Raw genomic sequence first — 72,089 nt, forward strand, 5'->3', positions numbered from 1 at the left:
AGTTTAAGAAATGGATGGAAGACAAAGCTAATCCAATTTACTTCGTATGTTATGAATCTAATATGACTAATGTTAATATTAACACATGGTGGATTAATTCTGGATCAACAATTCACATTTCAAATTCCTTGCACGGTTTACAAAACCTAAAGAAGCCAGTGGGAAGTGAGCAAAACATCTTATCTGGAAACAAGATAGGCTCACATGTGGAAGCTATTGGAACCTGCCATTTAGTTTTAAGTAGTGGTTTTATTTTAAAGTTAGAAAAGACATTTTACGTACCAAGTTTCTCTAAAAGCTTGATTTCAGTTTCAAGACTTGTACCTTTTGGATTTTTCTTTACATTCAGAAAAATCTTTTAATTTATATAATAAATCTGAATGTGTTGGAAATAATATTTTTTCTGATGGTCTTTACTGCCTTAATTTACAAAACAATACCGCTTATAATACTGTGCATGTTCACGCTGGCAATAAAATATGTGTTATAAATGAGCATTTCTCTACATTATGGCACCAGAGAATGGGATATCTCCATTGATAGAATTAAAAGGTTAGTGAAAGATGGGGTACTCAATACCTTATACTTTTCTAATTTTGATACTAGTGTGGATTGCATTAAGGGAAAGCATACCTCCAAGTCTAAGAAAAGTGGTGTCCATAGGAGTTTCAAACTATTAGAAATCATACATACTGATATATGTAGTCCATACATGGACTCGTATGGTCAGAAATACTTCATCTCCTTCATAGATGATTACTCACGCTACATGTATATCTACTTACTTCATAACAAAAGCAAAGTGTTAGATGTCTTTAAGATATTTAAATCTGAAGTAGAGAAACAATGCCACAAGCAAATTAAGATAGTGAGATCAGATATAGTTGAAGAATATTATGGTAGATATACTGAAGATGGACAAGCACCTGGCCCTTTTGTAAATTTTCTTCAATAAAATGGGATTGTTGCCCAATATACCACTCCTGGTACACCCGAGAAAAATGGTGTAGCAGAAAAGAGAAACCGAACATTGATGGACATGGTGCAGAGTATGCTTAGCCGTAACCCTAATCTTCTTAAATCCTTGTGGGCTGAAGCTCTAAAGACATCAATGTACGTATTAAACTGAGTTCCAACCAAGGCAGTCTCAAAAACTCCTTTTGAATTATGGAAAGGTTGGAAACCGAGTTTGCAACATGTACACATTTGGGGATGCCCATCTGAAGTTAGGATATACAATCCACAAGAGAAGAAACTGGACCCAGTGACCATAAGTGGGTACTTTATTGGATACACTGAAAGGTGTAAAGGTTACAAGTTTTATTATCCATCTCATAGCACTAGGATTGTGGAATCAAGGAATACAAAATTTCTTGAAAATGCCTTGATTAGTGGGAGTGATCAATCAAAAGACTTAGGTTCTAAGAAAGATCCTTCAGAACCCTCCACCTCAAGAGAAAGATTGATTGTGGTTCATAACACCCCTAAAGTCCAAATGGATGTTGAACCATCACCACCAATTGTTGAAAATCCACAAGTCGATGATGAAGTTCAAATCGATCAAGTTGTTCAGGAGTTGCCTATAATTGTTGAAAAACAAGCTGGACCACCCGCTCCCCAAGAGCTTGCTGGTGTAGCCTTAAGAAGATCCACTAGGTCAACAAAATCAGTGATACCTAGTGACTACGTTGTGTATTTGTAAAAATCTGACTACAATATTGGTGTCGAAAATGATCCAGAAACGCTTTCACAAGCTATGAATAACGAAGAATCAAAACTGTGGTATAATGTCATTGTAACGCCCTGGTTACCCCAGAGCAGTTACAGTGAACGATGGACCGGAAATTTGACCCGCTACCCGAGTCCTTTGGTCAAAAACGTGCTCTAAGTGTAATTAACAGGTTAAGGTGAAAAACTACTAAAAACCAAATGGATATTTTCATTACAAACTGCTCTGCAGAGCTAATCAAAACATTTACAAATTGTTCTCAGTACAAAATGGTCATTACTGTTTCAAATTTACAATCCCGCCGACCTAAGCGGCAAAATAGGGTAAACCCCCTAATTCCTCTGAGAACGCCTTGGCCGTGGTGGTCAAGCGGCCGCATATGTACACATCACCACCTAAGCTCTCCACTCAAGGCTGGGTGAGCTTTTCTTTCCCTTTACTTGCACCACATAGCACCCATGAGCCAAGACCCAGCAAGAAAATACAATAAAGCATGATATAATATCAACAATGATCATAATAATCATTCAGGACCATCAGTCCAAACAAATAGGTGACAGTCGCAACAGTCACAAAAGTGGGTACATCCCCCTATAGCCATGTGACGATAGGGTCACTCGGGCTTATCTGATTAGTGAACCTTTCATAAGTTTGAACAGGATAGGTGTATGGTGAATAGTCACCAACATAACCTTCCTCATGACCTTAGAGTCATAACCTTGGAACAACGTTCCCTAGCCATGTGACAAACAGTCACCGAGGCCATATGCCCTGGCTCTGACTAACTGGTCTTAGACCAGACAAGCACTTATAAGTTCATAGACCTTAGGGTTGGTCCAGCATTAATACCCCATATGAGTCATTCAACGCTGATATTGATTAGATCTAATCTTCATTTGGCTCGACGTTCATGACGCTATGCCATTTCTGACTCTTTAGGTCAGTGTCCCTAACTAGTCAGTATACAAGTATTCAACATTCGCTAGCATTTACTAGGCAATCCATGTCCACATTTATCAATCAACATGCCTCAATAATAATCACGCATGTCACATATACACAGGGTGCAGTTTTCTTACCTCAGATTCGAGCTAGAAAGATTAAAAGAACGACCCGTGAGAACGATCAACTTTTAGTCATTTAGCGGTCACCTAATCATAACCAAACACGGGACATCATCAATAATAATGATCAACATAGGTTTCCACACCAATATCTAGCCTCCGGAAGATCAATCCCAACTAATCCAAGTAGTAGGAACACTCTCGAGGCCTATAGCTAAGTTCCCGGGGTCAAAACGAGCAAACGGGGTGAAAACAGGGCAAGGGCTGCGGCCCTGGCACCTTGGACCGAGGCCCCCAGAACATCCTGAAGCAAGGGCTGCGGCGCCCAGTAGGCACAAAGAACCCACCTGCTTCTTCAAGGCAGGGCCGCGGCACCCCAAGAACAGGGCCGCAGCCCCCAACTCTGGGCCATTCCCAAACATATTTTTAACACTCCAAAATCATACCTAAACATTCCCCAATCATCAAAACAAAGTTCCCAAGCTTCCCAAAGCTCCAAAACCCTCAAAACCCAAGGTTCAAACCAACCAAAAACTCAACACTTTACAAAATCAATTCAAAGCTTAGAAACTCGAAAAACTCAAAACTTAAACTTTGATTACCTTCAATTGGGTTGTTTTCCATCAAATCCTTCGGTTAAGAAGCTTCTAATCTTTCCTAGGATTTCTATGCCTCAATCCTCGCTTGATTCCGACTCCTAGAACTCAAGATATCTTCGAAAATGCTCAAACGGCAAAACGAACTATCGAAAGGGAGAACGAGAGGTTTTCTAATCGTACGTTCTATCTGACAGCTACTTCAAGCTTAAGTAACCTCAAATAAAACCTAATGCTCGCAGTCCCAAAAATACCCTCGGGGAAATTATAGTCAAAACCTCCGAAATTTCCTCCTGATCTCAAATATTCCCAATTTTTCATCAAATAAACATTTCTACTACCCCAAAAGTGACCCCGTTATGACAAAACTGCTAATCCATTATATATGACCATCTCATGCCGAATAGCTCGAATATATCTCCATAATAATGGAATCTCATTCAAAAATCAAGTTATGCACCCAAATACACATATTCACCCTCAATGGGCCAAATTATCAAAATAGCATAATTATTCAAATGTGGACCCACATGCACGCATATAGCATCATATCATAATATAATTCACATATACATGCATAATATCATTTAATGGCATAATTAAACAAGTATGACCCTCCCGGCCTACTAATCTCGCCATTAAACCATATCGGAGAATTTGGGGCATTACAGTCATGAATGAAGAAATGAATTCTATGAATAGCAACAAAGTTTGGGATCTTGTTGAGTTGCCCAATGGGGCGAGGGCTATTGGGTGTAAATGTGTATTCAAAACAAAGAAAGACTCATTATGTAACATTGAGAGACACAAAGCGAGACTCATTGCTGAGGGATTCACTCAAAAAGAAAGAATTGACTACACAAAGACTTTTTCTCCAGTATCTAGGAAAAATTCCCTCAGAGTTATCTTGGCATTAGTTTCTTGTTGATGGATGTGAAAACTGATTTCGTGAATAGTGACCTAGAGAATGAGGTATACATGAAACAACCAGAAAGATTCACCTCTAGTGTGGTGAGCATTTGGTGTGCAAGCTTAAAAAGTCCATTTATGGTTTAAAGCAAGTGTCCTGCCAATGGTATTTAAAATTCCATGATGTCATCTCTTCTTTTGGATTTGAAGAGAATGTCATGGATCAATGTATATACCAGAAGGTCAGTGGGAGTAAGATTTGTTTTCTTATTTTATATGTGGACGATATTCTTCTTGCAACCAATGATAGGGGCGTTCTACATGAGGTGAAGCAATTTCTCTCAAAGAACTTTGAGATAAAGGATATGGCTGATGTGTCTTATGTCACTGGCATTAAGATTCATCAAGATAGATTTAAAGGTATCTTAGATCTATTTCAAGAAGCCTACATTAACAAAGTTTTAGAGAGATTTCAGATGAAATATTGTTCACCAAGTGCTGCTCCTATTGTTAAGGGTGATAAATTAAATTTGAGCCAGTGTCCAAAGAATGATTTTGAAAAGGAAAAAATGAAGAACATCTCATATGCTTCTGCTGTTGGAAGCTTAATGTATGCTCAGGTGTGCACAAGACTCGGCATTGCCTTTGTTGTTAGAATGCTAGGAAGATTTCAAAGTAACTCGGGGTTAGACCACTGGAAATCTGCAAAGAAAGTTATGAGGTACCTTCAAGGTACTAATGATTACAAACTCATGATCAGATGAACCAACATCCTAGAAGTAGTTGGCTACTCAGTTCAGACTTTGCTGGCTGTACTGATTCACATAAATCAACCTCTGGTTACGTGTTTATGTTTGTCGGTGGAGCTATATCATGGAGGAGTGTAAATACAGGAATCCTTCCCTTGTGAATTCCATTCCAATGAACCTCTACATTATGAGGCGCCCCAAACGTACAAGGGACACATGCTAGTGCGACGAAGAGGCATGGGCTTTACTTGGCATTGGAGGCGTTAGGCTAGAAAAATCACCCTCGCTATGCGAGGGTCGTTGGCAAGCATCCCATGCGCACGCCACCGTCGCTATGCGAGGGTCGTTGGCAAGCAGACCATGCGCGCGCCACCCTCGCTATGCGAGGGTCCTTGGATGACTTCCCGTACGTGCGAGCGCCGTGTCCGCGCAAGGCATCGTGCCTCGCCCCCGTCTGGTCACGCTTGCAGCCTCGATATGCGAGGCACCCTTGCTATGCGAGGGAGCAACCTTTCCTCGCCCTGTCACTCCACCAAAGCAGCCTCGCCATGTCCTTCGTGTCCCGCATACGTCGACCAATGCATCCAAACAAGGGTCTCCAAGGGTTGACTCACTATGTCAGACCCTCAAAGGATCCTTAGCATCTCATTACGCAAGGTCTTCACTAGGCCTCCCGCATGCACCTTGTCTCACCTCAAACACCCCCATGCCTTGTCTTCTCTTGACATGTAAAGTGTGGAGCCTCCTCAATATGCGCACGAGGAACACTTGGAAATACTAAGTAGAAGTGCCATGTGATCATAGGGTACCAGGTACGCGTACTGATAGGGGATGTACGACCATGACGAGGATAGGGGTGTGGCCCTACCAGCCACGTCTGATGAGTAGTGGCAATACGAATTTGTACGGAGAGTGGAGACACTACCTGGGTGCCCCTGGTCATGTGACAGTGCCGACAGTACGATGTCCTGCACCACTACTCTGATAATGTCAGGGTAGACACCACTATGTCCCAAGCCACTACCCCTACCATGCACCTGCGTACAACCTGACTCCATGGGACCTACTTGTATCTAGGGGCCAATAGAGCCCACCTATAAATAGGGTCCGACCCCTCAGGTTAAGGGGTTGGAAAACTAATTGTATGAGGAGACGTTTAAGAGATATATGATCTCTGTTCCATTGTAGTTCTGGTTTTTCTGTTGATTCAAGTTCTTTCCATCTGATTCTAAGCTATCCCAAGTGTAATAATCTGAGTTTTCTAACCTTAAATCGTTGACGAGTTCTTACCGTAAACAAGGAGTAACAAATAGATCTTGGCTGCTATTTCTACTATGGAAGTCGAGTTCGTTTCATGTTTTGAGGCTACATCGCATAGTGTTTGGCTAAAGAGTTTCATTTCAAACCTTAGAGTTGTAGATTCCATATCTAGGCCATTGAGAATGTTCTGTGACAATTCAGTTGCTGTATTCATGGCTAAGAATAACAAAAATGGTAGTCGAAGCAAGCACATCGACATAAATTACTTAGCTGTGAGAGGACATGTTAAAGAAAATAAAGTGGTCATTCAACACATTAGCACTGAATTGATGATTGCTGATCCTATGACGAAAGGCTTTCCACCTCATAAATTCAAGAATCAAGTAGTGAACATGGGACTTGGTTCCCTTATGTAAATTTATTGTACAAACTGAAGTTATTATCAATGAAACTCTTATTTTGATGTTTTCTCATATTTATGCGCATCTTAATTTTATTTGAGAAAACCTTATCTTCATAGGACCTGAATAAACATAAGGTTTATTCGTTTAAGTACATAGCCACATAAAGTACATTGTTATGTAATAAATATATTGTAATACATAGAAGATAATAATCGCCATAAAAGATGACCCATCGCCATGATTCGTGTGTTTATTATCTAACTGAGATAATCGTAGGGCTTAAGTTATACTTTATTTTTTTGCTGATCAAGTGAGGAAATGTTAGAATATTTATTTATATGGTACATATAGAAACAATTATGTTACAACTAATTGATTTAAATTCATTTAATATATCAAAGTCAATATTTTATTTATTGATAAATATTCTAATTAATGGTCAAAATTATTTGTTACCTGATTTTGTTATCCCAACTAATTGAGAGAATATCTCAATATGTGGCAGAGACTGTGATGGAATGTCTCACCCTATAAATATAGGGTACCGGTCCCCAAGCTCACTGTCCATTCTCTGTCTTTCAGGAACTCCGTCTAAAGAGTTAGTGAGAGCTTGGAAGTCAGTGTACTCATTCTAATTTCTCTTCTTTTCTTTTGTAGATCTAAAACTTATAGATTGAGATTGTCAATAGCAATGGCTGGAGGTACACATATTCGATCCTCTAAATTTTATGTAACAATCTATTTATTCCGCACTAGAATTGTTATGCATCTAGATTAATTTTTAATCTAACAAGACAAAACTAAATATATAGGATACAAATATTTTTTATTAAACAAAACTAAGAAAACTAAAGGGAGTTCGGTTGTCTTCCTTCGATGTTGAACGTTTATAGTTTTTAAAATAATTAATTGAAAAGTTAGAAAGCAAAACTGCAAATTTTGTTTTTTTTAACAATGAACATTTCATTGAAAATAAGTAGAGTAATACATCCAATAAAAATGATGGAAAATATTCCATCTATACAAGTTCATCATCCACCCTGAGTGCATGTGCAACCAATTCATGAGCGACCTTATTGGCCGAACGACGTACATGAATTAGGGATGCCTTAGGAAAACTAGATAGTAAACTTGCTATATCCTCTAACAAAGATCTTAACTCATAATAATACAAGTATTTTATTAAAGAAAGCAGATACTAAAGCCAAACAATCAATCTATATAAAATGTAAAGGTAGGTCGAGCAGAAAAGATCAATCCAAAACTACCATCAAAGCTACAACTTCTGCCAGGATGATAGAGAAACTCCCTACAAGAAATAATATAACACTAAATGAGAACAGACAAAAATGTAACCTATAAGATAAGTAACATTTATTAATTCAATTTGTAAAAGAAAAAAACTACAATTGAAATTTTTTTATCAAAGAAACATATAACTAGTAAATATAAATCAATCAATATTAAAATTCCTAAGAAAAAAATTAAAGGAATATGCTTTATAGTACTAATATTATCAACTACGGAAGTAAAAAAAAAAATTAAAATCTCAATTTATCAAGAAAAACTTATCTATTAATTTGTTGCGATATTTTAAGGCTACGCAAGTATACGTAATCGCTTTTGCAGTTTATTCCGGTAAGACCGGTATCGTTCCCACGGAGACTGATTTATCAATTGCCAAATAATTAATTTTTGGTTTCTATTTGACTAATGAAAATTAGATTTGTGAATTTTTAAAACAAGAAAACAGAATTAAATAAAAATTGCAAAAATCAAATAATAACAAAAACTCAAGGATTAAATTCACCGTAAAATAATTAGGAATCCTAATCTTCTCTACTATCCACTCTATTAATCTTTAATGCAATTACTACTGAAACTCTTCTCACTGAAATGGTAGGCATGCAAAAGTGTTAACTATTCGAGTTAAGAGAGAGAAAACTCGACCTAATGTGAATTCCCTATATTTCTATGGTCAATTCAAACAATAGGAAGCAATGAATACAGCCATAAATCACATAAACCAATTTGATACTCTCGTTCTAAATTGAAATCTATGTCTATTCAATTTTAGCATATTCAAATCTCACTTTTCAGATTTTGATTCAAATTCATAAATCGTATGTAAAAGTTGATCAATCAATCACATACACAACGAACACAAACTAAATAGATTTCAGATGAAGAAGAAATAGGTAAATGCATTAAATCATAATAGAGTTTCAAGAGAGTCAATTAGAAAACCTAAACAGAAATTTAGTTCATGAACATGACTAAATCAAACATAAACATAGAATTTAACATAATCAAAAGATAAAGAGAAGAACTCTAGGTTTTTGTTTCTTCTCTAGCCTCCTTGCTTAATCTGATCTCCACCTCTAAAAATGTCATTAAAGAAGCTTTTATAGACCCTAATTCATTTTTGCATGAAAAGACAAGATTACCCTTGAAAATTCCCCTAAATTGTGTTTCCGTACGGACCCTAGCGCTGAGGCGCTGAAACGTAGCGCCTAGACGCTGTAACCCGCATCAAAATATGCTCTCTGTTTCTCGGCAGCGCTAGGGCGCTGGTTTGTGGCGATGGGGCGCTACTTTGCACAGAATAAAACTGACTCGTTTTGAACAGCCTGCAGCGTCAGCTCATTGTATTTTGATCATAACTCCTTCAATATAACTCTGAATTGAATGATTCAAAAAGCTGTGGAAATCTAAGAGAAATATCTACAACTTCTATTTCTAGACATGTTTCCAGAAAGTGAATAAATCCTTGTAAAAATGTAGCTTAAAGTCTCAGACTTGCGTTATAGAACATAAACGACGTGTGTTGAGCCTCTTTAATGTAGTATCTTCCACACGTGATGTCTTGAAACTCCACAATCAACACTAAATACATCTTATTCATCATATTTAACATGTTTCTTCTCATCTTATGCCATATTATGTACTTGACCATTAAAACCTGAAACAAAAAGAAAACAAACGTAAATCTGCACTAAACAATCCTAAATAACTAAAAACACAACCTAAAACAATCTCTAAAACAAACATAAAATGGCCCTAACATAATTCCTGCCATCTTTCGTGTTTGCCGAAATCTCATTGTCTTACAAAAACGAAACATAATAGATACAAAACAACAAATTGTAGACTAAAGAAATTTAATCCCACCATAGGCACCAAAGGCCAAGACTATTGATTCTCAATCCCATAAGGCACAATTGAATAACATATCTTTGGATCAAAGATACCAAAAGATATGAGACTATTGATTTTATTCTTTGTTGTTGCCTACTAAACAACTAAACACTATTAATTAGAAAAATTAATTATAAAATAATATATTAAATTGAAATAATTAACTAACAATTATTTTTGAATTTGTAAGAATAGTTATGTAACGCCCTGGATAACCAAGACCGTTACGCTGTGTGTTTAAAATAGTGCAGGACTTGCTAATCATGTCTTTCAAACGAAAACGTGATCCTATAGTCATAAACATGTAGAGTTTAAAAGATTTTGGTCATAAACAGATAATTCTCATTAAAGTGATTGTTTAGAACGAGGGATCCCAAAATAGGGTTTAAAAGACATGTTTACAAAAAAATTCCAAAAGTTATAAATAATCATGGCCATTCTAATGGAAAAATATTCATTTTAGGTTTCCATCCCTGTACAAACCCTCGACCGTGGCGGTCGAGCAGCTGACAATGTACACCTCGCCCCCAGAGCTCTCCAATTCATGGTTGAACCATCAAACCCTTGCATTTTACCTGCACCACGTAGCACCCGTGAGCCGAGGCCCAGCAAGAAAACTCTAATGCATAGCATAATCAAAAGTAGTAATCAGATAACTCACAAATCATTAATCAAATACTCAATAGACCGCATCATTCACATAATCAGTGATATCAGTCAACAAACCAATAATTAATCATCCAGCCAATGAGCATGCCATAATCATCAAATTAACATCAATAAACATATCACACAATATCTAGGGTCAACGTCCTTAGGCCGCACCCTTTGTTTATGTCACTATCTTCGACTCAATTAGGTCAAGCCCAGTGTTCAACCCACTGACTCTAGCTCACTTAGGCCAAGCTTAGTGATTATTTGATTAACCTCAGCTAATAGTGGTCGAGTTGCGTCCTGTGCGCAAATATTGATTCTGACACTCTTAGGTCGTTTATCTCATGTCCCCATGGCATAATACCATCATATGACATCATATTCAAGTATAGGGAACTCTTAGTCCCAACATAACCACATAACCGGGTGAAATTTTCTTACCTTTAATTCCGAGTGCCTCGGCTAAATGAGATGACCCTCGAGCACGATCTCGTCCGAGCCCTAGCGTACACCTAGTCACAACCGTAAAATAGAATCTTCATTAACATTCAATTCCATAATCCAACTTTGGATCCAATCCCAAGCTCTCGGGAAGCCCAATTCCACCAAACGGGGTGGTGGAATCGACCCCCCGAGCCCCCAAGCAAAACCCTAAGAAAAATACCCAAAATCCACTTCTGAAGGCAGGGTAGTGCTACATCGCCACAAGAAGGGCGCTACAGCACTACAGACAGAGAAAAAACTCCCCCCAGAAAACCCCTCATAGCGCTGTAGCGCCCATCACCTAGCGCTACAGCGCTACAACCAGAACATGCAAAAGTTCTGGATTTTCCCTCGAACTTTCCCGAGCCAAAGCTCCACCAATCCATTCCAAACTTCAACTAAACCCAAAATTGACCTTATAACTCACTATAACTCAACCAAATAAACCCATCAACATAAAAAATATAGCTAAAAGCATCATCAAACACATAAACTAAACTTGAGCTCAAAAGCTCAAGAACACCATCAGAAAACCAGAAACCCAAAACTTCAAAGTCTGAAATTGTTACCTCAACTGGGTGGATTCGACCCTAGGTTGCCTTCAATGCCCTTCCAACTTTAGTTCCTCCAATCCCCAAGCTAAAGTCCTTAAATTCCTATCCCAAAATTCAAGTTCAGAAATCAACCTCAACAAAACTCAGAAATCTCAAAAACAACTTTAAACCGTACCTTAATTTGAGAATTACTTCCAGCTGAATCCCTTAGCTTCTCCAAGGATCAACACCCTAAACCAAGCCTAGACTCCCTCTGAGTTCTTAGCTTCAAAATCCAGAGGAAAGGGTGAGAGAGAGAGAGAGAGAGAGCAAATCGTATGAGAGAGAGAGAGAGATAGGTTTGGTGGTCTGTTTTCCTTCTTTCCTTTCCTTTCCTTCAGCTTCTACCACTTTCCCTTACCCTCTAAAAACATCAGATATAACAAGCATATCTCCTAATAGGCAAATGACTCCTTTACCCTCCCATTTAAATCCAAGCCTTTTAATCACTCTAAGGCATTTTGGTCATTTGCTCCCAATTCCCGCTAATTCCTCAAGAGTTTTTAATATTTACCACTTAAATCCCATTGTTCAATTAATCACCAATTACACACCCAATGTCTATTAATCCCTGATATAATTTCTAAATTTCCAAAAATACCCCCAGGCTCCCACCAAGCCGGGTATAAGTCCCTGTCGTGACTATTTCACAAATCCGCTCACTAGGACCGTCTCGAGCCACAAGCTGCAAATATATCTACATGATAATGTGGTCTCAACATTTCATCACATATAATTATATTTATGCCCTCAAGGGGCCAAAATTACAAACATGCCCTTAATAACAAAACAGGGTCCACATGCATATTCAATACTCATAAATATGCATCTAATCATATCCATATACTCATCTAATCATGCATGCCAAATAATCATGCATTTAATCATTCATTCACATAAATATCAATTATGCCCTCCCGGCACACTAATCAAGACCCTTAAACCTTATTAGCAATTTTTGGTCGTTACAAGTTATGTATCAAATTTCTTTAAACTGAACTGCTAAAAAAAAATATGAGAAGAAAGAAAAAAAAATTGTTTAAAAATCTAAAGCAATGATTAAGAAATTTTTCCTGGAAAAATAAATCACTATTAAAATCAATAACATTATCTAATAGATATCATTTTTCCTCGAATTAGAGAGTTGTTAATCGCAAAATACTTATCATCATTTTAATATCAAACAACATGTAAACTTTTTCAAAAACCCAAACCCTAAACCAAAAGCAAGTCTCAGGCCATAAATTCAAGACCACAACAAATCCCTAAACTAATGCCTAAATCAAAGAATAACTAGAGAGAATATATTATAGAAATTGATATTATTAATAAAACTCCATAATTAATTATATGTATATATATCTGTAAAAGAAGATAAATTGGTATAAATGTATGATTAAAGGATTAACTATTGATTATTAGTATATTTTGTATCTGAAAAATGACCTGGGTAGTAATCAAAATTAAATAAACTTATAGAAAAATTATTTTTTAATCTGGTGACAATAAAACATGTTGGTTTTTTTCTTTTTAAAAAGAGTCCAGCAGAGTAAGAAAAGTTGGAATTTATGAACACCAGAAACTTGCTGAATATTTCATTAATTTGTTTTCCTTTTTCGAACAAAAGAAAGGCCATAACTTATATATGATGAAATACAAGATATTTTCTTTATTTAATTTATCAAAAATGCTAAAAGATTATGCAGATAATGATTTGGAAAAACAAAAAAACTCTCAAGACCTGAAAAATACGCCTGAAATTTGGAAGGAAAAATGCTGATCTTAAACGAGAAAGTCACGTCATGAACGAACAGAAGAGCAAGAGTTTGAAGAAGATATGTATAACTGATTTGAAGGAAAACGAAAAAGATGAAATAACTAGCTGCCGCAGAGCATTTTAAAATTTCCTGTATAAAAAAATATATTAAATAAACTAATTGAAAAGACAACCTAATTTATCAAATTAAATCTACAAATAACTACACTTTTAAAAATTAATAACTAACTTTTTTTAAAAACTAACAAAATAACACAAATCTAGGGAATGTCTACGTTAGGGTAGTACATTTTACCCTACCGGTAAAAAACATCTCTTAAATGAGCATGTAGGGGTGTTTTTTATCCTTTTTTTTTTTTTTATGACGGTGTTCATTGTAGTTATAACGAATCTCCTACAAGTTTTCAAGAAATTCTAAATAATTTACAGTGCCGAAAATAAAGTTCAAACAACTTATTGCACGTGTGCTTATTTTTTTTATACACGTATACAAACTGTTAATTTTTTTTTATTAATGCTTATTAGGTGTCCAAGTCTTTAAGTAAGGTAATAATTTGAGTATGATGTAGTGTAGTAGTGGTAATAGCTGTCATATTCTATAGGAGGTACTGTAGTAGTGGTCAATAGTGGGTTGGTTAGTGATCCTATTTTCTAGTTTTATGTGTTGGTGAATAGCTATATATAAAGAGCATGAGTCTGTATGTTGGGTTGTGTAGTAGAAGCAATAAAGTACTTCCAAGTTTTATCAATTGTTGTCTTACTCCTCTTATTATATATATATACACGAATATAAGTAACAGTGGTACCAGAGCTTGGTGAGAAACAGTGAAAAAGAGAGAGATATAGTGAGTTAAAAACAAAAGAGTGAAAGTGTGAGATAGAGAGTGGTACAGCAGTAGTTATATTTCTATTTCACTTATTTTCCGTTTTGCAGCCGCAATCAACAATGGCCACCAACAACTTTGTTCAACCGATTATTCCCCGCTTTGATGGTCACTATGATCATTGGAGCATGTTAATGGAGAATTTTCAAAGATCAAAGGAGTATTGGCAAGTCATCTCCGAAGGAATTATGGAACCGGCAACTAGCACAACAGTGACAGATAGAAAAAGAACAGAACTAGAAGCACAACGGTTGAAAGATCTCAAGGCAAATAATTATCTCTTCCAAGTTATTGACTACTCAATCTCGGAAACCATTATTTGCAAGGACACTTCAAAGCACATTTGGGATTCCATGAAGAAGAAGTACCAAGGTTCAACAAAAGCAAAGAGACAGCAACTTCAAGCACTTCGTACGGAGTTCAAAACACTTTGAATGAAGACAGGAGAAACAATATCAGATTATTTCTCTTGAGCAATGAAGATCTTGAAGAAGATGCAGATTCATGGTGATAAGACGAAGGACGTCACTATAGTTGAGAAAATTATTCAAACCATGAATCCAAAATTTAATTATATTGTTTGTTCTATAGAAGCAACTAATGATATTGATGAACTTTTAGTTGACAAATTACAAAGTTCTTTGTTAGTTCATGAGCACAAACTTAATCAGGAGGAGAAAGAGGAGCAAGCCTTGAAGATAGACAATCACTTAAAACCAATAGGAGACAGAGGACGAGGTGGAGGCAGAGGCAGAGGTGGCAATGATCGTGGAACTCAACAACAATTCCACCACCAAGACAATCGTGGAACTCAACAACAATTCCAACACCAAGACACTTACTCTCAAGACTCTCATGGAAGAGGACAAGGAGGCCACCACTCATATAGACCAAAATCAACAGACAAGTCTAATGTGGAATGCTACATATGTCATAGGTACGGACATTATCAAGCTGAATGTCATACTAATTTAAATAAACAAAGTGGAGAAAGAACTAACTTTGTAGAAAAACAAGAAGAGGTGTCTATGTTGATGGTGTGCCATGTCAAAGAAGAAACTCAACAAAACATGTGGTATTTTCTGAGATGGATGAATCATCTTGCACCACCGTCAAGTTTGGCGACAACTCCACAATTTATTTCATGGGAAAAGGACGGGTAACAATCCAAACCAAAGAAAATTCTGCCCATACTATTTCTAATGTTCTTTATGTTCCAGTTTTGAAAACCAATTTGCTTAGTGTGGGTCAACTACAAGAAAATGGGTATGGAATTTCTATCAAAGATAGAGTATGTCGAATCGAAGATGCAAAGTTGGTCTTAATTTCTCAAGTTAACATGACGAAAAATTGAATGTTCCCGCTTTATCTCCACACTGCCACTCATTCATGCTGATCAGAAAAGTTAAAGGATGTATCATGGCTATGGAATTTTCGCTATAGTCACCTGAATTTCAGTGGATTGAAGACTATACAGCAGCAAAATATGGTGATTGGTCTTCCTTCAATCTCAACTCCCTCTGGAGTATGTGAAGAATGTGTTGTTAACAAACAACATCACAATCCATTCCCACATCGAAAATCATGGAGAGCAAACAGGCCATTGGAGCTGATTCACTCAAACCCGTGTGGGCCAATAAATCCATCTTCCAATGGAGGCAAAAGATATATAATTACCTTCATTGATGATTTTAGTCGGAAGACATGGGTTTATTTTTTGCAGGAAAAATCTGAAGCTTTTGCTGCCTTTAAAAGCCTTAAAGTTCTTGTTGAGAAAGAAGTTGGCAGCCCAATTAAAGTTCTTCGCACAGATCGTGGTAGAGAGTACAACTCACATGAATTTGCAAAGTTTTGTGAAACTTGTGGAATTAGGAGGCAACTTACAGTAGCATACACACCTCAACAAAATGGAGTTTGCGAGAGGAAAAACCGCACTATTATTAATATGGTGCGAAGTCTTTTGTTAAGAAGCGGATTCCAAGTTTTTGGCCTGAAGCAGTCAATTGGACTATTCATATTTTGAACAGAAGTCCTACTTTTGCTATTAAAATATGACACCAGAAGAAGCCTAGAGTGGACGAAGACCAGCGGTAGATCATTTCAGAATTTTCAAGTGTATTGCTTATGCCCACATTCCAGATGAGAAGGTGAAGAAGTTGGATGATAAAAGAGAAAAATGCATTTTTCTTGGTGTTAGTGATCAATCAAAAGCTTATAAGTTATACAATCCTATCACCAAGAAAATCATTATAAGTCGTGATGTTATTTTTGATGAAGAAAGAGCCTCGGCATAGAACGATAACAAAGTTCAGCAACAAATTCCAACAAATTTTGATGGTGATGAAGAAAAAAGGTAGTGACAGCCTATGGAGACAGTCCAAGAACCAACAACAATCACTCAAAGTCCGCCTAAAAATGAAGTATCTTCTGAACAAATGCCACAACGAAAGAGGAAAAGGCCTGCGTGGATGATGGATTATGAGGTATCTGATTTTTATGACTATGAAGAAGACCCACTCATCCCTTTTGCTTAATTTTCAAATTGTGACCCAGTAGCTTATGAAGATGTTGTCAAATAACCAAAGTGGAGAAAGATAATGGATGCTAAAATTACAGCAATTGAAAGAAACAATACTTGGGAGTTGATGGAGCTTCCAAAAGGGGAAAAAAATCGTATTGGTGTGAAGTGGGTGTACAAGACAAAGCTCAAAGAAAATGGTGAAGTTGACAAGTACAAGGCGAGCTTAGTGGCTAAAGGATATAAGCAAGAGTTTGGTGTGGACGATAAATAAGTTTTTGCTCCAGTAGCGAGGCATGATACAATCAGATTGGTGATAGCGTTAGCTGCACAAAACGCATGGCCTATCTTCCAGTTGGATGTAAAATCAGTATTCTTACATGGAGAGTTGGAAGAACATGTATTTATTGAACAACCTTCTGGTTATGTTAAGATTGGAAATGAGCATAAAGTGTATAAATTAAAAAAAAAAGTTATTTATGGAATAAAACAAGCTCCACGGTCTTGGTATAGTCGTATTGAAGCTTATTTTTTAAGGGAAGGTTTTCATAAATGTCCATATGAGTATACACTTTTTATTAAATTTGGAGATGGAGGTAAAATATTCATTGTTTGCTTATATGTGGATGATCTAATTTATACTGGAAATGATAGTGTCGTGTTTGAAAATTTTAAGCTGTAATGCCCCAAATTTCCTAATGAGGTTTAGGACCTTGATTAGGAGGCCGGGAGGGCCATAATTGATTTATTATAGTATTTAATGATTATATGCATGTTTACGTAAATTATATTATTATATGATGGTGAATGCATGCATATGGGAGAATTTATTATTGTGAAGGTATTTTGGTAATTTGGCCACTGTGGGCGTAATTGTATATCTTGGGTGCATGATTGTGATTAATTAATATAGCCACATTATAAGGTGGATTGGTTCGAGCTATTCGACATGAGACGATCATGAGCTGCTAGTGTTCGGTCTAGTCATAACGGGTTTAAGTCCGGGGCTCGGGGTGGGGCTCGGGGTGAATTTAATGATTAGAGCATTACCGGGAATTAAAGGGTAATGGGATATGGATTATTGGTGTTTGAGGTTATTGGGAATAGCGGGAATTGGAGGGTGTTAATTGTAATTAACGAGATAGGCGCGAAATGACGGTTTTGCCCTTGGTAGCTGTTAAGGTTTTATTTTAGACCTAAGGGTATTTAGGTCTTTTTTACCCTAAGAGATATATATCAGCCATTAAGGCTATAGAAGAGTAACAAAAACAGAGTCTCTCCTCCTTCTCTCCTGATAGATTTTCTTCCTCTTTTCTCTTTGGATTTTCAAGCTCAGTTTGAGGAATTAAGCCAAGGAACCAAGCTTAGCCAAGCTAGGGTTATGCTCCACCATTGAAGAGGGTGTGTTTCTGGGATTAAGGTGAGTTTATATCCACTAGAACTCTTGATTTTGCTCTGTTTTCTAAGTTAAAATTCAGCTGGTTTTTGGGTTGGAAACTTGGGAATTGGTTGGAGTTTTGGCTAAGGTTCTTGGGGTTGTGGTCCCTAGGACATGTGGAGATGGTATTTGGGTTCATTTGGGAGTTAATTTGATGTTTGGAAGCTTTTGGTTTGGGTTAGAAATGGTAGAGTCGAAAGAAGGAAAATCTGGGAATTGGTTGGCTGAAGGTAGCGCTACAGCGCCCAGTGTAGGGAGCTACAGCGCTACCTGCAGGGAGGTTGGGCAGTTTGTGGTTCTGCCTTGAGCGCTGGGGCGCTAGAAGGGCAGCGTTGTAGCGCTACCCTGTTCCTTCATAACTCTGTTTTGGGTGTTTTTAAGGGCTTTTGGCTTGGGGTTTCAATCCTTAAGGCCCAGGATCGAATCTACTCACTGTGAGGGCATGTTTCGAGGTCCCGAGAGTGGGGTTTGGGTTAAGACCCTATCTTTGGTGATTTTCATTAATTGGAGATCGTTTTGGTTATGGCTAGGTGACCGTCAAAGGATTAAGGATCGATCGTTCTCAAGGGTCGTTCTTGTTTTAACTTTTACTCGAACCGGAGGTAAGAAAACTGCACCCTGTGTATTTGTGACATGCATGGCTGTTATTGATGCATGTCGGTTGATTATTATGTATGACATGCATGGTTGTTCTTGATGCATGTTGGTTGACTATTAAATGTGGCATGCATGGCTGTTATTGGTGCATGTTGGATTTGTGGATATATTGCATATGATGCATAAGAAACATGTGATTAGGACATGCTTTGTATACTGGGTGTGATATCGTTCAGAGCTTGGGCCTCTGTGTTAATACATAGTCCTAATTGTACTAATATCTGTTGAGTAAGCATGTTGAATACCTTGTTTATAGATATTGGACATGTGATGTATGTTTGGTGGCATGGCTTACCTGTGTATGGTGCTGACTTATTAGTCAGAATCGACAATGGTGTCAGGTCCGTCTGTGAAGCTGTGACTTATTAGTTAAGTTCACCACGGGCTGAGCACTGGTCGTGTTTTACCGACCCAAGGGTCAGAAGTGGCAGTGCGTTGTGAATGCCGGGCTAAATAAAGATTGGATCCAATCGAGGTCGGCATTGAATGACTTATATGGGGTATTAATGCTGGACCAACCAGAAGGTCAATGAGGATTATAAGCGCTTGCCTGGTCTATGACCAGATGTTTATGGCCAAGGTATATGACCCCGGTGACTGTTTGTCACACGGCCAAGGGACGCTGTCCATGGCACGACTCTAGAGTCAGGAGGAAGGTTATGTTGGTGACCATTCACCATGCACCTGTCCTAATCAAACTTATGAAAGGATCACTTATCAGTTAAGCCCTGGTGACCCTATCGTCACATGGCTAGAAGGAGCGATGCTCATTATTGTGACTTTTGGCTATTGTCACCTATTTTCTTGGACTGATAGTCCTGGATGGTTATTATGATCGTTGTTGATATTATATCATGCTTTATTGTGTTTTCTTGCTGGGCTTTGGCTCACGGGTGCTACGTGGTGCAGGTAGAGGCAAGAGGAAGCTGGACCATCCTTGAGTTGGAGAGCTTAGGTGATGACGTGTACATATGCAGCTGCTCGTCCGCCACGGCCGAGGTTTAAATTGGAACTAGGGTTGAACCCTGTTTTGCCGCTTAGAACGGGCTGTTGTAAATATTTTCTGTAATAAACTCTGAAACTTTATTTTCGGGATCCCAATATATATATTAAACGTTCTAGTGAAACGTTACATCTTAACCAAAATGTTTAAACCCTAAACCGCTAATCATACTTAGTTACACGTATTGGCCAAATGACTCGATTAGCGAAATTAGCACTGTTTACAAGGCACACCGTAATGGTCCCTGGAGAATAGGGCGTTACAACTTGGTATCAGAGCGAGCCAAGGTTTATGGTTCCTGAAGACAAGCTGGGCATGTACACCCATCACTGAAGATAGCTTCACTCAAGGAATGGTCATTATTTCTGTAATTATGTGCATAATGGCTTAAATGGAATGTAAATGCTTTACCTGCACATTGTATTAGGAAGCATGAGATTCCGATATAGCCTGGCTCTTGGCTATAAGATTATATGCTCCGTGAATATATATATATGACTGTGATCATATGGTTACCTGCTCTGTGAATATATATATATATATATATAATTGTGTTATTGCATGCTGGGGTTAGAAGCATGGTTTGAGCAATGGAAGAGCAGGAGTTATGGGTATGTATGAATGCCATGGGCATGTTTGCAGTACTGCAAGTGGTTTATGATTGTGGTGTGGTAATATTTATCCCGTGGGGGAAAGCCCTTGATATGGTTATTGTGACTAATAGGTCAAGTTATTGACTGCAGATTGAATCAGCATGTTTATATTCAAGGTAGATTATGAGGCCTGGTGATAGTTATACAGGGGCTGGGAGTTACAGCCAGGGTATCAGTTCTTCGTCTGCATCTTTGAATGTTCAGCAGACGCTTACAGATTTGCAATTAAGATTGCAGAGGCAGGAGGAAGAGATCAGGTATTTGAAGCAACAGCGGAGTCTGTTGGGGAGTACCTCTTCCTTTGCTATGCCAGGGGTGGCATTGGTTTCAGCTCAGCCTAGGGTTGAGAACAGATGGGAATTTCTTTGTGGAAGATTCCTGAAGTTTTATCCTCCAGTCTTTGAGGGAGGCCTCGATCCATTCAGAGCTGAGCAATGGATGGGTATGGTCAGCTCCATTCTTGATAGTATGGGACTGGTGGGTCACGATAGGGTGATCTGTGCTACATGTGTATTGCAGGATGATGCCCGGACGTGGTGGGAGGTGGTATCCCAGACACGAGACACAGCTGTGATGGACTGGAAAGAATTTAGGCAGCTATTTAATGAGAAGTATTACTGTGATGTGGCTAGGACTGCTAAGGTGAATGAGTTTCTGAGTCTTGCTCAGGGTAATGCGTCAGTAACCGAGTATGCTACTAAATTTGGTGAGTTGTCCAAGTTTGCCTTAGACATGGTACCCACCGATGTGGCTCGGAAGGAAAGATTTATCCAGGGGTTGAATCCTGGAATAGCTCAGGGCATTAGAGTTGTCCCAGTGTATAAAGTCTCTACCTATGCTCAGGTGGTAGAGAAGGCTCTTACTGTTGAGAGTATAGTAGTTGGGCAGCAGAGTGCTGGAGAGCACGGAGCTCAGATAGTGGTACCTCCACTTATTGGAACAAGTAACAGGGAAGGCCGGAAGACAAATCTGATATGCACTCGGTGCAAGAGGCATCACCTTGGAGTATGTTGAGCAAGGGCATGTTTCTCATGCAGGATGTTTGGACATCGAAAGAAGAATTGCCCAATGCGGAAGAAGAATGAGCAAAAGGGGATGGACAGCTTGATTCCAACTCAAGTGTTTGTTTCAGAGCAGTCAAAGTCTGAGACTGAGACTAGTTCCTCGGGGATAACAGGTCAGTTTTCTAGTTCCTCGGGGATCACTGAAGAAAAAGATGAAGAGAATGGAGTGATCTTGAAAGTGTAGAAATTTTATAGTGTGACCTCCTCCCCTTAAGCACACCCAAATGATTTTGAAAATTCCCTATTTATAGCCAAAATAAGAGTATTAAAATAATCAATTTAAATTAATTAAATTAATAATAATAATAATATGACAAATAATGATAAATTTTAGGGTGTAATGATGATTTTGGGGTAAAATTTGTAGACAAATTTAGATAAAAATATGACATTTTTAGACATTGGGGACAAGAGGACAATGATGCAATTGTTGGGCTCAAAAAACACAAGAGAAATTATAGGAGATGGCCCAAAATAAAGCCATCAAGAAGCTAATGTCCTCATTTTTTAAATTGTAGATAAATGACCATTTTACATTGTTGATTACCTAAATTGCCTTTTTTTATAATTTATTTATTTATTTAGGACTGTATGACTTTAATATAGTTGTATATGTATATTTGTTTTGTTTAATTAGTTTTTATTTTAAAGTTATATTGAATTTTTCAGTTTTTTATAGGTTGTTGGTATATTATTTTCCAATTAGTGTATATATTTTTTGTGGTATGGTATATAATTTTTTTTTTGTGATATTTAATTTCTATTTTATTATACATAGTGGTAGTATATAATTTTGTATCATGGTATATACATTTTAATGGTAGTATATAACTTTGTTAGCATAGTATATACATTTTTGAGTAATAATTTTGTAAGTTTTGATGGTATATTATTTTTCAACTCAGTATATATATTTTATGGTATGGTATATCATTCAACAACCCATAAAAAACGAAAAAAAATCAAAATAACTTTAAAATAAAAACTAATTAAACAAAACTAATATACATATACCACAATATTAAAATATTTAGAATAAAATAGTAATTTGTTAAATTGTGTATTTGATAATATGTGATATTAAATAGATGATTAGGCTATTTTACTACAAAATTAAAAACATGGATATTTACTTACTTTCACACAACATTAAAGGTCATTTTGCACCATGCCCCAAAAACACAAAGGGGGGCTGGTTGGGTGTCTGGGCCAGGCAGGGGGGCAGCTGGCTGTGTGAGTTTCGGTGGTGGGCCTGGAGGCGTGTTGGGCTCGGATGGGTGAAGGAAATGGCTGGGAGGCTGGGCTGGGCTGTGCTGCAGGAGGCCCAAATGGGCTGGAGGAAGGTTGGGCTTCGGCTGGGCAGGAGGCCCGAATGGGCTGTGGGAGCAGGCGGGCCCAGGAGGAGCTTCGGGCCTGTGGGTGTGTGGCTGAGAGGAAAGTTGGCTTCGGGCCTTGACACTTTTAGCTCTTCTCTTTTCAGTTTTGCCATATTCTTTTTTTCATTTTTCTTTGTTTTTCAAGCATCAACAATACAATAATTTTCTACAAAATAAACATAAATTAAGTCATAATAAAATATTTTTAAAGTATAAAATAAATCATATTAATTCTTTGAAAATATTAATCATAACTTAATTTAATTTAGCATTTAAGTTCAATAAAACAAGATTTTTTTGACCTTAAACTAGATAACAACAATTCAAATAACTATAATATTTTACAACAATATAACTATAAAAATACACAAAAATCTATAAAATTAAAATAAATTTAATAAATTCAAAATTACTTTAAAACTTGATAAATTAATTAAAAACTCAAGAATTAAGCAACAATTAACATATAAAAAGTGGTAAAATAATTCTATTTTGTTAAGTTATCAGTTAGTGATCCTATTTTCTAGTTTTATCTATTGGTTAATAGCTTTACATAAAGAGCATGGGTCTCTACGTTCGGTTGTGTAGCAGAAATAATAAAGTACTTCTAAGTTTTATCAATTGTTGTTTATATGAATATAAGTAACAAAAATAACAGTTTGAACTTTGTTTTCGGCACTATAAATTATTCTGAATTTCTTGAAAACTTATAGTAAATTCATTTTAACTATAATGAATACCGTCGTAAAAAAATTGGATAAAAATAAAAGATAAAATGGTGTAAATTTTATTTAAAAAATATTAGAATAATTGAGGGATCCAACTCAGAACAAACAAGTGTTTAAGCAACAATCAAATTGTTAATTAATGAGCAATAACATAACAACAAAACATTATCATTGTTGAACAATGACTATTCATAATAATATCAACGATTCAATTCAAATCATTCTAGGGAAAGAAAATTTAAAGTTAAAAAAAAAACTTACCACTAGATCAAAATTAAAGATAATTGTATATATTACACCGTGCTATCTTTCAAAACAACTTTTCAAAATTGATTTCGAGATATGCTATATAGATGAAAATAGAACAAATACATAAAAAAAAAACAAAAGAACTTTTTTGCATATGAGAGATCCTAGACTGACCTTCATCTCTATATATTGAATTTGAATCAACAGGATCAACATAGAAATGTTGTCATTTTCAAAAGTGAAATAAATAAATTGACTCAATAGTCAATTAGAAAAAAAATTCGTAGAGTTCTTAGAATTCTAATCGATGCTATATCATCAAAAGGAAAAACTCTAAGAGATCTAAACCAAAATCAATGTTAATTATCATATGTACATTATACATATATAGCCTAAATAAATAATATAATGATTGTAAAGAAAAGTCATCGTCATCGCTAGAAAACAATGAAAGAGATTGGGGTGTTTGCAGTGTGGGCAGTATAATTTTTGCTAATTTATTGGACTACATCACACATGCAATTTGAGTAATTTTTTAAACCGCACTCGCACCAGACAGACCTTAAACCGTACCATAAAAATGAAGTGCGATGTGGGTGATTACACTTGTCACCAAATAATTTAGCAATTAAATATTATAATAAAAACTCTTAATAAAGTTCATAACTAAAGAGTGTTCAATACAACAAACTAATAAACTTTTAGCAAAACAATAAAAATTCAACAAACTAATAATAAAGAGAAAATGTGATATAGAATTAAAGGTTTTGATTAAGGAAGAATATATTTTGCTTGAAGTAAAATATGTGTTAGCATCTTATGAAACATAATAATTTTTTTAAATATTATGTATATGAGTAAATAGTAGCTAAAATACTCAATGTTTTCAAAATATTGCACTTTTATAACCAATCTTTTTTTTTTGTGGTAAATATACTCAGTGTCTTCAAAATGTTGCACTTTTATACCCAAACTTTTTTTTTGTGGTAAATATACTCAATGTTTTTAAAATGTTGCACTTTTATACATATTTTTTATTATTTTGATAAATAATAAAAAAGTGAAGGAAAAATATAGGATTTTTTTAATTTTAAATTATTTTTTATTTCTTATTCTTTCCCAAAATAACTATTTTAAATTAAACATTAATAAATATTTTATTAAAATTAATAAAAATGATTTAAAATAATTAAAAACTTATATATTTTCATCAATTTAAAATATAAGTTATTTTTTTAAAAAAATAGAGGAAAAATGTAAATTTTAATTATTTTGATTAATTTTACTAATCTTATTTTTTTTTATTTTGAAAGTGAAAATAATTTCCAATTTTAAAAATAATTAAAATCCTATATTTTCTTTCACTTTCTTATTATTTCTCAAGATAATTTTAAAAAATTGGTATAAAAGTGCAATATTTGAAATATATTAGGTATATTTACCGCAAAAAAAAGTTTGGGTATAAAAGTGTAACATTTTGAAGACATTGAGTATATTTACCGCAAAAAAAATGGGTATAAAAATGCAACATTTTGAAAATATTAGGTATTTTAGCCGCCATTTACTGTATGTATATTATACTATATAAATATATAGGGCATGGGTAGCTACAATGGTCTATGTTTTTTATACACTACCATGGTGAGTCGTACATTTTTACACATGCATATAAATTATGATTCTATTTTTTTTACATTACAATATTCATTATAGTCACAGCGAACCTCCTGCGAATTTTTAAAAAAATCAGAATAATTTTTAATGTTTAAAAAGATTCCACACTTTCAGTATCGTTACACGCGTAAATATTATTAAATTATTAGAAATTTTCTAAAAATTTATTGGAGGTTTGATGTAACTATAATGAACACCATCATGTAAAAATGTACGATTCACCATGGTAGTGCACAAAAGTGTGCACCATTATAGTCGTGCCCTAAATATATATGCATCAAGTTTAAATGTAGTGCAGTACAGTTTAAATCGCATTTATAAAATCCACAACTACACCGCCAAAGATTCCAAACCGCAAATTATAGTGCGGTGTAGGCGGTTTGATGAACACCCCTAAAAAAGGAAATGTTATCAACCTCTATTTTGAACATCCAAAACGAAAAGTCTATATAATAATATATATGTTATATGTCAATTCCTACATCACACATATTATAACAATCTAGAGAATAATATAGGATGAATATTAGAGAACGATTTGACATCTAAATGAAATCTTTAAAAGACTATATATAATTCATATACTGTGAAGAAAAATAGAGATGTTGGAAAGAAGTTGTTTCTGGATTGAGGCCGTGAAGAAACCAATGATTACGTACCATTAAAAAACTACCACTGCCATAGAACACCATGTTCACATTAATTTATTCAAAAGATGATTATGTTCGTGAGTTGCAAAAATTATATTCATTATAGACTTGACGGTCTTTGTTTTCATATAAGATTCTCTTGATTGAGAAAATATTGGAAACAACAATGGCAATATGAGAAGTATTCCTACCGTGAAAATGTTGATGAAAGAAAAAAGTCATAATTGTCTCCTAGAAGATTGTTTTGTTAGTCTTCTTTTTTTGTGTTTTCTATACAAGTAGAATAAGAGCGAGTAAACTCATTCATGTTGTGACATCTTCCATCAAGTCAGCGTTGTTGTTCAACTAAATAATTTATTTTTTGGTTAGTAATTATATTAGCATAAACAATATATTGAATTCAGAGACCAAATTCCAACTTTCATGATCTGTAATCAATTAATACTTTCAATATTACAAAGAGTACATATTCAAAGATTTTGAGGATATATAAACTCTGGTGGAGTTCGAAGATAAACAAACTCCTCTTCAAATCATTTTGGCAAGATGCATTGGGAGAAGAGATTGGAGATCAATGTAAGGTTGAAGAACTCATTCATTTATACATTTTGATATTAATTACTCATCAAACTAGTTTGTATTTATTATGTTGGCATTTGAATCCAAGTTGGATTTTTTTTTTAAAAAAAAGATTGTGCTGAGTTATCAATATATGAAAAGGAAAGGGAATGAGACAGAATTTTGGGAGACAAGGATTTGGGTTATTAGTCACCATCAAACACAAATGAACAAGTCAAGTCAAAATTATACTTGGAAAAATTGAAATAGTTATTACAAAATTACCGTGGGATTTTGGATAAATTGCACGCTACATCTTCAATTTATGAAATGAACGTAAACATTTTTCCCCCTTTTTAATAACAAAAATGGAAGATAGGAAGACACACAAGTGCATAACGTCAAAGACTAAAGTCAAGATTGCAGTAAAAATATGAAATGCCACTCTTTGTTTTTCATCGTTATTTGTATAAATAAATGTTACATACAAGAGAATTCATGAAGGGTTGTAATTACAAAACCAAAATCATTTGATAATTACAATCTACCAACGAGCCAGTTCGAGAAAGATGGACGAAAAAAAACAATCCACCCAACGAAGGATGCAAAATAATAATATATTAGAAAGCCAAAAAAAAAAAGGCATTTTCATGAACCAATTTCACACCTAAAATAATACAAATATGAAGAAACACGAAAAGCTCCTCAACAAGCAAGGTAAGAGCTTATGACCACACAGAGAACATGAATAGAATATGATCACAAAGGCAAAGAAAGAGACCTCAAATTTGTAAGATTATGTGGTTTTATCTCCCATGAAGTAATCTGATATGCTTCCTCAGGGAGTATAAAAGGCAAAGATATCTCACGAATCATCAACTCTCCACAAAATGGGCATTCACTTGCTATGGCATCGTCCAACTGCAACCGAAGCTGTGCACCAAAAATTATGCTGGTTTAGATGTACTAATTTAAGACTATCGTTCAAGAGCCAAACTAGAAAAACAAACCCACCATGCTAGCAGCTAACAGGGCAACACAAACTTTCAATTTTCTTCAAGATAGAATCTCTTGACCAGAACCAAGAGCATGTGAATTGCTCTAGTAGATGATCGAGAAGTGAATGCAAATGATAGTACCAGTTGCAAAAGAAACAAACTAACAACGATAAATGTAATACTGACCTTATCTACAGGAGTCATGCTGGATATGGATTCTTCTGTTAGACTACCATTTGAATCTCTCCTGGTCTCCCCACCAAGTAATGTAATTTGCTTCTGTAGGTCCAGTATGTACTCTGCCTGCAATAGTAACAGCATAAGAACAAACATCAGTTCTGCATGAGAAAGAACCATTTTCCAAATGGGGTTTTACATAGATTGATGTCAACAAATACAAAGACAGTACTCCAACTTACTTGAGTTTCATTTGTACAACGGGTCACGTGGGCAATTAAGCACTGAGCATGAAAGGCGTGTCCACATGGAAAGACATAGAAAGGTGGCATTGGTCCCACTGATGTGTAGCCACGTGTTTGATAATCCCTACCTGCCGTTAATATTTTACGCTTACATACCTGACAATCCAGATGTTTGGAAGTCATATTTCAGATAACATGCAATATTGAATAAATAAGTGGCTTGGCGTCTCAAAACAAAATTCAAGGTTGACTTGGAGTTGAACAAAATGAAATGAATGAGAATGCATGGCTATGTAATAAAAAAGGCCCAAACGTAATTTTACTTGATAAAGTGGTTATGGAAGGAGCCAAAAACAGGAAGGCCAATTTTTTTTTTTTCCTCTTAAAACAACCTTTGCTAAAAAAGGCCAATTTTTTTTTTAACTTCCTAAGGTTCTTCAGAAAAGTAGATATGTACATGTAAATGGTTTAACTAAACTATCAGCCAATCAATAGTGGAAGGCATAAGAACAGCAAATACCCCGCATTCCTCTTCACATTCAATCACAGCATATCTCTGTGCAAGTGCACTGATATCATTTCTGATGTTGTCAGCACCATGTGTTGCATCATTCATCTCCTCTTTCAGTAGTTCAATTTGCTTGTTGTAATCCTCTAATGATGAGCATATTGCCTCCTGCAAAAGATACATATAAAAGGAAAAGAAAAAGAAGACTATGAAGTTGCTTTAGCATAAAATAAATTAATCATAAATTCAGCAAAAAAAAAAAACCAAAAGGAAAAGGAAAAGGAATCAATCATCATAAATTCAAGAGATAATAAATACCTAAGTTCATGCTTTTGTTGCACTTAAATACCTAACTTATTTTTTTGACGGCATAAATACCTAACGTTAATATTTTGTTGCAACCGTTACTTTTTCCCGTTAAGCAACACATACCACTTTTTAAATAAGTGTATTGACGGCATAAATAGCTAAGTTTATTATGCTACAAATATTAAAAGTAAGGTATTTAAGTGCAACAATTACATAAACTTATGTATTAATGCAGCTAATATCCCTAATTAAAAGGTTTGGTATTTTTAAAAGTAATGGTTGCAACAAAAAATAAACCTTAGGTATTTATGCCGTCAAAAATATAAGTTAGGTATTTAAGTGCAACAGAAGCATGGACTTAGGTATTTATGTCGCTAATATCCCTAAATTCAAAGTCAGGAAAATATCTGAGGAAGAAAGGAAATAAACAGAAATGTAGATACCAGATACTCAAACCAATTAAAACTATCTTTTTTTGGAGGAAAAAACTAATCCGTTGTTATAACAAAGAAGTAAAGAACACAAAGTAAATCATCCACAGAAGAAGGAAAACAAGAGAACAGTCTAGTGAAAGTGTAAATCAACTGGCTGTTATGTGGACAGTTTGACTGGAATGGAAGAATATAATTTTAAAAATAAAGAGCCTTCTAAAGCTTCTGGAAAAAAAAAAAGAGAGGTTTTATTGTGATTAGGTAGGGTTTGGACGAAATTTTTATACTTGTCTTCACTTGTTATGTTTGTTTTTGTCTTTTTGGTTTTTTTTTTTTTCCTTTGGGGGGAGGGGCAAGCATTGAAGCTCAATTGAAACCTGTAGTTTATACCTTAAAGTCATCAATTAAGGCAAAGTCTGGAAAGAATGGCAATATGTCTTCTATCTTCAAAAGACCATCAGTTTCCTTGAGAAATGCTATGGCCTTGCGTATGTTGTCCCTTTTAGCTCCCTTTTCCTGTTCAATAACATGTTTGGCTACCATTAGCCAAAGTTTCTTCCTCAGATCTTCGTCATCCTCAACCTTATCAGCTTCAGCCATTGCAAGCTCTGGGTCAACCTATAATATGAGCTAACGCAATTAAGGACCTATACACAAACACAGTAACAGATTGAAGGGTATGAACAAGGAAACCATTAGCAATTAAGTTCATCACCTGTAGAGCAAGAGCAACTGCTTCTTCATGCATAGACATCATGCTGTATATATGAACACAAGCACGCATGCGCTTTTCCTTGAGGCAAAGACGTAAGGCATACTTCGGATCATAAAAGAAATCAGGACCATTTTCCCGCCCTTTTCCGAATTTGCATTGTAGGAATCGCAATAATGCACTATCATCTTCCTAATAATGTAAGCAAAACCAACAATCAATTCACTGATGCAATGCAGTCTACTTATGAGTGTATGCAAGGTCAGAACAACATCCAATCTTCACAAATCATATGTTTAAAGTGCTAATTTTTTTTTAAATTACTGACGATTCTGTTTCTGTCAAAGCACTTTTTATCACACTAAAACAACCTACTGATACAAAAAATTTGCACTTGATATTTTTCTTCTGTAAGAAATGTAGAAGTCGAACATTTTAATTGAATTGCTTGGAACTTATTGACAAACAAAGGACCGGATACACATAACATTAGTGGTAAGTACAAAATCAGGAGAGAATGACCCATAATTCTCTTGTTGTATGTAATATAGTTGACCATGTGCAGCTTAAAAGCATTTCTTTACAAAGAAAAAATAGAAATTATAGTGAATGAATGATAACCTGCTTGGCATACAGAGTGAGAAGCAAATTGTGAACTCCGGGGTCCTCATTATGCAAGCGATGAACACAGTATTCCAAATATTTAATAACTTCATGAGTTTCGTTCCTGCGTGTGAATTCAACAGCAAAGGAGATTTCTACCATATTAGTATTCAAGATTTCTATCAAAGAAATACTTAAAACATTAAATTTACTGCAAAGGAGGAAATCCAAGCATAAAAAGCAACTTCTAATTTCCTCATTTGATTTATACTTGTCCTTGTGCTGAATGATACAATGTTTGGGAAGCCAAAAACTCTAACTAATTGCTAGGTAGGTCCCCATAAGAATCGAAAACCAAACCTAAAGTAACTTCTACTTATTAATCCCAAAAGAACTAATGAATTGTTTTTTATAAAAAGGAAAAAAAAAAGATTGATGTCTACTTTTAAACAAGTTATTGGAGCATGTAACTGATAATATATGTCAAGGAATACATCCGTTTGTGTGAGCATTATGAATTTAATCATAAAAATGTCCAAGAAAATACGCCAATTAAAATGCAAATTGGTTGCAGATTACTTTGCATGAGGTTCACTTGAGTAACGCATCATTGCAGGAATCAGTTTCCGTGGGTTGAGTTTGTTTGTTGTCATCCATGACTCCACGGTTTCATAAGCATCAAGCATGATCAGGTCTGGGGCAAACTTGTACTGCGAGATAGCAATTACTAGTTCACATATCTATAAGTAAATATGTGGTAAAAATCAATTTTAATTAAAATTCTTGGATATCTATACCTGAAGATCTAAAGAAACAGATGGTTTCTGAAGCACTTCCAATGCTTTCTTTGCTTCTCCTTGCTAATGCCAGAATCCATATGGGAAAATAAAATTAAATACTTGTCAACTTAAACAAATTGGCCTAGGATATAGAAGTGAACTGAAAAGTTCAATAGAAAAGAACGATAGTTCTAATAGTTTTTAAGTTTAACAAGTAGTAAGTCCTATACGGAAAAGAAAAAAAAACATAATCCTGTATATCTCAGCCGTAAAGTGAATATAAACATATTTTATAGATTTCAAGTGATGATAAATTTACTTGGAAGAGAAAAAAAGAAAAAAGAAATAAAGGAGGAAGATGTCAATACTAAGTGTGTATGCGTATTTATGGAATAAAGTACAGAACTAGTATAAAACATTAGTACAAAAATGAAATGCGGAACAGAAAGGAATGATGAAGCACCTGTATGTAATGATGAATTACAATTTCATACTGCTCCTTTAAACTGGCAAAAAACACCAACTCTTCAACTCGGCCATAACTGTAACATATTGTTAAATAATTAATTCTAGTGTTCTTTCATCTAAATAAGAACATAAAAAAGATCACGTGATTATATATATATAAAAAAAAAAAGTTAATTACAGTCTCTGCTTATGCACAGCTATTATAATGTTTAAAAAAAGTGACACATACTGCCGTAACACCTGTCATGTTTGAGGTAAACATCCACGGATAAAAACGACTAAAATACTAACCAAAACTTCCATCTAAACTAAAACAGAAAAGAATTAGCTATTGCTTTGATACTTTTATGAAAAATGTGATTAACTTACAGAGGATCCTGTCAATAGTTACCTCTCTAAAAGTTTCATTGTAGTTGCCTCATCCAACACATCCTTGCAGTCACTTAGAAAAGCACAGAACTCTTTTATTATTGATCGGTACTCTGAACTATGGTTATCCAAAGCAGTGTCATCTTCCAAGAGTAGACGATTTATCTGAAATGGAAAGATCAAGTTTGAAATTTATCTGAAACAGCAGCAAATAGTAATAAATTATACAGGAAAGTAAAATCAAAATGTTCTGCCATAAATGCGAATATGTATAATTCTGTGTTCACAAAGTTGGAACTCATATCTATCAGATAAGTTAGTTTTTTTATGCTGAGTTGTACTATTGGTTTGTTTGTGTTAGAATCCTTTTTCTTTTGGGGAAATTTCTGCTCCCTTTTAGTCATTATGCAATTTTTTTATATAATATCTCATTTTGGATAAAAAATCTGTAACCCATCTAGGCAGCAGGACAAAAAATAAAGAGAGAAATCAGAGTTCTTAAATCCAAACTTTATGCGCTCACACACACACACCAAAAAAAAAAAAAGGGGTGTGGGGAATAAAACCTTGTCCAAGTATAATTCAGTTGCCCAAGTTGATATCATTGTTATTTGGCACTTATCTCCTTTTGCAAGATTATCAATCTTTCGCAGTAAAAAAGTTCTCAAAGCATCCTGCAAGTAGGCAAAGTACTTAATAAAACTGAAAGTCTATGCATCTATCATTTAAATGAACAAAATCACCCAGAACATTAATTGGCAGTTACCTGTTCGCTCACAGTAATAAACTTCAGAGTAATCTCCTCAAATGACAATACGTAGTTAATCTGCAATACACTCCAATCAGTTACAAAGTTGTCATTTTCTATTGAATAATTAAGTGGTATCCATCTAAAAAAATTCTATTCAGACGGTCCATGCATTTCATGCCTGGTTCACCTGAGCATGTTCCCACCTTTGGAACTAGTCCACCATAACTAATGCAATATTAATAGTAATATATTATTTATGTTATCAAGAAAGAGCAAGAAATAGGTAATATACTTTGGCATAGAAAGATGCTGCTCTGAGATAATCCTTGGAAGCAAAGGCAGCTTCAGCCTGCAACCAATACAACTCCTATTGCATTAGTAATAAATTCAGGAAACTTTCTGGCAATTAGTGGTAAGGCGTATAATTTTTTTAGAAAAAAAATAAACAGCAATTGAGGTCTATAATCAGAACAGTAACTGACTTGCACTAAATAAACTTGGTCCCTCTGGAGTGGGTCGCGGCAATTTGCTAATGCTGCAGCATACTCCTTCATGTCAAGATAGACCTTCCACATATCTCGACCTTCATCATTGACCGACACCTACTTACGCTCTCAAAACCAACATGGAAATATTTACTATATAGGATAACATGGAATAAAAACTAAAGCCCCCCCACCCTACCATCCCTTCCCAAAGGAAAAAGAAAATTTGTGAAGAGTTGAACCTGAAAAATAGAGTTTTGGTCATACGCATAAAACAGTCCAGCAGTGGCATCGCTGCACAGCCCAATGACACCCCTTGAAACTGATTCTGATGTTTGATCAAACTGAAGTTCCTCTATAATTTGCTCACTAATTCTGTTTACAACCTACAAAACATTTAATAAGATAATAAAACAATTACACATTACTAGCAATGCAAGGGTAAGACGCATTCAAATATACAAAGAGACCTGCTAGTACATAATAATTATCACTAGTAGTCCCAAATTTAGGGCTCAATAGTCAATACAATCACAAAAGCTAACCAAAAACAACTGCAGATAATAAGTAGTAGTTTACAAACCCACCTTAACCTTGTTTCCCACAAGAAGCAAGAAATGAAATTCAGACAGAGCCATTGAAATGGGTTTCACTGCTTCAGCACCATCAGATAATTTTGAATTTATGAAAAGAGCCTTATTTTCTACAAAGTTTTCATCTCCATTTGAAGAACTGCAAAATAAAAATTCAAATAAGGAAGTTGGGAAAGGTTTGACTGAGTATAGCTTCACATAAAAGTAAAATCAAAACAATAATATGAAAGTACGACAACGACATGCTCCAAAATGCAAAACAAAAAAACTAGTGACGGCGGTGACAAGGAATACAAGAATCTACATAAACGGCTTCTGTTATCACTGAGGTAAGAAGTTATGAAACTCCATTATCTACCTGTGTTGCGCTCCGAAGTTAAGATCACCATGATAAATACCAGCACCAGAAAGCCATGCAAAATGTACAGCTCTTCTTTGCTTAATATAGAAATGCAACTCACTGAAGGAAAACAAAGCTAAGCTTGTGGTCAGAGTATGTTAGAGAGAGTGGAAGATAATTAGTGAAACCATTGATAACAGCACATGCCTGTATGGAATATCGCCAGGAAGTGCCATGAAATGCACAGCTCGATCCAAATAACCAGCGAAAACAGTCTAGAAATCAGTAACCAATATTCAAAAGTAAGAACTCTATAGTTGCACTGCATAAAATCAAGCGTGTAAAGAAACATAAGTAGTTCCTTCTTCTTTTCTTCCCCCATTATCTCTTTCTTTATTTTATTGCAGGAATACATATTGTTCAACTAGCTGGAAGAAGTTTTAACTAAGAAAAACATTTGCAAATTACCTATGGCCAGAATCAAACCACCAAGGAAAATGCATGCAACATCTAAAGAGAAAGTGTGGAGTTAAATTTACCTCCAATGATCCCAAACCAGTAAAAGAATAAAGTCTTGTGGGAGTGACAGCCATGATATAGTATCTAGTTCCACTCGGTATGCTAGTAGTTTCCATCTGTATAAAGTGAACAACAAGAAGAGGTAAAGTCAAATTAAAGTTGTAAAGTTTATAATACAACTGAACAGACTGTGGAACAATTTTACACAATAACCTATTTGTTCACTTGTGTATGTCAGGTTACCAAAGTGGAGACATACAAAGTAAAGCGAATTAAAACCAGAGTTACTTCTCCAAAGGAAAAGAAAGAGAACCTGCAGACCCGTGTAGGCTTCAGGAAGTTCTACCATTTCAAACAAAAACTTTATATACTTCTCCTTTTTATCCTTCTCATCCACTGCAATCTCATAAAGTTGTCCATTGTCTGTACCGAGAATTACTTCCTTTGTAGAAGCTGATTTTTTTTAAATGATTAAATTAGATAGCTAAAATAAATACAAAAGATAGGCAGAAGCTGCATTTTAAGAGATTATACTGGATAGTTAAAACAAGGACCAAGATATGCACAACATCTCAGGCCATGAACAGTCGAGAAATTAATAAATTACCTTCTGTGATCTGCTGTCTATTCCAGGCTACAGCATTCACAACAATCCCTTTTAATTTGCTTAAGAGACGGGGCTTACTCCATTTTGCATGAGTATAAAAGGTATCTGCACCCCCACTACCAACAACTGTGGCAATACAATGGCTCCCACCAGGATCAACAAAAACTCTATGGATGGACTGATCACCCGGACGACCCGCAGAAAGATCAATATCTACATCTCAAACAATTAAATAACCATTAATAGATATGTAGAACAAACCAAGCCAAACACAATAGAAGAATTGGCTCATAAGTTACAAATTATAACCAGATGTAAATTGTAAGCTCTTGCGTTTTGTATGGTAATCTATGTAAATTACATGCTAGCAATGCTCAATTCGCCTATTGAAAAAAAAAATGTTTAAGTTCAACTCAATTTACATCAACCAAAATTCAGACACCCAATACCCAGTATGATCCTTTGTTCAAATTGACTTTATTCTTTACTCTAACAAAACAAGTACAATTCTTCCTGAAACCTTCCACCTGATTAAAAAACTCCCAAAAGGTCAAAACTTTTTTCCTTTTCATTTTTACAGTAACAAAAAGTCCTAATTTTTCAGCAGTTTCACCGTATGAATAACCAATTACTGCATAAGCAAGCAAGCTTACTTCACATTCTTCTAACCTTTATTTACAGAATTTCAGAAAATTCAATTCTACTTTAAGTAAGAACATACCATACGAATCGCCGACCCCAAAATCATGGCGGATGACCCATCCCTTGCTAGTTCCCAATACAATGACGTCGTTTCCAGCAGCCATACATGTGATTACTCCACGCCCCTTCGCCGCATACCTTTCTAGAAGATCAACCGTGAAGACCTGCCTCCCTGGATCCATACCGGAATTCGATTACGAGCAGCAACAAAATTCAAGCTTAATACGCCAAACTTATCAACTAAAAACCCCAATTCAATTTCATTTTGGTTCTTCGGCGATCAACGGCCGGCGATCAAATTGGAATTTGCAGAAGGAAAAAGATTTTTGAGCCTCACAGAACTGTTTGTTCAATCATAATAATCACACAGTATGCTCAAAACGACGTCGTTTTCTTCAAATCGTTATCCAAAACGCACCGTTTTCATGATTTGTGGAGCGGAGGAGGAGGACCCAATGGGCCCAATCGTAGTCTTAAGTCCAATTAAATAAAATACTTCTTTGACTTAAAAATCAAAACTTTAAATCAAAACGGAGCGTCTACAAGGAGCCGTTTCGAATCCAACGGCTAAGATTGCACCAAGCTCTACGCAACGACTAATTTCTTCCAACGGTCAAAAATCTCAAAATACAAAATTGTCTTCAATGCAAAGATACTTCTCTGGTTTACCTTTTCTCATACGATCCCTCTTACGTTCCACCATTATCGCCTGTAAAGAACCATTAAGGAAATCGTTATATAAACTTTCGACATTGTAGAAACTGCTTACACCCAACTCAGTTCGATAAAAAATGAGTAGTATTTTTCAATACCCAGACGCCATGGATGGACCAGACCTTCAGGTATGGAATAATGCTGCGTTCGATGATGAAGATTTTGAAAGCTCTGCCTCCGCCATGAAAGCTTCTTGGTCTACTCTGCATTCGGATTTGGTGAACCGTTCGTTTGAGTCACTTGAATCTGATTACAGCAAAGAGAATCTCAGTCCCGGGTGTATGAAAACCCCTGTCACTGTCAAATCTTCTGTGCCCTTTAAGCCGCTTCAGCCCAATAGTGCCATCTTAAACTCCCATGCAAAGCCATTGAAGCTTCTCTTCAAAGAGGGTATGCTTGAGCCTTTTTCGAAAGAAGGGGAAAAGGAGCGTGATGAGAAGAAGATTGATTCGGAGATTGAAGAGATCGAGAACGAGATTAATCTCTTATCGTCAAGACTGGAAGCGCTTCGAATTGAAAAGGCTGAACGAAACAAGAAGACGATCGAGAAGCGGGGAAGAATTATTCCGGCCAAGTTCTTGGAGCCGAAACCAAGTGTTAAGATCGAAGAAAGTTTACCATCAAGTACCAAACCGAAATTGAATCGCAGAGGTCTCAGTTTGGGTCCGTCGGAAATAATTTCCGGAGCCGGCTTCCGGCGACTAAGCAAAATCGAAATCACCCCCGTTCAGGCGATCCAGAATCGCCGGAAATCTTGCTTTTGGAAGCTTCAAGATATCGACGAATTAAGGGTAACTAAGGAAAGAGGTAAGAGTTTAAGTGTCAGTCCGAAATATCGAAAAACCATATCCAAAACTCAACCTCCACCGAAACAAGCCGCTACAACGGTGGGTTCTAAAAGGGCAGCGAAGAAAGAAGAAGCGGTTATTTCATTGATTCAACCGAAGAAGCTATTCAAAGAGGGAGAAAAATCCGTGACCGCGAAAAAGCCCGTCAAGACGGGCAGAGTTGTAGCGAGCCGGTATAATCAGACGCCGGGGAATGATGGCCGGAAAAGGTCTCTACCGGAAGACGACAAAGACGAAAGCAAGAGAAACGACAAGAAACGAATGTCGTTTACGGAAAAACAACGTGGGGCGGGGAGAGAGTTGTGTAGGAGTCAAGGAATGGAGAACAGAGTGAAGAAGAAGTGGGAAATCCCACACGAGGTTGTTGTGTTCAAAGGCTTGGAAGAGGAGGATGATGAGAAGTCGCCAATGCCGGGGACTGTGATTCGAGATGTGCTTCCGAATATCAAAACTTTCCGATGTGTAAAGGAGAGCCCAAGAGATTCAGGTCCGGCGAAAAGGGTAGTTGAATTGATTGGGAAGAGATCTTACTTTTGCTCCGATGATACGGTAGAAGGATCATCGTCGGTTTGTCAAGCTCTGAGTTTTGCTGAAGAGAAGATGGTGTAGAGAACAAAGAACAAACATTTTAAATATATATAAACAAGTAAATGAATGAAATTTGGTGTAGTCAACTTTAAACATAACTCTTGTTATGATGGAGTTGAATTTAAGAGTTTTTTTGTAAGTTTCTTTTTTTTTTTTTTTTGCTTGCTTTGTTCTGTTCTGGTTAATAAAAGAGTTGATGATGATGATGATAAAGAAGGGGTCTTTCTCATTTTTCTATTGATCTATGTAGTGTGTTTCTATATGTTTGGTAAGAGGAGAGAAAGTAAAGAAATTTGAGAAGCAAATAAATAATCAAAGCAAAATTTGATGAAGAAGAGTAAATTTGGAAAATAAAATAAGTGGAAATGTGAAGATTTGGAAGATTGTTATTTTTGCCTAGAAAAAACTGATTATTTTGAAATTATCATTTTAGCCCTATATACAACTTGTATTCCTCTCAGTTTCTCTACCTCTCTCAGTTGCGGTAGCTCGACGGCGATGCTCGACGGCGACGCTCGACCACCGTCCATTTCACACTCCTCAATCTCGACGGATTCTCGATCTCGATACTCAGCCTTTCTGTCTCTCCCTCACTTTCCCCTGTGAGTCTATTTGACTTTCTCGCCCCTGAAGCTAATATAGACACCGTAGAGTCTTCTTGTGTCAATAATTCGGCTTCAAAGGACGGGTATTCATTTCGAATTTTCTCTTTTGGTTTCTTAATTTGTAATTGTAATTCCATTTGTTTTATACTGTAATGTATTCTTGACCTTCAGTTGGTTTTCTTGCTCTGTTTCTCTTCTCAGAATGTCTCAACTCTCCTGATTCTTGGCTCTCTCTCTAAGTTACACGGACGAGGTTGGTGGTGATAATTTGATATTAGTACTACTGATGTTTGATAATTTGTTTTACTGATATGCTGTTAATTTGAATATATTTTATGTTTGATGTCTGATAATTTGTTTTACTCTTATGGTTTGGTTTAAATTAGTTGAGGGCTTTAGTTGTCTTCACAAACTGTTCTCATTCCAAATAGTTAAGTAGAGTTAAGAAAGATAATAGTCTGAATTAAGTATCTTGCTAGTTTGAATTTCTCTGTATGTATTTTATATGATACTTCTGTTATCCTGACTTATATATGAAAACTTAGAACTGCTTGTCAGGAGGATTGCCTCGCATTTCGTGGTGGATTTTGGAACTACTTTAGCATGAATGTTATTAGATTTTTATTCTTCCAAGCAATATGACTCTGAGAGACATTTTTTAGTATTTTACTATGATGTTTGATTATTCAGTCTCCAATTATACATATCCTTTGGTTATTCCATTGTTTTATTTTGGTCTAGAGACTCTAGGCAGCTAGCTCAGAACTCCTCTCCATTCTATATATTTTATAACCATAAAGCCATATAAATGCAGGGCTAATCAAAACCAGAGAGTTCCTGAATGGAAGCATGTTATTCCCTTCAAGGAGCTTCAGGCAGATTCTTTTATCTTTGTTGTTTTGGGGAAACATTGCATTCACTTTTGAAGCTGAGAAAATACCCACAGTGCTTTACTGATATTTCAGTGGAAACTATGGTTTAGATCATAACCATTCTTTTAGGAGCAAGAGAAAGGTTTTTATGCTCAGGAAAGATCAATATTTATGCAGGTGGTTTTATATTGCTCCATGGATTGTTTGATATAATATTCAATATTCTCATTATACTCAAGTGGGTTAATTTGATTTTGCCAAATGATTTACTTGATGATAGAGGAAGTAGTGTTTCCCCTTTTTTTCTAGGTGTTTGATGAAAGGAGATGATAATTAACATTTGAATATTGGATCTCAGTTTGGGTCCATCGGACAGAATTCCCGGATTCCGGCGTCTAAGCAAAATTGAAATCACCATTTCGACGAACTAAGGTCATGGTGGGGAGAGTTGTTGCGAGCCGGTATAATCAGACGCCGGGGAATGATGCCGGTAAAGGTCTCTACCGGAGGATGACAAGGACAAAAGCAAGAGAAACGACAAGAAAACGACTTGGGGCAGGAAGAGAGTTGTGCAGGAGTACGAGGTTGTGGTGTTTAAAGGCTTGGAAGAGGAGGAGGATGAGAAGTCGCCATTGCCGGGGTCTGTGATTGGAGATGGGCTTCCGAAGTTCAAAACTTTCCGATGTGTTAAGGAGAGCCCAAGAGATTCAGGTCCGGCGAAAAGGGTGGTTGAGTTGATTGGGAAGAGATCTTACTTTTGCTCCGATGATAAGGTAGAAGGATCATCGTCAGTTTGTCAAGCTCTGAGTTTTGCTGAAGAGAAGATGGTGTAGACAAGAAAGAACAAAAATTTAAACATATATCAAAAAAGAAAACTAATGAATAAATTTGGTGTAGTCAACTTTAATCATAACTCTAGTAGTCTAGTTTATGATAGAGTTGAATATAAGAGTTTCTTGTAATTTTTTTTTTTTATGCATGCTTTGTTTTGTCTGGTTAATAAAAGAAAATAAGAAATCTGTGGAAGATGCTGACGATGATAAAGGAGGATTAATTAGTATCGTGTTTTTATATTTTGATAAAAGGAGCAACAATATTAATAAACATTATCTTGATGGACAAATAATTGAGGGTTTAATATCTTGGCTTGGCCGTCATTTTGGCGTCTTTCTTTTGTTTTGGACATTGGACTGCTGTTGTCCGTTGAATGAGAAGTCGGTCAAAACTAAGAATTTGTGGTGGAGTTGGTTTTTAAATATACACATAAGTTTATAAAGGTCGCACTCCATCTGTTTGTAAAATATACAAAAGGGGAGAGTAAGAAATGGAAATGATTGAGGATGTGGTTATTGTGGGAGCAGGAATAGCTGGTTTAGCCACTGCAGTGGCACTGAAGAGAGTTGGGGTTAAGGCACTGGTTTTGGAGAGATCCGATGGGCTTCGAGGCACAGGTGCAGCTTTGACCCTCTTCCCAAACGCTTGGGTTGCCCTTGATGCCCTTGGTGTTTCTCAAAAGTTGACCTCCGTGTACGCCTCTTTTGAAAGGTATAAAACTTTGTCCTTTTAAAGAGCATACGTTGGAACTATAGTACATCAATAGAGTTAGACAAATAAGTCTACATCTTAAAGTTGGTGTACTTTTATTTTTGGTTCACTCATTTGTGTTACTCACTTTGGGCGTTCTGTTACCAGAATATATGTAACCAATATCAATACTGGAGAAATTCAAGAAATCCCTTCGCCGGGAGCTATTAGGTAAGCATTGCCCTGTAACTTTCTGTTTTATAATTTATAGTGAAAGATAAAACAATGGGCGGTAACAAAGATTTTGTGTTAGGACAATGATTTCTTAGTTAACAGATTTTCATTCTCATTATGTATGTGAAGCAGTGAAGGAAATGAACCCAGACCTGTACACAGGAAAGCCTTGCTCAAGGCTCTTGCGGATGAACTTCCAATTGATTCTATTCGCTTTTCAAGCAAGATCACTACCATAGAAACAGAAGAAGATGAAGGTTCATCTATTGCTGTTGTTCACATGGAAGATGAAACTATCATTAAAGCAAAGGTATTGTAATCAAAGCCAGTTCCAAAATGTACTAAGGACCTTCATTCTTTTACATTCTCAATTGACTTTTGATTTATGGGCTGCTGGAAATTCGCAGGTATTGATTGGCTGTGATGGGGTGCACTCAATAGTGGCAAGTTGGTTGGGACTCGCTGGACTAGTTCATTCTGGTCGGTCAGCAGTTCGTGGAATGGCTGTGTTTCCTCAAGGCCATGGACTGAAGCAAGAAGTCCAGCAGTTTGTTGGTGCAGGCAAAAGGGCTGGTTTTGTTCCCCTCACTAAAACAGATATTTATTGGTTCATAACTTGTGCGTCTCCGGATAAAGGTTCAACTTTTCAACCTTATCTTCATTTCCTTCATGTCATAAGAAGAAAATGAATTAGCCTTGATTTAGAAAGACTCATTATCTAACATCATATCAAAACAAGAAGCTTTGTATCAATTTGCAAATCCAAGCAAAATCTATAAGTGAAGTAATACCTTCTGAATTTCATATTTACCCATGTTTCATTGCAGATGCATACTTGGGAGGAGACCCTGAAGCAATTAAGAGAGAAGTACTTCAAAAATATGCCAATGACTTGCCTGAACTATATCAAGACATTGTCAATCACTCTGATCTTTCAACATTGACTTGGGCACCATTAATGTTCAGGAAACCATGGAAGGTAGCATTTGGAAACTTATGCAAGCAAAACATCACGGTGGCCGGGGATGCCATGCATCCTATGACACCGGACTTGGGACAGGGTGGTTGCTCAGCACTTGAAGATGCTGTGGTGTTAGGCAGACACATTGGGGCATGTGTTGCGCAAAATGGAGGACTTGTCCCAAGAGCGATGGTTAAAGCATTATCTAATTATGCAGAGGAAAGAAGGTGGCGAGCCACTTGGTTGATCACTGGCTCCTTCTTATCAGGGTGGGTTCAGCATGGTGGCTCTATGTGGGGGCTGAAGTTTTTCAGGGATGCCATATTTTACAAATTTGTTTTCCCTAAGATTGCTAGTGTTATGCGTTATGATTGTGGGAAACTTGCCTAGAATCTCCATTCCTATTAACATCAAGTGCAAGTTTTCTAATTGGAGATAGAATTTCACATCTTTCTTAAGTGAACAAGAGCATTATTTTTCTCACTAAAGGAATTCATTCCTTCTCCCCGGTCTGTTCCAAACTTTTTTTTTAATAATAATGATGATGATAATTATAAGAGAACATGTTTATTACTTCCTAGAAATAATGTTCCAGTTCGAGTTTGGATGCTTGTATGAAGGCTCTTTGTGTATGGTTCCATTTGTCTTATATTAATTGCAATATTTCAATTTAGATATATCAATCGTTTCATGACATGAAGAACTCATTACTTGTTGGATCTTAATGTATGGAGAGGATTCAACAAAAATAAAACTTTCCATGGATTGAAAAAAATGGCTTGGGATTAAGATCACTAGAGTTGTAGATTAAATTGGGTCCAAGATTATAAGCGTGAGAAATCTTTCCAGTTCCCAACAACTATTTAGTATTTATATGAATAAAAGACTGAATTTTACCTTTTAAAATTGATCTTCAGTTTCTCAACATATATTTGTTAGAATTATTAATGAGTCAAACAACATACATAAATATCAATATTTCAATACATAATCTCAGATTCTAAACATATTACTAAAAGTGGTTCAATATAAAATCCTAAATTGCATTTCTATAAATCATTTGCTAAATCAAAGACGAAGATGAACATGAGAGCGGAAGACCTGAGGCCATTGTTGGAGATTGTACAGAGAGTTTACATCTTTCCATATAATATGTATCTCTATGAGAGAAAGTCTCTCTTTTCTTCTCTGTTAATGGGATGACAGACTGTTGGGCTCAAAATATTCAACTCAAATGTTTTGCTGTTTTGGGTAAAGTGAGCGTTTTAGCCCAGGCAGAGGGGCTCATCAGAGGATACGGATCAGAGGCGGGCCTTGCCTCTGTCCTCTGCATACCTGAAGGATCCGAAAGCATTTTGGCGGGAAATTCAGTTATTCCTTCAACCAATTAGGAAGTAGACCTAACCGACTAACTTCTTAGTGTTTCTGACCCGATAAATACCATGAACTAGTTTAGAGAAAAGATTAGAATCTGACTTAAGCATCGGAGTGTCTTTCTTGCAGGTACTCCCAGACGGTTCGATGATCATTGGAGCCATCTTCATTGCCGGAGAAAGATCAGAGAACCAGAGTTTGACGACAAGTACCATCCGATTTAAAAAGACAAAATTGTTGCATCAGTGTTGTGGATTTTCTAACGATTAAAATATGTGCAAGTATACACAGTCGACAACAAGTAATACAGTGATACAATATCAAAGTTCGTCTCCACAGGGACTTTTAAACTAAAAATAATGCAATATCAACTAATAACAATTTACAATTCAGTAACCAAATCAAGAGAAAATTTATGTAATTAATTCTGAAAATAAATGTAAATGAGCAAATTAATTAAACTCAAAATCAGAGATTAAAATGAAAGAATTCTGGGTGGATTTCAGATATGAGAAAAATAGATTTGGGTGGTTAATTCCCCTCTGTTTCGTTCCAGTTGTTACAGCAATGGCTCAGCAATTATATCACAGTTAACAGATTTCATAAATGCCCAGCAAGTTTTTCCCAAAACTTACACTCTATTATCTATAACCCCCTCAACACATTCCTGCATTAAATCAGGCTATAACAATCCATCAAGCACCAAATCTTCAGTTATACAAGGCAGCAAAATATTCCTATTCCACTACTCAACATTACCTAAAACTAGGTAGTTCTTGCATTAGTTGAATGGGTTCAGCTGGATATCCCTTTTCCAAGTTATATCCAGCACAATAAATGTTAAATATGGCCAGTAATTAACATTCCAGCACATTCAATTGAACAGTGATATCAAAACCTTAACCATGCATTCAAAATATTAATTCATACAAAGGGTTCATAACCACCCAAATCCTCAAAAGCTTAGTTCATAACTGAAATTATAAAAACATGACTAGAACTTAGAAGTTCCATAGAGTATGAGCAGAAAAACTAGATAGGAAATTAATACAAAATGAGAGGTGAAGATTAGAGAGAAAGATGAGTGATGAGCTCAAGTCCCCCTTTAGAGCGTCTGCCTTCTTCTCCTCTGTTTGGTACTTTTTTCTTCTCTTTTTTTTTCTTCTTCTCTTTGTACTTCTCTCTGCAAAAATATGCAGAATACTTCAATGATAATGGGTCTCCCTCTATTTCAGCTGGTACCCTCTTTTTAGGGTACTTTCCTTTACCCTAATAGGAAAGTCAATTCCCACTTTGTCCTCCAAGTGCCACATCACCCAGCTGACTTAAGTTATTAAAATTCTAGCCACATAGACGCTGATTTCACTCATTAAGCCCAGCTGTCTTCTAGCCACGTCACCTGCCTGATTCCTTGAATTGCTGTGGTGATGCTACAGCATTGATGCAGCAACACGCCCCTTTCAGAATTCGTTTTTCCCCTTTCTTCCAGCAGTTCCCTTTTACATATTTTGTAAGCTTCCTTTCCTGATTAACATAACACAGTAATTTACATAAAAAACACTGAAAAATATTACAATACAAACCTAACTCTTACCCAGACTCACTACCTAGAATAACACACTAAAACTGACAAAATTACATGAAATAAGGACTCATTACTCTTTTTAGTTTTTAAAAGCAAGTTCAAAGATTATAAAAATAACTCTAAATCCTAGAGTTATCAATCAGCAATTTGGCGCCGTCTGTGGGAATTGTTTCTCACAAAATCTTTGAATCAAGAAACTTCCGAACGATCAAGATTCCGTCGAACACAAAAGCCATGTTGCCAAAGAACAACGGAGCACTAAGTACAGCCGCCCTGGTCGCCCCTGCGACGAATGTCAGTGACCAAATCGACAAAATGTGCCGACTACTGGAAGCTAGTCAGCAAATAATCGATGAAGCCATTAGGGCACTGACCGCAGCTCAGGCCAAATTAGAAGCTGAGATCGCCGAGTTGTGAAGAACAAATGAAGCCACGCGTAAAAATCAAGACAAAGAAAGTCCCAACCTTGATGGATTAGGAACTCAGGTCGTCCAGATCGACTCACCCGAAGGGAACGCTCATCATGTCGGAGAGGGATCTCAGGGCCATGTGCCATCGTCCTCGGCACACCACCATCAAGGGACTGGAAAGCGACGGGCCGAGCATTACAAAACACATACACGAACTGACGCAGAACCCACAAGACCAGTCCAAACTACCGCAGAGAACAGGCAACAACAAACCCCAGGTACGAGTCCCACAAGGCATAGCAGTTGGAGAACCTACCCCCTCTGTTAGGTTCTTGGAAAGCTGGAAAGAAGAAATGCTATGAGAAGTGATGCAGAAGTTCTCCGACGGGAGATCTGCATACGGCTCTGACTACGTAGAATTGGTTTCAAGAACCGCTGAGAGATCACCTTTCGCAGAGTGGATACAGAATGAGCCAAAGTCAAGAGATTTCGTGATTCCCCCTCTACCTGCATTCAATGGGAAGGGAGACCCACTCAATCACTTACTCCAGTTCCAACAGAAGATGTCCTTGGAAGTAACTAATGAAGCCATATAGTGCAAAGTATTCTCCACGACTTTTTCTGGACCAGCTCTGTTATGGTTCAGACAACTAAAGCCTGGCTCTGTTAGCAGCTTCGGAGACCTTCGCAGAGCTTTTCTTCAGCAGTACAATGCCAACAGCAAAGCTCCAAGAACAATGGCAGAGCTTTACCGAATCGAGCAAGGATAAAATGAGCACCCAAAGTCCCACCTACAACGCTTTATTGATCTTGTACACCAAATTCACGATGTGGAGCCAGCAACCGCGGCCAACCTTTTCATCAAAAGTCTACAAGTGGGATCCCTCCTACATGAAAATCTCACTATGACTCCACCATATGACATGGCGGAAATTCAGTCCCGAGTCGAGGGCATCTTCAGGGTCTTGAAATATCGAGAGCGCGCACAGAAGAAGCCCGCTCTCATCTCTTTGCCACCACCAAACAACCTGCCCCTTCCATCTACAAGGGACGAAAAAAGAAAGAGGCAGGAGTCAGACCCTATGAAGGGGGGAAAGAGGCCAAGAGCACATCAAGACCCACCAAGATTCTCTTCTTTCGAGTACACTATCCCCCAGGAGGTCATCTATGAAGAAAACAAAGATAGACCCATCTGGCGGAAACCATACAAAATCACGAATCCCCCGTAAAGGAGAGACAAAATAGGTTCTGCACCTTCCACAAGGACCATGGTCATACGATTTCTGAATGCCACAACCTCCACAACCAAATTTAGGCCCTTACGAGAAATGGACGATTGACCCAGAACATTAAAGGATCTGACAGCCTGACATCCCACAGCCTGATACCACTCCTGCCCCAACACCAACAACGACGACGGCCTCCACAAATGTGGCTTCTACAAGTTTACAAGAACCCCTCAAACAAGTCCCCATGATACACGGGACCGTGGAGCTGACCATGGAACAAGAGCAGAAGTCCAAAAACCATAAGTGAATGGAGGAAAGATGTAAAGCCCTGAATTCTCCGATATGGTTTAGTGGCGGTTTGGTAGGCCGGGAGGGCCGTAATTGTTTAATTACGCCATTAAATGAATTTATGCATGTGTTATGTGAATTATATTATGATATATGCATGCATGTGGGCCACATTTGATATATTATGTTGTTTTGATAATTTGGCCCATTGAGGGTAAATTTGTGTATTTGGGTGCATGATGTGATTTGTGGATGAGATTCCATTATTATGGAGATATATTCGAGCTATTCGGCATGAGACGGTCATTTTTAGTGGGTTAGCGGTTTTGTCATAACGGGGTCAATTTTGGGGTAATAGGAATGTTTATTTGATGATAAATTGGGAATATTTGAGATCAGGGTGAAATTCTGGAGGTTTTGACTATAATGTCCCCGGGGATATTTTCGGGACCCTGAGCATTAGGTTTTATTTGAGGTTACTTAAGCTTGAAGTAGTTGTCAGATAGAACGTACGATTAGAAAACCTCTCGTTCTCCTTCGTTAGTTCATTTTTGCCACCCCGAAGCATATTTGAAGAAATCTTGAGTTCTAGAAGTTGGAATCGAGCGAGGATCGAGGCATAGCGATCCTAAGAAAGATTAAAAGCTTCTTGATCGAAGGATTTGATAGAAAACAACCTAATCGAAGGTAATCTAAGTTTTGAGTTTTTAGAGTTTTTAAGCTTTGAATTGGACCTTGTGAATTGTTGAGTTTTCGATTCATTTGAACCTTGAGTTTTGAGGGTTTTGGTGCATTGGGAAGCTTGGGAACTTTGATTTGATGATTGGGGAATGTTTAGGTATGATTTTGGAGGCTTTGGAGTGTTAAAAACGTGTTTGGGAATGGCCTAGAGTTGAGAGCCGCAGCCCTGTTCTTGGGGTGTCGCAGCCCTGCCTTGAAGAAGCAGGTGGAGTTTTTGTGCCTGCTGGGCGCCGCGGCCCTTGATGGAGGGCGCCGCAGCCCTTGCCTCAGGGAACTCTGGTGGCCGCATCCCAAGGTGCTAGGGCCGCAGCCCTTGCCCAGTTTTCGCCCCGTTTGCTCGTTTTGACCCCGGGAACCTAGTTTTAGGCCTCGGGAGTGTCCCTACTATTTGGATTAGTTTGGATTGATCTCTCGGAGGCTAGATATTGGTTTGAGAACCTTTGATTATCATGTTATTGATGGTATCCTATAATGTGTTATGATTAGGTAACCGCTAAAGGACTAAAAGCTAAATCATTCTCAAGGGTCGTTCTTTTGTTCATTCTAGCTCGAATCAGAGGTAAGAAAACTGCACCCCATTTGTGACATGCATGGTTATTCATGAGGCATGTTGGTTGTATAAATGTGGACATGAATTGATTATGGAATACTTAGCAAATGTTGCTCACTTGTGCATGGTACTGACTCATTAGTCAGTTTTGGCAAAGGTGCTAGTATCAATTGTGAAGTTGTGACTTATTAGTCAGGTTCGGCAGTGGTACTGGGCACCGGTCACATTGCGCTGACTCATTAGTCAGGACGGCCTTAGCGTGTTCCACACAAGCCAATAAAGATTAGATCTAATCGACTTTCTGCATTGAATGACTCAAAGAGCATTAATGCCGGACCGACCTCAAGGTCGATGAATAATATAAGCGCTTGAAGGCTAGTGGCTTACCTACCAGCCACTCTTCCACTTGAAATAGTGACTTGCTTGTCAGTCACTCAGTATGGTTTACCAGAACCTGTTAAAGGCTAGTGGCTTACCTAGCAGCCACTCTTCCATTTGAATTAGTGACCTATTTGTCAGTCACTCAGTATGGTTTATCAGAACCTCAAGTGATATTCACTCATCTGCTTGAAAGCTATGAGCTCTGTGTGATTATAATGATAATCATTTGATGACGTTTACATATAATGTTATGTTTTCTTGCTGGGCTTTGGCTTATGGGTGCTATGTGGTGCAGGTAAAGGAAAAGAAAAGTTCACCTAGCCTTGAGTGGAGAGCTTAAGTGGTGATGTGTACATATGCGGCCGCTTAACCACCACGGCCAAGGAGTTCTCAGAGGAACTAGGGGGTTTACCCTATTTTTGTCGCTTAGGTCGGCGGGGTTTGAAATTTTGGAACAGTAATGACCTTTTTGAGTTGTAAATAACTTGTAAATGTTCTTGTGGGCCCATGAACAGTTTTATGTATCAATAAAACATATCCTTTCCTTTTTACTGGTTTTCACCTTAACCTGCTAATAACACTTAGATCACGTTTTTAACCAAAGGACTCAGGCAATGAGTCAAATTTTCGGTTCACCGTAACTGTTCTGGGGTAACCAGGGTGTTACAAAAGAGTAAAGCGATATAGATCACTAGGCGACACTGTCAATTTTGTCACTATAGAAGAGAGGTGCTACCCTACTTCTGCAATAACTTTTACAGAAGATGACCTACGGGTAGTAAACCTACCCCATGATGACCCTTTGGTCATCACACTACAAGTATACTGTTGCCAGTTGGGAAGAGTGTTAGTCGATGGGGGCAGTGGCATTGATGTCCTCTTTTAGGAAGCCTTCTAGAAAATGGGTCTCGAAGAAAGTCAGATCAGACCCTCTGTTGCACCAATCCTGGGATTCAACAGCCAAAGAGTATACTCGAAGGGCTCTATCGGGCTAAATTTGGTCGCTGCATAACGCACTTTAACAGTAGACTTCCACATAGTGGACTCCATCACAAGCTACAACGCAATCATGGGATGAAATTGGATCCATAGAATGCAAGGCGTCGTCTCCACTTTGCACCAAGTTATGCGATGTCAATCGCCTAATGGGCACTACACCATCGACATAAAAGGGTACTATAGGCAGGCAAAGAAATGCTACCTGACCCTGAAGGAGATAAATGAAATCGACACCTCCTCCCCTGGCGACGACCCCACCAAATAGCAATCAGATGGCAGATTACCAGCATATCTTAGAGGCATAGAAGCAGAGGAAGATCATGATAACCCTCAAACAACCCTCGACGATCTAGAAGAGATTTTCATAGAAGAACGATCCATCCAAAAAATTGCTGGTAAGTGCCCGATTACCAGATTTAGAAAAACAAGATCTAATCAAGTTCCTCAAAACCAGAATTGAGACTTTTGCCTGGTCCCCACATGATATATCGAGTATAGATCCAACAGTCATGAGTCATAGCCTTAATATATCAAACAATTTTCCAGCCGTCAAGCAGAGGCAAAGGAGGTTCGCTCCCAAAGTCAACCAGGCAATACAAGAAGAGGTACGTCGGTTACTGAGCATAGGCGCGATCGAAGAATGCCTATATCTCAGTTGCCTAGCAAACCCTGTGGTGGTCCCGAAGAAAAACGGAAAAAAAAAAACGAGTGTGCATAGACTATACTAACTTGAACAAGGCTTGCCCCAAAGATAGCTGTAATGCCTTACTTCCTTAGAGTCGTTACTAAGTGAGTTTAAAACGTGCATTTAACTCGCTAATCGAGGTTTTAGATCAAACAGTGTAACTAAGCCATAAACAGAGGAAAAACTTTAGAAATAAATTCATTTTATTGAAAATCATAAAATTTTAACACTTGGGATCCCAAAATACAGTTTAGAAATATTTACAACATATAAACTGAACCAAGTCGACTAAACGACAAAATCTAGGGTTGTTTACAAACATCTCCCAAAATCCACTGGCTGTGACAGCCAGGCTAGCCAAACATGTACACGCCGCTTCATGCCTGCTACACTCGTGGTTGGTTGGCTTTCTCCTTACCCTTACCTGCACCATAGAGCATCTGTGAGCCGAAGCCCAGCAAGAAAACCCACAAGCAGATAACATATGCAAAATATACACCAAGCATATAAACAGGCCATCAATAGGCTAAACGCATACGGCCTAGCCGTCCCAGGCGCTTTACCAGGCCCTGGGTTTGCAGTCTGCACCGTGAGGATATCCCAGGTATCCTTTTAGGGACCCGCCCTGGCAACTCGCACTCCACATGCTCAACGCTACTCCCGGCCCCTTGCCGTACTTGGCCTTGCACTCAACGTGCCTAACGCCGTTCCCGGCCCCCCCTGCCGATCTCGGCCTACACCGTTCCCGGCTCTTGCTGATCATTCACATATTAGCACTCATAGCATAATAAACAAGTACAAAATACTAACAGATACAGTCTAAGGGTCACGCCCTGCAATTCAAATATATTGGGCTCCGCCCTGCATACCAGCTCTATTCAAGCACATTGGGCTTAGCCCTGCATACAAGCTCTGTGGGAACAAGGGTTTTCTTACCTGAGTCCCGAGCTCTCCGAGCACCGATGTCCCGAGCACAGTCCTCTAGCTCGAGCCTCGCCAAAACCCTAGTCACAACACAATAACCATATCCATCCATCAAGTTCTAATCCATTAAATAACTTCAAGCCATAACTCTAACCTCCGGGACCTTGAATTCTATCAATCTGGGTGATAAAATCCATCCTGAGCCTTAACCATTGAGTTCCCAAGCCTAAACACCCTTAAAAACACAAGCTGGCACTAAGGGTCGCGGCTCTACCCTCAAACGCTGCGGCTAGCCTCGAAACAAAGGATAGCATCTCACTGACACCCACACGGGCCGCGGCACACCCACCAAGCGCCGCGGCGCGCATGAATCCTCTCGGCCTCCCATGGCCGCGGCTCTCACCACCGAACCCAGAATTTCCATCACTTTTCTTGCATTTTTCCTCAAGCTAACACACTTAAAACTTATCTAACAAGCCCAGATAATTAACACAATCATTTCAGCTCAATAACAGCACCAAAACCCCATTGAATCCTACTCCAAAGCTCAACTAAAACACTTAAAACAGATCAAACTCAACCAACATGCAACTCTTACAAACCAGCAGCAAATTTAAGCATAATCCTATAATTAAAACTTACCCCTTGCTGAACTCAATCCTTGAAGTTGATCCTCAATCCCCAAGCTTCAAGCTCCTAAGTTTCCTCAGCCCAAATCCTTGCTTAACCTAGCTTACACCAAATTCCCTTGAGTTGTTTCTTAGAGAGTGAAAGAGAGAGATAAGAATGGTGAGGAGCTATCCTTAGCTGAAAACAGAAGTATAAGTCGGTTCCCCAAAGCTTCTAATTAATTCTCCCTTTTTGTTTTATTCAGCTTAAGTCTATGTGGTTACCTCAAGGCTCGGGGTACCAAAACGTCCCCGAGGGCAAAATGGTAAATTTCCCCAATATTCCCGCCTAGACATTCTATCCTCAAATATATCTCCAAATATTTATTTTCATGTCCCAATAACCCCATAACACACCTAGTACCCAAATTACCCCTCGACTCACCCCTAGTCCGAATCTCAATCCTGTTGTGACTTTCTGACTATCCGCTCACCAGGACTGTCTCGGACCGTGCTGCACAAACATATCTCATATATATAGCATTTATCACATTTATACCCCTAATATCCAGACGGGGTCCACATGCACATTTAACTCAACTAAACATGCATCATAATCATATATTCACATAAATCCACATATAAGCATATTAAATCATTTATTGCCCTCCAGGCACACTAATCAAGGCCCTAAGCCCGATTAGCAAATTCGGGTCGTTACAACTATCCCCTCCTTACGGAAATTTCATCCTCGAAATTACTTGGGCAACTCGGGATACTGCTGTAACGACCCAAATTCACTAATAAGGCTTAAGGGCCATGATTAGTGTGTCTGGAGGGCGTAATGGAGATTATGTGTGATTTTAATGATTTAGATGCATGGTTATGATTTAAAGCATGTTATATGACTATGCGTATTATGTTATGTGATTTGTACCGCGTGGGTGTGGTGGTATTAATGTGACGCACGTGCCGAGACGGTCCTAGAAAGCTAGATAATGGTAACTGGTGATTTGGTAACTTGTGTAACTGTTAGTAACCATAGAGAGTAACAGGTTTTGTTGGAAAAGTGGTAGAATTGTAAAGTAAGTAAAGGACAAGTGTGCCCTTGAGGTTTAGTTAGAAAGGGATATTTGAGGAGGGCTAAAATGGTCTTTTGGCAGTGGTATAGATGTCTTTGGCTGAGGGAAAAGGATATACACGATTCTTTTATGCTAAGTATAACTGAAGTTGAGACTTGGAAGGCTAGAAAGATCAAGAAGGAAAGGGAGAATCAAGAACCTAGAAAGCAAAATGGAGGAGGAGTTGAACTGTGATCTTTGAGGCTAGTAAAGGGCTTAAGGGTGTGGAACCAAGCATATATCAAGGTTTATACTGAGGTAAGGACTTGGTCCCTGTTTTGTTAAGTTCTGAATTTGGTTTTTGAAAGAATTAAAAGATAGCCATGGCTTTTCTTGCATGGAATTCAGCTGGTTTGTTAAGGTGGAATTTAGCTCAAAGCTTGGATTGCAGGAAGCTCAAGTCGAATTTCTGATTGAGGTAAGGGTATTAAACATGTTTGCAATCTCGTAGCTGTTATGGTTTAGGGATTTGGAGGTCTGGTTTGTACTTTTCTTAAGTTTTAGTTTAAGTGTTAGAGTTTGAAACTTAAGTGTGAATTCAGAGAATAATTGTGTAATTGAGTTAGATTATGATGGTTATAGGTTGGGGTATGGCCTATTTGGGGTTTTGAGTTGGTTTTGGGGCTTAGGTATAAGTTTGGGATGATTTGGAGTGATTTGGGTTCGGGAAAAACGCAGAGGAAAAACCCAGATTTCTGGGCTCGCGAAGAAGCGTCGCGGCGCTGTTCTAGCGCGCTGCGGCGCGAGGCTGTTTCTGGGCAGAGTAGGTTCTCTGACTTGCTGGGCGCCGTGGCTCAAACTTGCTGGGCACCTCAGCCCTACAGGGCTGCACCGCGGCGCTAGGCCAATTTCAGAACATGGGATTTTGCAATTTTGAGCCTTTGCTCCGGGGGTTCGGGGGATGTCTTCAGGGCATTGTTTTAGGGATTTGGGGAATTCCGAGAGTGTGGGATTGGTTCCGGGAAGTAGTTTTGGGATTGATTAGTGACAAAGGATGTTTCATTTGTGTTGTGACTAGGTCTTTGGAGAGGCTCGGGGTAGAGGACCGTGCTGGTGGCTTCGTGGCATCGAAAACTAGTGAATTGAAAGGTAAGAAAACTGCACCCGGTTGTAAGATTGTGATGGGACTAAATGCTCCCGTAAGTTATATCGTGTCATTGTTGGTATTATGCCATGGGACATGTAAAAGCGGTCTAAGAGTACCATACATGATTTAAGCGCACAGGGCGTGGATTGGCCACTGGGAGCCAGGAACAACGGGATAACAGAGGGAGCAGCCTGAGGGCGCTAGCCCTGGTTATCATTTGTGAATTGTGAATGTTATGAACTGAAATGCCTAGTATGTGGAATACTTGATTATATTGGCTAATGATATATCTGAGTTTATGTGATGCAATGTGAGTTATTGACTTGTCTGTTAATTGTTCATGCTCTGTTGTTGTTGTGTTTTCTTGCTGGGCCTTGGCTCACGGGTGCTGCGTGGTGCAGGTAAAGGCAAGGGCAAGCTGGACCAAACCTGAGGTGGAGAGCTCCGAGGTGGAATGTACATAGCCAGCGGTTCGACCGCCACGGTCGAGGAGTGGATCAGGACAGTGATCACCTAACAGCTTATTTTGCCTTAGTATGGCCGGTTATTGTAAATAAACCTTGGGTCTTTTGTAAACGGTTTTTGAACCTGACATCTTTGGGATCCCATGTAACGGATGATACTTTTTAATGAAAATGTGGCTTTCGAGACCAAAACGTTTTTAACCCTAGTTCCTTTATAGTTTTATCAACACGATTTTATTTGCATGACTTGTTTGGCAAGTCTGGCACTTTATAAACACACAGTGTAACGGTCTTGGCTATCCAGGGCGTTACAACTACTCCCTCATCTCTGACTCAAATTCCCATGTCGCCTCCTCAACCTTGTCGTTTCTCCACAGCACTTTCACTAAGGTGATGGTCTTGCTCTGCAAGACTTTATCTTTCCGGTCAAAAACCTGAACCGGCTTCTCCTCATAAGACAAATCCTGATCAAGCTCCAGATTCTCAAAACTTAAAACATGCGTCGAATCTGACATATACTTCCGGAGCATGGATACATGGAAAACATCATGCACCCCTGATAAAGCTGGAGGCATCGCTAATCTATAAGCTTCCTCTCCAACTCGTTCCAGAATCTCGAAGGGGCCAACAAATCTAGGGCTCAACTTGCCCCGAACACCAAACCGTTCCTCACCCCTCATGGGTGAAACCCTAAGGAACACATGATCACCAACCTGAAATTCCACGCTCCTGCGTTTCAGGTCTGAATAACTTTTCTGTCGACTCTGGGAGGCGAGCATACGCGCTCTAATCTTCCCAATCGCCTCATTGGTCCTCTGAACCATCTCTGGACCCAGATAACTCCTCTCACCTGTCTCATCCCAATGAATAGGTGATCTACACTTCCTTCCATAAAGCATCTCGTACGGAGTCACTCCGATGGTCGCCTGATAACCGCTATTGTACGAGAACTCAATCAAAGGGAGATACTTATTCCAAAATCTAGCACACAAGCTCGCAACATGTCCTCCGATATCTGATTCGTCCTCTCAGACTGTCCATCCGCCTGAGGATGATAAGCGGTACTAGACCATACTGCGTACCCATAGCCTTCTGCAAACCCTCCCAAAACTCGGAAGTGAAGGTGGGGTCTCTGTCGGATACCATCGACCTCGGAGCCCCAAGAAGTCGAACAATCTCCTTCACATACAACTCAGCGTACTGCTCCACAGTATAAGTTGTCTTAACAGGCAAAAAGTGGGTGGACTTGATATACCTATCCACAATCACCCCCACCGAGTCATACTGTCCCACAGTCCTCGGCAAACCAACCACCAAGTCCATAATGTTATCTTCCCACTTCCACTCTGGAATCCCCAGAGGCTGCAGCAACCCTGCTGGCCCCTGACGCTCAGCCTTAACCCGCTGACAGGTTGGGCACTTGGCTACATACTCCACCACATCCCTCTTCATGCCCGACCGCCAATACAGAGCTCTCAAATCCTGGTACATCTTCATCGTACCCGGGTGCAAAGAATAGGGAGTGGTATGTAATTCATCTAAGATCTCTCGCCGGATATCGGAATCCATCGGAACGCAAATCCGACCCCTATACTTTAGTAGCCCCATCTCTGAAATGGAAAAGTCCTTAGTCACTCCGACTAAGGCACTCTCCCTACGACCTCTCAACCGGAAATCTTTCCCCCGCGCTTCCTTGATCCTATCAAGGTGTGTATACTGAAGAGTGATGTTGTCCAACTGACCAACCACCAACTCTATACCTGCTCTGGTCATTTCCTCAGCTAACTTACCAGATATCTGCCTCGAACTAAACAACTGTCCCAGACCTTTCTGACTCAATGCATCAGCCACTACATTAGCCTTCCCAAGATGGTATAGGATATCACAATCATAATCCTTAACCGACTCCAGCCACCGCCTCTGGCGCATATTGATAACTCTACAAAATAGAGTTATTTTACCACTTTTTATGTGCTAATTGTTGCTTAATTCTTGAGTTTTTAATTGATTTATTAAGTTTTTAAGTAATTTTGAATTTAGTAGTCTTATCATGATTTTATATACTTTTATGTGTTTTATAAGTATTTTGTTGTAAAATGTTGTAGTTAATTATTTGAATTATTATTGTTAAGTTAGTGGTAATAAAATGTTGTATTATTGAACTTAAATGTAAAATATAAATTAAGTTATAATTAATATTTTCAAAGAATTAAATTGATTTATTTTATAGTTGAAAATATTTTATTATGATTTATTTTATATTTATTTTGTAGGGAATGTATGCTCTTAAAAAAAAAGAAAAATGAAGGACAATATGGCATTTTCAAGAAAGCAAGACAAAGAGTTGGCATTTATAAAAAGCCTCATTTGGGCCCATGCCCAACAGCTCCAATCTACTCCAATGCCAACCGTGCCTCCTTGTCTCCTAGCTGCATCAACATAGATCTCAGCTGCCACCTCACGCCAGATGCATGCTGCTCAATTCTCCTGCCCAACGCTCATCACTCCACCATCAGCTTCAGCATATAGCCATCACCAAACCGCCTCTAGCTTCTTTGCACCAACTTGGGCCCAGCTTTAAAAAGGCCCAACATGCAGCTGCACACAAAGCAGCCCCAAGCCCAATCCTCTGGCCCAATCCGAGAGCCTCTCACCTGCCAATTCAGCTCCATGGCCCAAACCGAACCCACTCTGCCACAGCCACAAATAAGACCAAAAAAATCATGTTTTTATTCTCAATATTTTTCACTCAAATATCAATTCACTCTTCCCTATTTTTCTTACCTAAATAAACATTCCTAATTTATTTTTTACCCTAGCTTTTCACTAATCTTTTCCCAACCAAACATTTTATCTTTCCAATACTCTTACACTTACTCTATTTATCCTACCACTTCCCAACACAATTAAATTAATCAATTTATTTATTTTAATTTGATTAATTTAATCTTCATATTTTGCCTATAAATAGAGCCTTGCAAGACCATTTGGAGAGCTCTTCTTCTTCATCTTTTCAATCTCTTCTACACTTCATATTTCTCTCTTATTTTCATTATTTTCTCTCTACCATTTTCATCTTTTGAAGAGCATGTCAAGTATGTTATTTTGTAATTTTTATTTCAATCTAATTATGAGCTTCTAATCTTTTTCAAAGGTTATTAAGATGATGATGAAGCAAAATGTAACTAGATAGTATTTTTTTTATTGTATGTTGATTTCCCATTTGTGTAACATTGTTTATGGATTTTTCTATCAAAGATATGCATTTTTCATCTATTATTGAGTGTTAAAGCATATTACACTTAGTTCTTCATTATGCAAAAATATGATATTATTTGATTAAATATTTTTCATTAAATTGTTCACATCTAATTCTTAGAGCATAAGTATCATATTTTGCCTAAACATAATCTCTTTGATTTTTTGTAGTTTCATTAGGTTGTAACACAACTAATGCTTAGAAATTATATCTTATATAAGTGAAGAAAAATCCTACATTTTTTAAAGTAACTTGTGCTTGAATAGAAAATGTATTTTGAAAAAAAATATAGTGTGATTTATTTCAACTATATCTAAACTTGGGAATCAATATACTTATAAATACTATTGAACTTGCATTTTGTAGATTCTAATATCTTATTAATCTTATTTTACTTATCTCATTTGAAAGCCATTTTTTCTATTTAATCTTAAATCTTTTTATTACTTGTCTTTTATTTTTCTAAAACAAAATCTCATCAAATATTTGGAACTAGGTTAGAATATTCTTGCTTTGTTTGAAATAGTTTCTTTTGATGTTAGTCAACTCTCATGGGTTCGACCTCGTACTTACATGAACATTATATTCCGAAACGATTCGTGCACTTGCGAGTATAATTATTAAAACACCCTCTTTTGGAATCAACAAGTTTTTGGCGCCGTTGCCGGGGAGTTGCAAGAAAGAAACGATCTTTCTACAAGGTAAGTAACATTCTTCTACTAGTTATTTTATTTTTATTTGCACTATCATCTTAAAAAAAAAAGTAAAGTAAAAAATATATATATATATAAAAAAAATCGAAAAAAAGAGTAAAAATCGAAAAAGAAAAAAAAATAAAGTTATACATATATTTATTTATATTGTTATATAATATATATATATATATATCTTGGTAGTTGATGGCATTTAGTGCCTCCTACTTTCTTATTAGTTGAGTGCATTAGTGCCTCCTAACCCTTTTTCTTTTTCCTTTACTTTTTATGTTTTTTTAGTTAAGTGCATTTGTGCCTCCTAAATACTTGATAGTTGAGTGCAATTTTTGCCTCCTACATACTTGAACAATCTATCTCCTCTAGTGATGACATTAGTGCCTCCTAGCTTTTATTTTTGTTTATTATCTTAGTTGATGGAATTAGTGTCTCCTAAGTTTTATTATTATTATCATTATCATTATTAGTGTTGGTTGATGGCATTAGTGCCTCCTTGCTTTTATTTATTTATTTATTATTATTTATTTTTTTTTTTGTTGATCATTTAGTTGATGGCACTTGTGCCTCCTAATTTTTACCTTAATTTTGTTATGGTTAATGGCATGCTATGCCTCCGTACTCTTGCCTAATTTTTTTATAATCTTACTTAATTTTATCTTATTTTTCTTTGTCTTTTATCATATTATCGTGTAATTGTTTAATATCTTAGCATTGTTTTTGTTCTCTTAATTTTATTTTCTTGTTTTTTTTTATTTTTCCTTAATTGCCATCTTAAAAAAAAATTTAGTTTGTCATTTAGTTTTTTTCATATGAATCATTTTGATTATAGTTGGAATTCTGAGTACAACTATTATGTGCAATCAAATTTAAATTATGGAGAAACTAATGACATGCATGATTATGGTGAATCCTTAGATATCCCATTTTCCCCCACCTATAATCCAAAATTTTCATGGAGTCATACCCAGTCTCCAATAGGGCATGAATTCAACATGCATAATCAAAGTCATGCCCAATCCGACCTATCATATCCCATTGAACAAGAAACGAGCCCATCTTTAGAGGATACCCTACAATAGTTTATGCAATCAACCTACCAAATCTTACTAGCCCAATCTCAGTCAATCTCAAAAATTGAGACAATAGTAGGACAACTTGCAACTGTTATAGAGTCGGAAAAACAAGTTTATCCCAACCAACCCATTCCAAATCCAAATAGTCAAATTGAAAATGAAAAGGAGAATGAAGTTGTTGAAGAACTTGTAATATGCATCCAACCCCCTAATAAAACCAAAGAGTTGGATGAGATAATTTTCGAGGCTCATAAGGAAAATAAAAAATATATAATTATATCTCAAGAGCCCATAAACGAACAAATTTGTATATTTTCCCAAAATGAAAAGGAGCCTAATATAGATATGTAATTTTCTTATTTTATTGATATTCCATTAAAATTGCATATTTCTAATTTTCTTATAGGTGTGATGTTATTAATTATTATTTATGGCATTTGCATCAAAGTCATAACTCACCCTACTAATGAAATTCTACACCATCGATTGGGTGTAGGTTAAAAGAAAAAAATAAATCATAGTCGAGCTAAAGACTATAAACTAAAGCGATTTGTGGGAGGCAACCCATATTTTTATGTTTCATTTTATATTTCACTTTTGTTGTGTGTTTTATTTATGTTTTAGGTTAACTTCTTGTTTTTATTTTTGTTTCTTTTTTGTTGCACTCTTGACAATGCTCCATGATGAGGTACGACCATTCTAAACTCTAAACTCTTCCACGCTTCAATTTATATTTGTATTTTGATACATTGAGGACAATGTATAAATTAAGTTTGGGGGTAGTGGGTTTATATGGTTACTTCTTTCATGTGTTTGAAAATTGTAGAATTTCTTTTAAAAAACAAACAAAAAAAAAACTTTTAAAAAACAAAAAAATTGAATGATAGAGTATCTATTTTATATATTAATTATAAAAAAAATAAAAAATATGTATATTTATATATGTTTAATATTATCTTTCTAGTAATTTATATTTATATAGTTTTGTGCTTTTATACTTTATTTTCAATAAAAAAAAATGAAAAAAAAACCCTTTTGGTGATATCCGTTTTTCCTTTGATAATACCCTTGATTGAGTTTGATTTTAGTTTAAAAAATATATGAATCTTTTTTAAGCTTTGTGTTTAATTCTTGGGTCAATTTTGTTTAATAATACCATCAAGTTCTAATCCATTAAATAACTTCGAGCCATAACTCTAACCTCCGGGACCTTGAATTCTATCAATCCGGGTGATAAAATCCATCCCGAGCCTTAACCATTGAGTTCCCAAGCCTAAACACCCTTAAAAACACAAGCTGGCACTAAGGGTCGCGGCTCTACCCTCAAGCGCTGCGGCTAGCCTCGAAACAAAGGATGACACCCACACAGGCCGCTGCGAACGCACGGGCCGCGTCGCGCCCCTCCTAGGGTCGCGGCTCTCACCACCGAACCCAAAATTTCCATCACTTTTCTTGCATTTTTCCTCAAGCTAACACACTTAAAACTTATCTAACAAGCCCAGATAATTAACACAATCATTTCAGCTCAATAACAGCACCAAAACCCCATTGAATCCTACTCCAAAGCTCAACTAAAACACTTAAAACAGATCAAACTCAACCAACATGCAACTCTTACAAACCAGCAGCAAATTTAAGCATAATCCTATAATTAAAACTTACCCCTTGCTGAACTCAATCCTTGAAGTTGATCCTCAATCCCCAAGCTTCAAGCTCCTAAGTTTCCTCAGCCCAAATCCTTGCTTAACCTAGCTTACACCAAATTCCCTTGAGTTGTTTCTTAGAGAGTGAAAGAGAGAGATAAGAATGGTGAGGAGCTATCCTTAGCTGAAAACAGAAGTATAAGTCGGTTCCCCAAAGCTTCTAATTAATTCTCCCTTTTTGTTTTATTCAGCTTAAGTCTATATGGTTACCTCAAGGCTCGAGGTACCAAAACGTCCCCGATGGCAAAATGGTAAATTTCCCCAATATTCTCGCCTAGACATTCATGTCCCAATAACCCCATAACACACCTAGTACCCAAATTACCCCTCGACTCGCCCCTAGTCCGAATCTCAACCCTGTTGTGACTTTCTGACTATCCGCTCACCAGGACTGTCTCGGACCGTGCTGCACAAACATATCTCATATATATAGCATTTATCACATTTATACCCCTAATATCCAGACGGGGTCCACATGCACATTTAACTCAACTAAACGTGCATCATAATCATATATTCACATAAATCCACATATAAGCATATCAAATCATTTATTGCCCTCCAGGCACACTAATCAAGGCCCTAAGCCCGATTAGCAAATTCAGGTCGTTACAATAGCTACCCTCTTCCAAAAATTGATCAAATGATTGATGCCACGGCGAGTTACGAAAGGATGAGCTTCCTTGATGCCTACTCAGGGTACAATCAGATCCCAATGAAAGCAGAGGATTGGATTCACACAGCTTTCACCACGGAGCACGGTTTATACTGCTACAAAGGCATGCCCTTTGGTCTGAAAAATGCAGGGGCGACATATCAGAGGCTGATGCACAAACTTTTTTTCTCATTTCTCGGTAAAAACATGGATGTATACATCGATGACATGGTGGTCAAGTCTCGACAGGGTGTCACACATGTGGAAGATCTAACCGAGTGCTTCAACATACTCGATACCTATCAAATGAAGTTGAACCCAGCCAAATGTGTTTTTGGGGTATCCTCTGGACAGTTCTTAGGGTATGTGGTCAGTAAGAGGGGCATCAAGGCCAATCCAACCCAAATTGCCTCACTATCAGAAGTCAAGGAGCCTAGGACCATCCGAGATATTCAAACTCTAACAGGCAAAGTCGTAGCCTTGAGCAGATTTATATCTCGCATGTCAGATCGTTGCCAGCCCTTCTTTTAGTGCATCAAGAAATCCACCAACACCGCATGGGGGGCAGATCAAAATAAAGTTTTCGAGGAATTAAAAGCCTACCTAAGTACTCCGCCCATATTAAGCTCTCCCATCCCCAATGAAGACCTCTTTTTATACCTATATGTTTCCAACTTTGTTGTGAGCTCTGTACTCTTCAGAGAAGACGAAGGCCAGCAAAAGCCAGTGTTCTACTGTAGTAAGATGTTGTTAGACACTGAGACTGTGAGGAAAAGCGTTTATACATGATCTTTATTTATTTTCATGTAGATCTAATATTAAACAAATTAATATGAGATAACCTAGAACATGTTTCTAAAATTAAATTCAAAGAGAAACAAAGATAAGAATACTTACAGTATACGCAGCGGAATGAAAGAGTCATTCCTTCTGTTTCTCTAACTCTTGTATCCTTTCTGTCGCAGAGTATTATCAAGAAACTGAACTGTTCTTCTAATTTATTCACAATCTTCCAATGTATCCTTAGAATCATCTAGACTAGTGTGGGCAATTCTCAACACATGAGATAGATACAGAGAGAAGAAGAGAAAATAACAAAGAGGCTTAGAAAAGGACTTGTGTTTAGAGAGAATCTAAAACCTATTAGAAAATCTGACTTGTAACTTGTCAAACTTATCAGAACTTATGAACTTGTGTTTTGACTTCTCTATAATCACTCCTTTTATAAACTCAATTACGCCATTTAATTTAATTAAAAATCAATAAAATAATAGTCAATTTGAAGCTCTAGGTCGAAATTATCATGGACTCTAGGTCCGTGAAATTTCTCATTTGATTATAAGCCCATTGGACTTAAAATCAAGGTCTGCATTATTTTCTATTGATTTAATTAATTAAATAATCATTTAATTCCTTTATCAAATTAATTATTTATAATTTAAACCTTGATTTAAACTTATTTATTAATTTAGATACCAATTTATCTTAATTAATAAATCTGCCATAATTTCTCTTTTCTTCTCCAAATTACATAACTCTGTGAAACTATCCAAAATTGACCTGGTCAACTTTGATAATTCTAATTGATAATTAAATCAATTAATTGAGACTATCTATATGATTTTATCCAAGGTACAATGGGTACCATGGGCCTATGAAATCAAGCTCCAATAAGTTATCATAAATCTAACAAATAAATTTACTAACTTATTAATTCCTCGTGACTCCACTATAGACTCGGAATCGCACTCTTGAATTCATAGAACACTCTATAACACATATAGATACGCTATTAATTATTCATTGTTACAACCATAATTGTCACTCAATCCTTTATAGATGGTCTACAATGAGATAGGACTAAAATACCGTTTTACCCCTCGTTGTATTTTATCCTTAAGACACTTAGTTCCTTGTAAATGATATTTCAGTAAACTAATTTAATTACTGAAATGAGATCTCTATCATTTAACACATTGAACCAAACTAAAAGGAAACCATCGTTTCACTTCTTCATCAGAAGATATAGATGTTCATATCTATGATTAACACTCCCACTCAATTATATTACCAAGTTCCCAAGATATAAGTATGGGCTAGTACGTAGGGTAAGCTAGTAACGAATAAGTCAAAGAACTCAAATAATATAATCAGTTAGAATACTAACCACTCAGAATTGAGATTGAATTGACCTATGGTCAACTATATGATATGACTAAAATAGATAATAAAGGTATGTTTACTTATCTTATCAACTGTCAATATCGGTCCCGTCCGATGTAACAAATACATCTGATCTTATCTACTTTGCTAATGTTCTGGAAAGAACATAACACTACAATGTGTAAGTAGATCATATCGTAGATTGGCAAGTCAGTGTAAATCCTATGCACTGACTAATCTTAGGACTTACTTATTTTGAACATATAATCATATTTATATTCCACTATGGTTACGTCACTATAAATACGATTAGCTATATGCTCGGGATTTAATAGAAGTTTATATTAAACAAATAATCATGAAAACAAAACATGTGAGCAAAGTGATTGACCAAGTCAAAAAATGATTTCTATTCTTTTATTGATAATAAAATGAGATTACAAAAAATTTGGGTTTTAATTAGGGCATAAGACCCCAACAGAGACACGCTACAACATGATGGAGAAATTGGTCCTCGCATTAATTACAGCAAAGAAAAAGCTCCGACAGTATTTTGAAGGACATACCATTGTAGTATACACGGACTATCCATTGAAACAAATCTTAGCCAACCCCGACCTCTCTGGAAGAATGTTCAAATGGGAAATTGACCTCGGGACGTATGACATATGCTTCTCACCACGAAAAGCAAAGAAGGGGCAAGTACTGGATGATTTCCTGGTCGAGATACAATCATTTACACCTGAGACCACTCCTGAGCTGCTAAATTCTGAAGAAGAATGGATGTGGACGATGCATACAGATGGTGCCTCCAATTCGCAAGGGGCTAGGATTGGCGTCGTATTGGAGGCACCCTCTTGGTTAAAAATTGAGGAAGCCATACGGTTGGAACAACACGCCACAAATAACGAAGCCGAATATGAAGCCCTGTTCTATGGATTAGAATTTGCACGAAGCATGGGCATCAAGCGACTATGAGTCAGAGGAGATTCGAAGCTGATGATAGAACAAGTGGCCGGCAATTTCTACACTAAGGCACCCCATCTGACTAACCTATTGGAAAAGGTATCCACATTAAAGTCACAATTCCAATAGTTATAACTCATACAAATACCCAGGGAGTTGAATCAGAAGGCTGATGCCCTCGCAAAGAAAGCCTCTATGGGGGAATGTTCACAACACTCATCAATTTCCACAGCCCATACACAAGAAGCTACGAAAGTTTGTTCCATCTCGACAGAATCTGAATGTTGGATGGACCCAATTATCAGGTACCTGACTAAATCTGAACTACTTTCCATTACAAAAGATGCAAAGCTTTTGCGCCTTAAAGCTCAACGCTACTCCATTATCAATGGGACGTTGTATCGCAAATCTTTTACTGGCCCTACTTACGGTGCTTGCGCCCCACAAAAACGAAAAATTATTAGAAGAAATCCATGAAGGAGCATGTGGGAACCACACAAGGGGACGAAGATTAGCACACAAAGCACTAATAGCAGGGTACTATTGGCCATACATGATGATAGAGGCACGTGATTATGCGAAAAAATGCGACAGATGCCAGCGATTTGCACCTACCATACACCAATAAGTGCAAATCCTGCATTCTGCTGTTGCCCCATGGCCATTTGCGAAGTGGGGGATGGATGTAGTCGGAGAACTACGCAAAGCCGCTAGAGGAAAACGATACGCCTTGCTAGCCACTGATTACTTCACAAAATGGGTTGTAGCAGAGGCTTACGTTACAGTCAGCAAAACAGACACCATGAGTTTTATATGGAAGCATATCATCTGCCAGTTCAGGATCCCATGGGAAATAGTCGTTGATAACGGGACCCCATTCCAAAATGCCAAAGTACAAGAACTGTGTGACACATACAAAATAAAGTTAAGCTTCACTTCTGTTACCTATCCCCAAGGCAATGGCTAAGCTGAGGCTTCTAACAAGGTCATTTTCGCCAACACTAAAAAGAACCTGGAAGATAAAAAAGGCGCGTGGGTAGACGAATTACCAAAGGTGCTATGGGCATACAGGACAACAAAAAGGACCTCCACAGGTGAGTTGCCCTATGCTATGGTATATGAAACATAAGCCATTATCCCCACAGAGGTGGGCCTGCCAACACTTACATAAATTGCTTCTGATCTGAGCACGAACAACGAGTAGCTGACCCACAACCTCAACCTCTTGGACGAATTACGTATGATAGCACAGATTAGACATGAAAAATACCAAAAGGCAGTAGAGTACTATTACAACAAGAGGGTCCACTCACGCTCATTTAAGAAGGGGGGTTGGGTTTTGCGTAAAGTTACTGGCAATCAACAGAAGCTAAAGCCTAACTGGGAAGGTCCTTTTGAAGTCACAGAAGCGTTGGGGCGAGGATCTTACACTCTCAAGAACATACATAGTGGAAAAAATGTACCACGTAATTGGAACTCAATGTCTTTAAAACATTACTACTGTTAAATGTTATATGTACTCCGAAGTTCAAAAGTAATAAAACAACTTTCTTTTTTTTTTACATCACTCTACAACACTTTACTTAGTCAACATTTGCTGACGCAAATCTGCATAAGGAATCTTTCCTGACGCACCATAAACAGTACACACATGTGAACACTGCCACATTGCTTGCTCTAGCACTAGGAGCTACTATTACATGCATACTTTAATATATCATTACCTACCTATATGGGTTAAGACATTATTCACGTGCACTACACTCCACCTACCACGTCCAATATAAATACGGCTCTGCAATGATCAATTAAATACATGAAACACACATAGAGGCATGATGTCTCCATCACTCTACTAATTCTCTCACGAGCAAAGGCTTGCGATTTTGCCTAGCCAACCTTTAAACAACGAGTCGTTCTACTTCACTCGTGGCATCTGCACAATGCATTCCACATCAGGGATTGCATTACACAACCAAATGTGTTCTAATCTGCCCTGACTACTACAGCAGAACCATCGAACACCCCACTTCGGCACTGCCTCAATTACGAAGTAACTAGTTTGGCAATCCAAGAATGGGAGGAACTTTTCCAGAACTCATACCCACGTCTTACTCGCTAGCTGCCTCTGTTGGGTTTGATGGCCCACCCCCCACCTTCGAGGGAGCCTATCTCAGCAAAAGGCACCCAATAAACCAAGGTATGAGTGCAATGGAAAGATGACCAATCTCAGGCTATGCCACTCTCGGCTCTGCCTCGGCGCCCAACCCCGCATGCTGTGTTCTATGTCCGAGCTCAGCCACGTCACCTCCTCTCGCAAATGGTAGAGCATCTAACTTTCTCTTTCACGCACCCAAGGGGACAACTTAGTTCTAATGAGAGAACAACACACTTAACTCTCTCAGCGATCGCAAGAATAATGAACACAAGTTTTGTAAATCAATAACTTATCGAAAGATCAGTTTTATTTATAAAATATGTTATGTTAAATATCACTTTACAATTATTTACATCACTCATCCTCATTTTTGTTTGAGACACACATAACGTTACTTGTTACATACAACTTTTGCTACTGGCTAATCCCACTCAATACGATGTACATATTCCGCCATCACACTCTCTAGCTTTGGATGACCTATCCCATATTGCTTGCACGATATGTAGTATGGAATTCCACTTCTCACTAACTCATTTAACGCCCACGTTGAGAATAACCACTGTGGCTTATCAAAGATCCGCCTCAGAAACAACACATTTACCCAATCACGGTGTTCACCTAAAATGGAAATATCATCAGAACCATTCAATCGCCTTAAAACTATGCACCCATAAGTAACTCCACACTTAACTGGGCATTCTCTCCCACCATCTGTACAGGTTTCTCCTATATCTTTCACGCAGAGGCCTAAAAGGTCTGTGAAGCCTTTCATCAACACACGTCAATCGAACCTCACCAGTTGCAATATTATCATTACCACAATATCAAACGGACAAATTCAACAACGAAAATCACAAAATACAACGAATTTTTATATATGATACAATTCTACATATACAATGTACATTGTCTCAATACTATGCACATCATTATAGCTAACATTGTCCAAAAATGACAAAGAGAGGAGGATAAACACATATGTACAACAAAAAACTATGTCGACAGTTCTACGACACCTCTTTCACTCCTCAACATTGCTTATGTCACTGGTATCGATGCTCTGTCCGCCTCTTTTTCTGCTACCATCTGTGCAGATTCCTCTCCAGCAGCCTCTGCAATGGCAACAGTACCCGAGACAGAAGCCACCTGCCCTGCAATATCGCCTTCTTCAGCAGGTTCCCCACTTGCAGTATAGATCGAACTGAAGGCATCACCTTTTTACCTCAATTTCTCCAGATGCTGCACTGGGTAGTTGATTTGCAGATCCCCAAGCTCACCGAGGTACTGGTCGGCATCATATTCTCCAACCTTCACGTCTATACTTTTACAATACATCTCCAGCTTAGCCCATTTCTCCTCTGGGATCTGCTTCTTATTGCGCAACGCAAGATCCAGATACTTTGCCGTATCCACTTCGGTAATTCTTACGAACTTACGTTCGGTAATTGCACAATCTCTAATGCGCTGCCTCGTGGCCTCCACTGTTGCCTCTTCCATCTTCTGCAAAACAAACAGGTCAAACACTTAATACATTAAACATGAATTTCAACCATACAATCATCGTGACAGTCTCTACATTACATACCTCGGCCATTTATTTCAACTGTCGCTCGCTTTTGCCTATGACCACCTCTTTCTGCTTCAACTTAGCGTTTAACTGAAGCTTTACCTCCAGCTTCTACTTCCGTACATTTGCAACTTTCATCTTCGACCCCTCCACCTTCCGTTGCCACTCCTTCCTCTGCTTCTCCCACAACTCCTTATCTGTTTGCAAAGACACCACATCTTCCTGCAAATCATTGATAATGTTATTCAGCGTCTCCATCCGCTTCTCATGCCCCATGCAGAACTGGCTCTTCTCCATCCAATTGTTGGTCATCGTCACTAAATTTTGCCTTCAGCTTGTCATGCTCCATCTCTAGTTCGACAGACCCTACCAACTTTGCCTCAGTGGATGCCACTTTCTCCTTCACCTCTGTGTAATGATCCAAATTTCCTAATAAGGTTTAGGTCCTTGATTAGGAGGCTGAGAGGTCCATAATTGATTTATTATGTTATCAAATGATTATATGCATGTTTATGTGAATTATATTATAATATGGTGATAAATGCATGCATGTGGGTCTATCTTTAATTATAAGGGAATTTTGGTAATTTAGCCCGTTGAGGGTGTGATTGTGTGTTTTCATGCATGTTGATGAATTTTGAATAATACCACATTATATGTGGATTTTTTCGAGCCATTCGGCATGAGACGATCTTTGAATGCAAGTTATCGGTCTGGTCATAACAAGGTTCATTTCGGGGCTCAGGGTGAGTCTCGGGGTAATTTGAGGATTAGAACATTATTGGGAATTAGAGGGTAATGGGATATGATTTATTAGTATTTAAGGGTATTGAGAATAACTGTAACGACCCAAAATCACTAATATGGCTTAAGGGCCTCGATTAGTGTGCCGGGAGGGCATAATTGGTTTATATGTGAAATTATTGATTTAATGCATGATTATATGATAAGCATGCTTGTATGGTTATGTAAATGTTAATGTGATTATATGCTATAATTGTGAGAACCACATTATTATGTGGGTAAATCTGCAGCATGCGACTTAAGGCGATCCTAGGGAGCTAGCTAGCGGGAAAGTCACAACGGGGCTTAGTACTTGACTTCGGGTAAGTCAAGAGGTATTTTAAGTATTGGATGGTTATTTAGGTTATCGGGTTATGGAAATAAATAATTGGAGATATATTTGAGGTTAGGAAGTCTAGATGGGAATACTGGGGAATCTTACCATTTTGCCCTCGGGGACGTTTCCGATACCTCGAGCCTTGGGATTAACTTAATTATCTAAGGATAGACTAAATAGAAACTTAGAACTCAGTGGAAACCAAGGAACCGACCTACTCTCCTTCTTTCTTCCTCTCTCAAAGGAAACCATTGGAATCTAAGGGAAAACTCAACTAGAAACTCTATAATTTGAGCTAGAGTTTTGAGGGATTAGCTCAGTTTTAGAAAGGGAATTCAACCAGGACTGAGGTAAGGATTGAATCACACTTTTTGTTGTTGAAACTCTATGGTTTTGATTGAGTTCTAAGAGGTTTTTAGGTTTTGAATTTTAAGGATTGAATAGAAGCTAGATAGCTTGGGTTTTAGCTCAAAAATCATTAAGGGAGTTGGTTCATCAAAGAAGGTAAGCTCTAATTCGTGATTTAGTGTTTGAATTCTGAATTTTTATGGCTGGTTTTAGTGTTCATGAGTAAATGAGTTTCAGAGATTGAAGTGGGATTTTTGTAAGTTTTTAGGTTAAGTTTTAGCTGGGTTAAGTAGCTGGAATTATGTTAGAATTTTTGTGATAATTGAGTTGTGGAATTGGGATAGTTTTGGATGGTTTTGGGTAAGGTTTGAGAGTAAAAAATGGAGGTTTTTCTGGGTTCGAAGGGGTCGTGCCGCGGCATAGTTCCTGGTGAGCTGCGACCCTTTAAAGCTGATGCATGCTGAGGAAGGAGGGCGGGCCGTGGCATGGGGCTTGTAGGGCCACGGCCCGTGTCTGGTTTTGGGCGTGGGGGAGTCTCTGGTTGGGCCCATGTCGTGGCATGGGTGGCTTGAGCCACGACCCTTAAGGGATTTTGGGACTTTAAGCATGGGAATTTTACCTAGGGTGCTCGAGATTGAATCTACTACCGTGTTTGGTGGAATTCAATGTTCCGGAGACTAGAAATTTATCTAGAAGCCCTTTTATGATTATTGATGGTATCCCTTATCTTGGTTGTGACTAGGTACTAAGTTAGGGCTCAGGGATCGGATCGTGCTCAAGAGGCATCACTCGTAGTCAGTACACTTGGGAACTAAAGGTAAGAAAACTGCACCCGGTTTTGGATTTATAATGGGACTAAGGGTTCCCTATTTTGTATGCTTTGAAAGGATGGTATTATGCCATGTAAACAGTAAACCAACGGCCTAAGAGTACCAAAGTTTACATTAGCGCACAGGGCGCGGCTCAGCCACTGGTAGCTAAGGACAACTTATTATGCACTGAGCTCGGTTTAAGCGGGCTGGAGTCAGTGGGATAAACAGAGGGTAGCGACCTAAGGCGTCGACCCTGATTATTATGTGATTTGTTTGTTATTATTGATTGTTGGATT

General features: G+C 37.6%; 2 protein-coding genes across 8 annotated transcripts; one reads left to right on the forward strand and one right to left on the reverse strand.

Annotated features, from left to right (window-relative positions):
- Positions 1–27,288: 27,288 nt before the first annotated feature.
- LOC133817684 (vacuolar sorting protein 18) lies at positions 27,289–36,813 on the reverse strand. The gene is made up of 23 exons (XM_062250264.1): positions 36,484–36,813; positions 35,763–35,975; positions 35,469–35,608; positions 35,176–35,271; positions 34,844–34,911; positions 34,655–34,756; positions 34,291–34,435; positions 33,946–34,089; positions 33,701–33,820; positions 33,511–33,567; positions 33,234–33,293; positions 33,034–33,141; positions 32,490–32,632; positions 32,094–32,172; positions 31,649–31,711; positions 31,431–31,561; positions 30,870–30,975; positions 30,252–30,440; positions 29,927–30,154; positions 28,809–28,964; positions 28,286–28,444; positions 28,053–28,169; positions 27,289–27,801 (listed from the first exon to the last, which is right to left on the reverse strand). The coding sequence occupies exons 1-23, from the start codon at positions 36,644–36,646 to the stop codon at positions 27,628–27,630; spliced, it is 2,961 nt and encodes a 986-aa protein (XP_062106248.1). The 5' UTR covers positions 36,647–36,813; the 3' UTR covers positions 27,289–27,627.
- A 303-nt stretch (positions 36,814–37,116) lies between these two features.
- LOC133817685 (monooxygenase 2-like) lies at positions 37,117–43,504 on the forward strand. Of its 7 annotated transcripts, none has more exons than XM_062250265.1 (7): positions 38,648–39,302; positions 39,421–39,472; positions 40,034–41,636; positions 41,784–41,846; positions 41,979–42,159; positions 42,257–42,485; positions 42,677–43,504. In XM_062250265.1, the coding sequence occupies exons 3-7, from the start codon at positions 41,416–41,418 to the stop codon at positions 43,198–43,200; spliced, it is 1,218 nt and encodes a 405-aa protein (XP_062106249.1). In that variant the 5' UTR covers positions 38,648–39,302; positions 39,421–39,472; positions 40,034–41,415; the 3' UTR covers positions 43,201–43,504. The 7 variants fall into 7 exon arrangements, 4 of the variants coding, with proteins under 4 accessions (XP_062106249.1, XP_062106252.1, XP_062106250.1 ...); XM_062250268.1 differs by having other exon boundaries at positions 41,982–42,159; XM_062250266.1 differs by lacking the exon at positions 38,648–39,302 and having other exon boundaries at positions 39,331–39,472.
- Positions 43,505–72,089: the final 28,585 nt, after the last annotated feature.

Source organism: Humulus lupulus, chromosome 2 (assembly GCF_963169125.1).
Source record: "Humulus lupulus chromosome 2, drHumLupu1.1, whole genome shotgun sequence".
NCBI lineage: Eukaryota > Viridiplantae > Streptophyta > Magnoliopsida > Rosales > Cannabaceae > Humulus > Humulus lupulus.

Excerpts from the sequence above, each read along its gene's own strand:
- LOC133817684 (XM_062250264.1), bottom strand. The coding sequence starts at position 36,646 with ATGGATCCAGGGAGGCAGGTCTTCACGGTTGATCTTCTAGAAAGGTAT. Across the intron at positions 34,436-34,654 it reads AACTTCGGAGCGCAACACAG|TTCTTCAAATGGAGATGAAA; the intron begins GTAGATAATGGA and ends TTTATTTTGCAG. Across the intron at positions 33,821-33,945 it reads ACCAAAACTCTATTTTTCAG|GTGTCGGTCAATGATGAAGG; the intron begins GTTCAACTCTTC and ends GAGCGTAAGTAG.
- LOC133817685 (XM_062250265.1), top strand. The coding sequence starts at position 41,416 with ATGGAAATGATTGAGGATGTGGTTATTGTGGGAGCAGGAATAGCTGGT. Across the intron at positions 41,847-41,978 it reads CCTTCGCCGGGAGCTATTAG|CAGTGAAGGAAATGAACCCA; the intron begins GTAAGCATTGCC and ends ATGTATGTGAAG. Across the intron at positions 42,486-42,676 it reads TTGTGCGTCTCCGGATAAAG|ATGCATACTTGGGAGGAGAC; the intron begins GTTCAACTTTTC and ends GTTTCATTGCAG.